We start from the raw sequence: 68,347 nt of genomic DNA on the forward strand, positions 1-68,347 counted from the left end.
AGCAAAGCAGAGTAGAGCAAAGGAGAAGAGAGCAGAATACTTTACAAAGTAGTGGAAGCCGAACCACTCCTGTCCTGGTCACTTGAAGCTTTGTTGCAGCTCTTTAACAAAGACAGAAGACCCAGGCACTGCTGATCCCAGAGGTAACATGACGCCACTGAGACTGGCCAGGGAGCAGACTACTAACTAGCACTGGATGTCGCCGTTTCCAGACAGGGAAAAGGAAAGAAAGAAGAAAGAAAGAAGAGAAGAAAGAAAGAAGAGATGAGGGAGGGGAGGAGAGAGAGGACAGTGAAGACACAATATAGAAAAGATAAGAAAAGTTCTCTTTTCAAAAAACCCTGTTTACCTTTCATTGAAAAAGTTTGTCTTGGTAATATAATCCTCCACCGCACCCTTCCCACCCTACAGAATGGGAAGTGCTTTCTCCGAAAGACAAAACATGGCGTTATAACAATCTGTTATACCTGGACTGTGGGCAAATTTAAACACCTGTGTTGTAATTCTAAATCATCCCACATTGTAATGGAGGTACTTTTAAACAGATACCTACAATGAGCTCTCTTATTGGACTATTGCAGTTGTGTTTATAAGATAGCATCTTTGAACTATACACTTGCACGCCCACACACAGACACAGATTATTTGCACGCCTATAACGCACCGTAAATGGGCAGTAAAGATTTTTTCTTCCTTGCCTAAGCAAATATACACACCTGACCACATCCTCTGGGATGGGAGTTTAGGATGCCTTTGAGAACTTTTGATGAGAACAACTGTATTAAGTTGTGACAGACAGACAGACAGACATAATAGAGACCACCACATACAGTAACTGATCACAGGGTCGCAGAGGAGCAGAGAAGAGCAGAGAAGGTGAGTAGAGCAGCAGCGTAGAGCAGAGTAGAGCAGCAGCGTAGAGCAGAGCAGAGTAGAGCAGCAGCGTAGAGCAGAGCAGAGTAGAGCAGCACTAGAGCAGTGCTTCATTGTGATAGGAAAGAACAGAACGCCCAGGGGGCAGGAGGACCTGAAAAACCAGCTGCAGTGATTACTCTTACCAAGCCACAACAGAGAGAGAGAGAGATAGAAAGAGGGAGGGAGAGAGAGAGAAGGGGAGGGAGAGAGGGAGGGAGAAAGAGAGACAGACAGAGAGTGAGAGGGAAAAGGACTAAGAGAAAGAGAGAGCAAGAGACTGATATCACACAGCCCTGCCTCCTTCACACACGCCACCACAGAACCAACAACTCGGCACTTCGTTTTTCTCGTAACAATCGTTCTCGTCCGTCCGTCTCTCCCCGACTCTTGGAATACCTGGGAAGAAACCCGTTCCTCCCCGCTGCCTCCACAGACCCCTCCCCCAGCCCGGTGGGCCCCGACAGAGGCAGAGACGTGGACTATGCCCCCCCCCAGGTGAGGACGCGGGGGCCAGGTACTGCTACTGAGTCCGGAACTGGATCCGAGAGTTGCTCAAGGACAGTTAGGTAAGCCCCTCTGCTACTCTGCTGCTCTTTCCCTCCTTCTCTTCTTTCTCTCCTTCTCTCTTCTCTGGTCTCCCCTGACCAGAAACTGTTGTTATTGTTGTTGTCGTCAACCCCCTCAGACTAGGTGTTGGTAGAAGGGGGTGGGATGGTTGGAGACAGGTGAGACTCAGGTGAAGAGGAATAGCTGACATTCTAGGGAACTCCCCAATATCGTATCCACCACTACTATTGTGCCACAGGAAAGGTCATATGGCTGGAATTAGTTTTGAATTCCTTCCTCCCTCTCTTTCTCCCTCTCTATTTCTATCTTCCTTTATCTCTCTCCCTCTCTGTGGCTGTGTTTGTGGAGTGATATTTGGAATTGGAATTGAGATTGGGTTAAATGTTTATGACAGGCTGGACCAGGGTGACAAATCTACTTTTCCTGAACAGCATTGCTAGTCTTAAATCATGTTCATGAATTTCTAAATTGTTTTCATTTTATTTACTATATTTTACTTTTGAATACTAATTATATTTCAATACGTATTCAAATATTTATTTATCACTTATGATCATGCCTTCATTACCATCTGAATTCTGGTTTGTTCAACACATGACATGGCAACACATGTAACTTGGTCTTCCTGTGAAAATAATACGTCTAGACTCCAGAACTCCTGATAAAATTCAGCTTGTGGCAAGTCGGTGTGCTCACCTTAGGAGGTTCCCACAGGACTCCACTTGCTATATGGTCAAACAAGGCACTGAAAACGTTTCAGGGCTTTGAAATGAGTCAGTAGCATAATTATGATGATTAATAACATTCTCTGGTGTGTCTCCCTGCGTTTTGTGTTGCAGTTCTATAATTATCTCTGGTGAAAGACAGGGTGCTTGGAACAAAGTACTATGAGATCAACGTGTCCACTCAGTGCAGAAATCCTGTACATAGTTCATACACGTATTATCAAACAGGTAAACTGCTTATTTCTGTTTTATTAGGAACAGAAATCTGAAAGTTACAACGTTTGTCAACACTTTTCCTTTAGACCATTCTTTACAAGTCACACATTTTATTACTGTTTAGTTAATAGTTGGTATAGAGTGTTGCCATTTCACTTACCTTTGTGACGAGCCTGTGTGACAGACCGTCAGCTAATTGACGTGATACCAGCTCACCCTCAGAAGAGAAGTGGAACTAACAGGTGCAGCTGTAGCGTGCAGCTGACCTCTCTTTGATTGACTGCTTTAATATTGACTCATGTCTTCATTTGATTTGGGATACAGATGACTTCAGGAGTGTGTGTCTGTATGTGTGTCTGCATGTCAGTGTGTCTCTGTGTGTGTTTGTGTCTGCCTGTTCCTTTGTGTGTGTGGAGTCTGTACGTGTCTGTGTGTAGCAAAAGTTAACAAGCTTGACGTTTTCATGAGAAGAGGAAACCATATTGTTCCGGAGATTGACAGTCCATTCTCAGAAGAGACCAATAAAGCAGTTGCTGTTTGCTGAGGGAAGTGAGAAGGATATTGAAATGGTACGAAAGTCAGATGCTGGTAGATAGAACATCAAACACTGGCTGAAACAGTGGGAGTTGGACAGGTTGCTTAGCGCTACGCTCATTGTCAACTTAAAGATATATATATATTTTTTTAAACAGTATTGTTGTATCAACATTTATTCTTCAGCTCTATAACCACATCCCTATTGCGTGTGTGACTAACCTGGGAAAATACAAGAAAATATTTGCTTAGCAATACCTGTCACCTCTGCAAATAGCAAACATGATAGATTAGTCATTAGTAATATGGGGCTCTTAATGTTGAGTCAACAGGGGAGATGTGGTAATGTAATATTTGCGATGGTGAAGTAAAACCTGCAGCAAGAGAACTGCATAAGGAGACAGATTTCTCTATTAAGTTTATTATTCACCATCTGTTTCTCAAATAAAAAAACTGGACTACTTGTGGAGTTTGCTGCTCTAAAGGAGTTCCAAATTAAACATAATCAAATTATTTGTTCCCATCACCTCCAGAACACTGTGACCTCCATTTTGAGTGAAAGGCATACTGCTATACAAAGGTCCTGATTGACTGAGCTCAGCCTATGAAACACACCTTTGTCCTTGCCTGGCCACCTGAAGTCTTTCTTAGTCATGTTATCTGGTTTGAGCTCTTTTCTGTCTATTCTGGTGAAAGTCTATTTTCAATCTATCTGTTGTCAAATCTCTAACACCCCTTTAATGAATCTTCCTATCATCTACGGCAGCGATTCCCAAATTGCAGGCCCTGGCCCACTACTGTTCCGCGAGGGTAATGCAGGGCCGCCGAACCAATGAAATTAAAATATAAAAAATGAATAAATATCAACATATGTATATATACTGTTGGTAAATTATTATAACAATTCTTAAACATTTCAAAATGACTTTTTGAATTCAAAATCCCTTCCAAAAAGTTTTGAAGGGTTTCAAAAATATTTTCAAAAAGGTTTCTACAGGTTAGAAAAAAGTTTTGAAAAAAAAGTTTTGAACGGTTTGAAAAATTTTCTACAACATTTTCCAAAGGTTGAAAATATATTAGTTTTTTCAAAAATAGGTTTTTATCATTGATGAGTACTTGTTGAGGACTCTACTAAACTCTACTGTACTCTATTGTAGTCTGCTCTGCTTTACTCTACTCAGTTTTAGGCTTCTCTGTTCTCCTCTCTCCTCCTCTCTCCTCTCCTTTCACTGTGTATGAATTTGTTTCATTTTTCAAAATGTTTCTAAAGGTTTGAAAAATATTTTCGACAAAAAGGAAAAGTATACATATTTTCAAAAAAAAGTTTTAAAAATACTTTTGAAAGGTTTGAAAGATGTTTTTGAAAAAACAAAAAAGTAGGTTTGCATCATTGATGAGTACTTGATGAGGACTCTACTAAACTCTACTGTACTCTATCGAAGGGCTCGCAACTAACTTTTTTCCAGTACCGTCCCGAAGTACAAAATTAACCGCCCCAAACTAAACTTGACCTGTTGTCCCGCAGTTGTCCAAAAGACTATGTTGAACTATTCCCTACATCTTTTCTATCGGGGCTGTCTGTCTCTATTCATCTGATCAGGACGGGACGCCGTTAATTTCGAGCCCTCTTTTAGGAACCCTGGACAAAATAAGATGAACCAGAATCTGCTGTTTTTTGGATCACAGAAAATATTGGTCCTATTTTAGCTACCTGTGAGAAACCAGCCTTTAATTTGTGTGAGATTTTGGGTGTTTGTCTTGTGTATTGAACTGCCTGGATAAGTGATGCAGTTTGTAAATTCCATTACATCAGCAGCAACAGGTTTGTTTGACTTGCTGGTCTACGACTATTTGGAATTGAATTAGATTAGTCAGAAGTATTGTCCTGTCATGAACTAATGACCTACCTAGTTCTATCAGCATTGACATAACACTTACTTAGGGGATTGTATTCATGGGGCTGTAATAATGCAAACAATATTGCTTGGCTTATGATCTTATATAACTGTGTATAGCTGAGGCATATTTTTCTCCCCCCTTTGTCTCTCCATCTTTCTCCTTGTCTCCCTTCAATACATATATACAGTACATTCATACATACATACATAAGTGTCAGATTATTGAAAGTAATCTTTTTACTAGTAATGTTGCTGACTTTCACTCTTAATCTCTGTGTGCCTGATTCAGTTATCTGCCTCCTCTGTGGGTGTGTGTGTGTGTGTGTGTTGACTGCCCGGGCAGCAGCTACACGTAACAGTACAGAGAATGATCTTCCGTGTTCCAAGGTTTTCAGCTTTTTATAGCTGATGCAAATGCTGTTCCTTTCTGATAATATTGAGCTCCCAGTTGGCTAAGAGTCACTACTGTGACACCGTATGTGTGTGTCTGTTTGCGAGTGTGTATTAACGTGCGTGTGTATGTGTCTTCCGGTCTACGCTGTATTCAGGAGCCCGTCTCCTCCTGAAGCTACTGTCCTGGGTGTGGCATACACAGCGTCTGCATCTGTGTAGATTTATGATCCATCTCTGACTCATACCCCAGGAGAGATGAGATCGATGAGAAGATTCCCTCCAGAGCAGACGAGAGAATGAGTCAAGCCCACAGATGCTCTGAATGTCGCTGCCGTGCATTGCATGTAAATCCATGTAATCACATCTTCGATGTCTACATGTCAGTCCCCGGCTAGACAGGAAGCTCATCGGCCTTAACTGACATCCCACGAGCCTTGGTTCCTCCCTCAGACTGTTCTCCCTCCCCAGCGATGTTCCTACTTGGTAGTATTCTCATCATTTGTTCCATACTTGAGACACACAGGCTGTGTTTTCCCTGACTAGACCAACACCGGCCCTCAGAACACATCCATTTCCCAGAACCTCAGCAACACTGTTTACTGAGTGATCAAAACCGTCAATGGCTGATAAGACACAAACAGTAGACCATTTCATCGAGTAGTAAACTGCAGATGCACAGCTGCCCCTTCAGAGGACTGGGAGGTAGGCATCTAAGGAACACACAGTACCAGATCACCTGATCCCCTGGGTCGGCCTAAACTCAGACAGCAGGGGTGGTTTGGACACAGGTGGTTTCAGTGCCTGGGGCAGTGTGCCAGACCAAATGCTGACATCAGATGTCTTCTTGGTCTAATGGTGAAGCCTGTAGTTTGGCGACCAGGAAACTAGTCCTCCAAGCTAAACATCTAGGTTTGGTTTCTGTGAATCCATCTGGCTTTTCAACTGTGTAGTCATCCCATTCATTTGCATTGTACCATTCGACGCAAACTAGTATAGTTCTCTTTTCTCACAATAGTTTGCTAGTATAGTTCTCTTTTCTCTTCATGTATGTGTCCCTTGATCTGTCTTCCCTTTGATCTCTCTTATTTTAATCTAACTTCCTTTCGTCTCTTTTCCTCCGACAGAGTAGTAGAGAGAGGGAGGCAGGGGTAGAGAATGGGTGCTCAAGAGAATTCATCTAATTCTCTTACTTTCCCCCAGGTCCTGCCTGTCAGATTATACTTTACTTTACTTTATTTATTTGATCAAGAGAAACAGTGTACAGTCATAAACATTAAAATGTAAATGCACCCAATTGTAGCCAAAAGGCTCATTTCCATTGGCAGTCCCTCTGCCAGAGGGACAAAGGGGCAGAAGCCCAGCTGGACAGGAGTCAGAGCTGAAGGAATGTGTGAATACAATCTTACGATCTTTGCTGTCTTACTTGTAGGGTGCTGCTGAAGATGCAAACTTCAACTGTCCTACCTACTGTGACTAACCACACAACAGTGTTCTCCAACGTCACCTTCACCACCAAGTCCCAAGAACAAATCCTAACCCAGAGTAAGTCATTGGTGTGTGAGCGTGAGTGTGACTGCGCACCTGAATACCTCTAGGTGTGTTTGTTGTTGTCTTGACCTACTTCTCCAACACCTGCAAATCAAACTTAGATCTTACACCAAGTGGATGAACACCCCCGCCCACTAAAAGAATAAATAAATACATTCATTTAATTTATAATGCACTCTCCATTCAGCTGAATCTCAGAGTGCCACAGTACATAGTAAGAACATACAGTAGTTAAAAACAAACTATAATAAAACAAATGTAAAAAGTATGAAACGCCTTTCTGAATAAAAAGGTTTTGAGGCCAGTCTTAAAAGAGGCCAGTGTCTTTGTAGCCATAAGGTGGTCAGGGATGCTGTTCCACAGGCGCGGCAGAAGAAAACATCCTACACACACCCTGACCCATGGATGTTGAAATCAATATGCTATTATGACTGTAGTTAAGATAAGCAGGACTTGTATAATATAACGCCCCTGTGCGTCACTGCCTCTAATCAAGATGTACTGCGAGGGAGTGCCATATGTTAACCCCTTCACTGACACAGGAACTGACAGACCCCTGTTCATATGAACAAAGTTTGTCAGCTGTAATTAGATTCTGTGTGGGATTATTTCTGATCGTTTCTTTCTCTATTTCTCTCTCTCTCATATTGTCAGGTTCTGGGGCCATGATTGCTGTCATCGTTCTAGGAATCATCATCATTCTTGCCATTCTACTTGTCACCCTGAAGACCTACAACAGGTCAGGCAGCATTCTTTATAGACAAGCCTCTCTGAGCATGTGCTGGAGGTCAGGGTTAGGGATGATCAGGCACCATTTCCTGCAGACAAGTCTGTCAAAGGAGGAGGTGTAGTATAGACTGCCTTATATAGGAGGTGTGTTGGGTCAGTCCATTCAGTTACACATAGCTGGTATCTAATGTCACTTGTTTATGACACTTGTGACGGGGTTTCTGACACTTCTGGCCTTATCTCCCATCCTGACCTGAGAAGCTATATCATGAAAAATATGTCCATTATCGCTATCCTGTACAGTACATCAATCAACACAAAGGTTATTCATGATATCATGCAGAGTGTACACAGTCCAAATCAAGGAGCGTGTATTCTCTGTACCCCTAGGCGGACTCATGCTTCCAGAGTAATGGGTGGAAGCTCCAAGCCCCGGCAGCCGAAGATGTCCTCTTCCACTGTCCAGACCAGCATGGCCAACGGCAACCTGAGAGTCGGTTCCGCCATGCGCGACATCGCTCTCGCAAACCGCACCACAGAAAACGGTTTCCGTATTCCCCGGGTCGAACTTTCCAACATGGACACCCACAACGTGGAAAACCCAGGCAGTACAGACAGTGTCAACAATTCAGAGCATGTCAGCACGATCAGCGGCTCCACTGTGATCACAATACACGACATCCCTTCGCTGGGAAACACATAACGGCCCGGCCCAGGATTGGCCAGGGAACAGGATATCTAAGACGGCAACTTCACGCTGGGAAACAAAACATGAACAAAACAGTGTCGTCAGAAGAGTAGGAGGCAATGAGAGACGTTATATTCAAGCAGAGATGGATGGATTCTCTCTGTAAACGTACACTATTATTCTGTTGATCATAGTGTTGGGATCAGGAAAGACTAGCCTGTGTATGCATGTCAACTGTGCCAACTATCTGCCGCTCTGCATATTTGCCAGTGAAGGGGAAGTGTGTGTGTGGTCGCCTGTATGTGTGTGTGTATGTGTGTGTGTGTGTGTGTGGTTGAGAATGCCCCAAGGGCTCCAAGACCAACATTTAATAAAACCTTTTTTTAATGTTAGACATCAAAGTGTTTAAGACCATGATATACTCTGTAAATGTGTGTTCTTAACCCTGTGGATCTGATCTGCAGATAATTATTAAATTAAACCTGTTGAATTTGATATCAAAGGATTTTGCACTTTGCACACACCTTGTTCTGTATTTGTTATGTTTTGTGGTTCTTTCATTGCAACTAATATTGACAAATAAACGTCATAATTTGTATTGTGTGGTACATTGTGTAGATTTCCAATTGTGGTGACCGTTGAGAGGAGTAAAACGTTAATTCCGAGGATATGGGGCCCTCCGCTGGTAGAATTGTGAACCGGAAAAGTAAGGCTGCATTCAAGATCATGGTTTTAAGCAATAGCTTACGGACGACATTTTATACAATTAGAAAACTAACTTGATTGTGAATTTTCAAAGTCTGATTACACGTTGACTGTTCTTGCATACACACATATAATCTTGCAAATATTTGATATTTGGTACAACTCGGTGTCCGACATAGGCGAACTATTTACGTGACTAATACGTAATGCAGCTTAGTATTGATGTTTACAATGGTGTCGTTGGGTGAGTAGCACAAGTGCGAAGACAAGCTAGTTGACTAGCAAACTGTTTTTTCAAATTTAACCGTATCTTAATTTTGTATCTGTGCTGCAAGTTATCCGTATACTGTATAAAACGTATGGAAGGAATGTTCTAATTTGTATAGTTAGAGATGTAAACGACGATGAATGAACACGAAGTGGTTATTCAAAACACTTCCGGAACTTCAACTAAAATCATTGCTATATTCAATGTCAATTTAGCTAGCTAAACGATAGTATAGTGCTGTGTAGAATTGACAGAAACTATCGGGAAACGCTCCAATAGTGAATGGGCAGGGATTTCTAGCAGTCTAGTTTAATGTTCCTCTCTTGCAGTGGAGGTAATGTGTCTGGTGCTGGTCGCAGTGTTGTGGGGTTGCACCAACCCGTTCCTGAAGAGAGGGACCGAGGGAATAGAACATGTCAAACACAGCACCAAACTTCTTCAGTTCATGGCAGAAATCAAGTTCTTGTTTCTAAATGTCAAGGTAAACTCACACCTGTATACGCTTACACACACGTACACGCACTCACAGCAACTTGTCTGTAACATGTTATGCTGTGTCCCCAGTACCTTATCCCGTTCTTGCTGAATCAGAGTGGCTCCGTGATCTATTACTTCACTCTGGCTACAACAGGTGAGCACAGAGAACTCAGAATTGTGAAATGGAACGTCTGCCTTACCTTTCTTAACCATGAACAGAGTTCAGGCTTCAGTTTGCAGACAAAAACCGACTACATCTTCCTCTCTCTCCTCTTCCTCTCCTCTAGACATGTCCCTGGCAGTACCAGTGGCCAACTCCCTTACTTTCGTTTTCACCCTCCTCACAGGAAAACTGCTGGGTGAGGAGTTTGGAGGCAAAAGTAAGTATGCGGTCATGACGATGCCACTAAAGGCCCTGAATTGATCACTAAATAGTTTGAATGTCATCTTTGGGGTTCTTTACACATTTTACATTCCTTCTCTCTATTTCTCTCCCCCTCCGTCTCTCTCTTACACCCTTCCCACTGACTGTTCCCAGAGGAGGTGGCTGGGATGATTCTCACCATGACTGGCATCACTGTGTGTGTGATCAGCTCTATTACTGAGACCAAGATGACACAACAGCAGAACATCACACACACCTCACCCTAATGTACACACACACACACACACACACAAACCTTTGTTTAAACACACACGTCTCCACACCCTAAAACCATCCACCCGGACCTTTCTATTTCTCTTTATTATAGGCGGTGTTCATCCAGTTGAGTCTGTTTTCCAAGGACCAAATTATGACACTGTCAAGACATGCTTGTTAAGGAGCTCTACACATGGGTTTGTTTCTTAACGAGGCGTCCATATTGTAGTTAAGTAGGGCTAGGTTTAATCTCCTCCTAGTTTGTGTGTGTGTGTGTGTGTGGGGGGGGGTGGGCGGGGTGGGAGTGTGTGTGTGTGTGTGCGTGCTTCAGCAGAAGCCAACAGAGCTGGCTAGTCGAGTGTCGAAGAGGAGAGACTGTGAGTGAATGCAGTTGGACCCAGGCTGACATGCACAGCACAGCACTGTGCCAACCAGCTCCCACGGCGGAGGAAGCAGCGAGGGGCCTGCCGGGGTTCAGACAGGGTTCAGCCCCACATCCAGATTTATGACTCATCCATAGAACGGACCAATGACCTCCCAACACACTACCCCTTCTCTGGCGTTTCTCTGTGCAGAGCCTATACAAGCACTGTGTAGAGGACACCATGCAGGCAGGGAACAGACCAGACACTGTACAATTGCTGTTCAGAAGGCTACCTTGTGAATGTTGTGTTTATTTGTTGCACTGGGGACCAACAACGATAACATCCATAGTTTTATTTTCAGACCAATTACTTTGCCAGTCGGATAGATAACGTTGCTGCTATTGTATGTTGTAAGAACTATTGCAGATACTGTGTTTGAATGAATAAAGTATTTTCTGACTAAACATAATTCTTAATATATATTTTTTTAGATAGATTATGTTGAAATAAAAAACATACTCAAAGGATTATTTTTGTATTTATGTCTGACAAGACTATTTTATATTTACATAGTGCCTTGCATTGTAATGAATACAAGGATGCCATTCAATTAGATGTACATTTCATAGTGTCAAAAGTCACAGTTTCTCCTGCAAAATACACAGCAGGTCGTTTGTATCTTGAATATATTCACATTATGGATTATATTTGTATAAAACAATGAATAAACAATGTTGCTTATACAGTCCTCATTAGTACACAACCTGCGATGTGAATTCTCCCCATCACCACCACAACAGGACTGGTCCATTATGGTGTTAGATGGGGGTCACAAAGACTCTCCCGCTGAATTTAACCCCCCCAAAAATAGAACGCAGCTATGCAGTTTTTCACTGAATACAAACAGGCTGGGGACATGATCCCTGCTGAGTGAGGGAGGGGTAGATACTATGTTCTCTCCAAGCTCCCCCCCTGGTCTCCACGGACCGTCGTGTCAGCTCCAGAAACCTGTGATGAAGCTCTTGAGTTTGAAGAGGCCATCTCTCCATGCTCCTGTTCTGCCTGCAGCACCAAGGATGAAAATAACAGAATTCATTAGCTCTGATTGAGTGTGTATTGTCTCACATGTGCTGAATAACAAGTGTGTTTGTGTGTACCCCGGGAGCCTTGGTGAAAGTCTCTGTGGAAGCCTCTTCTTGATGAAACGATGTGTTTGCAGATGACTGTTGACGGTTATTGTCTTGCTCCGAAGGTTTTGCCTATTAAAAACAAATGTTTTTATTTTCTGCGGTATCTTCAGTGTTACTGACACTGTGCGACAGACCGTGAGACACACAGTTGTTCAGTACCGGATCATCTTTATCCTCTGTGTGCTGAAGAGTTTTGTCACTGAGCCTCTCATTTTTTACTGCCTCTGCTTTTCTCTGTTACAGACAGGAATTCAAATTAAAAGTCACACCAAGGTGCAACATTAAACGTGCATCCTGTGCTTGGAACAGATAAATGTTCTGTGTGTACCTGCGAAGCATCAGTCCTGTCTACGCCAGCATGCTCTCTGTGGACTGGCGGAGGGCTGGGTCTGTCAGGGATGGGGGTACCTCTGTCAAGTGTGGGGCTATGTCTCTCAGATGTGGGGCTAGCTTGGTCAGATGTGGGGCTCTTTCTCTCAGATATGGGGCTAGCTTTTCCATGTGTGGGGCTATTTCTCTCAGATGTGGGGCTACCTTGGTCAGATGTGGGGCTATTTCTCTCAGGTGTGGGGCTAGCTTGGTCAGATGTGGAGCTATTTCTCTCAGATGTGGGGCTAGCTTGGTCAGATGTGGGGCTATTTCTCTCAAGTGGGGGGCTATTTCTCCTAGGTGTGGGGCTAGCTCTTCCAGATATGGGGCTAGCTTTTCCAGATATGGGGCTGTCTGTCTGAGGCGAGTGGTGGACTTTGTCAGATGAGGAGCTGGCTCTGTCGAGTTGGGGGCTTGGTCTGTCAGATGAGTTCACCTGAGGTTCAAGCTGCCTTCTCGTCTTCTCATCGCTTGGCTGACACAGAAATACAACACGACTGAGGATTATGTGGATCGACCATGTACATATGCAGACCCTTAAAAACTCCATCAAAAGCAAGTTAGCGGAGATGACCCCTACCTCATTGCCGTCCGCTGCTTGGTGCTGAGCTCCTCCGTTCATGGGCTCTGTTAGTGCCGTTTCCTTGGTAGACTGCAGATAAGGAACTACATGTTATTGACCACAATCAAAGTCCCTTTGACATCCGGGTCAGGAAGTTGATGGTGAGTGGATAATGCTGGACGGCACAGCCCTCCCGGACCACCACCCTCCCACCCCTGTTGCCTGGGCGACGAGGCATCTTCATCACACTAACCTGTTGTTTTCTGCCTTTACGAGGAGAGTCTCTCTCTCTGTGTTCCTCTTCCTCAACTGTCTCTGCTACTTGCTAATGGAGAAAGAGACAGTGGGTGACAGCTCAAGACAAGCCCAGCGTGTCCTGCCTGAGGACCAGGAGGATCACTGTACCTGGTCCACAGGGATCTCCACAGTTGTGTTCTCATCCTCCTGCACCTCCTCAGCTCCTAGTAGCTCCTCTCTCGTCCTCCGCACGCCTCCTTTAAACACGCTGGTCTGGACTGCAAACAAACACCCCCATCCATCAAACGACGTGGCGTTCGACCACTTCAACCAGATCCTACTTCTTATTGAGAAAATTTTATTTACGAGGCAGCATCCCAGTAATAAAAAAAAAAGCTTTACTCCTGGTAAGATTGTAACTGTTGTGTGTGTATGTGTGTTTGTTTGTGTGTGTGTGTGTGTGGAGGGATGGACAGGACGAAGAGTGTGTTTACCTGCTCCGTCCCTGGGAGGTGGTCTGGGCTGACCCCTGTTCTTGCGGACCTTGGCTGGTCTGGCGAAGAAGATGGAGGACTCCTCCTTCCCCGACCCCCTGGGGACGGCCTGCTGGGCTGACCTGTCTCCCATCTCATCCCCCGTGGATTTCACTCTCCGCCCGTCAGACTGGAAACAATGACACAGTGTGAAGGGGCCACATTCCTGCCAGGTGGGCTAAATCAAGCGCATAAAACTGTCTGGGAGTTTAAATCTATGAAATGACTAGATTTAGTAACGTTTTATAATGGTAATTCCATTGTTAAGCCCCATGGGTGGTTTAGGAACTTCAGATCTGTTGGTTTTGTACCTCGGGGGAATCCAGCATGGCGGAGTCACTGTATCTGTCCTCAGGCCCGCTGACCACCTTCCTGTTCTGTGTGAAGGATAAAGAGACAGAGTGTACCACAAAGACCTGTTGCTGTATTCATAGCAGCCTGTCGGTGTGGTGCTGGATCAGACAGTGTGGTGAACCAAGCTTACCTCAAGCTTTCTCCGCTGCCTTCTGTGTCCCGGGAAATGTCTGGAAAACAACGTGAAAAAAGATAAACAAGGAAACAGAAATTTTTTGATTTGAAAGTCACAGCTTTTCCTGGCTGTGCTTCATTTGATGGATCTCCTTGAGGGGCAGAGCAGAGCACACACACTACCTCTCTGATGCTTTAGGAACCTGCAGCTCCACATATGGAAGTTTCTTGAACCTCTCGGTTCCCACGGCAACATAGTAGTGTCCAGTCTCCAGCTGGTCAGCGGAGGTCAAGGTTGTGCCCTCCAGGGTGCACAACCTAAGGGGTCACAGGTAAGAGGTCACTGAACTATAAACTGTACATCTAATCACATGTCAGTTCAGGGGTAGTTTGATGATTGGGATGTCATCAACGCTGATGTTCGCTGGGTTGGTCAGTGTGTGTGTGTGTGTGTGAGTGTGTGTGAGTGTGTGTGTGTGTGTGTGTCTAACCTGCGCACAGCGCCGGTTCGCAGACTGGCTCTCTCTGTCACCAGGCTGAGGATCTGCTCCAGCTCACGCTGCATGCCCCGTGGGATGATGAAGCGTAGTGGAGGACACAGCAAGTCTCCGTTACGGAAAACACTGGACAAGGACAGAGAAGAAGCTTGAATTTGAACCTGCTCATGGACAGCTTCTGTATGTACGATACGTGTCACATCCTTTCCGCTGTTACTCACTCTGTAAGTGTGTGTGTGTGTGTACCTGCATGGGAATGTGCGTGTGTGTTTTCAAGTGGACTCACTATATGATGCACGGTACAGGTATGTACTTCCTCCACTTGGCTGAGACGTTGGGTCTCTGGAAGACTTTAACCTGGCAGGTACACACAAAGAAACGCCAGTTACCAAACTGTGGATTCCGCTCAATAGGAATGATACAAAAGCTAATTTGATTATGAAAACCCCAAAACCAAACCTCTGTTTCACAGTGATATAACTTTATGCGAACAACATCTATGGAATTTTACAACTATGACCCAACCCCCCATTCTTAGCGGTAGCCATCATCCCTTGTGTATAATCTTAGCGTTGTGACAGATACACTTGTGTCAGTGAGAAGGCTGTGACCATGGCAACTCGGAGCACTTCAAGTCCTCTCCAGTGATTTGAATGGAGAGATGTCTCTCGCCTCGACTTGAATGTCCCTCTTGCAGTTACACAACCGCACGCTCTCCTGTTCAGCACTAGTCTGCACAGAACCCCACTCTCATCACGTCATTAATTCACACAGGCTTTGGCCACAATAATACCACACTCTTTGACCACAGGAACGGCAACAAATCAATCAACAACAAAGCTGGACGATAACATCCTACGGTTTTTTCTGTGAAATAGTGTGGTGTTTGAAGAGGGAGGGAGGCAGGCCTGGGGTAGCTAGTGTAGGGCCAGTATGAGACCTGCCCAGACATGCTTGGGCCCTGATAACAGAGCTTCACCACCGCATGGAGATATTGTTCTGTATACAGAGTGGGAGCTGAGATCCTTGCCCCCTGAAGTACAAAACAATGTTAAACCCCCCACACACACCTCTCACGTGTTAGAGCCACAGCAACCAACAACATAGACCCTACACTCAGCTTAGCCTGTTGGTGGAGAGACTCCTTGGAGACACAATGAAAGTCTACTGTTTCACCTCAGTATTGCTACGTAGCTCAGTGATGGGAGGGTTGGACAGTGTCTCTTCCAGTGTCTGCTTATGTTGTGAGAGTGCTATGGCAGCACCTACAAATACTAACGTGACGTCTAGCAGTCCAACACAAACACTTGCGGAGGCTTTATCTGTGTCCAGTCAGCCACAAGGCCGTTCAGAACAACATATCTCCTCGCCAAGGTTCTGAGTAAGATAAAAGTATAAAGAGGCAAAAAGACAAATGGAAAAATAAACACACAAAATCAATTTCTGAAATATTTTACCAAATGTTCTAAGGGAGTACTTAAAATGGGTGGATGTTTAGAGTACAGGTGACAAATGTGGACACAAACCCAAACTGTGACACAAAATACCCATCTCACACCACAGGCTTGTTCAGCACAGCCACCCTCCATACCATGGTTTCCCAGTTCAAACTGTCAGTTGAAATCAGTCCATGTGTCGGTAAGGGTTGTCAAATGAGTAAGCAAATATTGGGTTTATCTGCAATGGAAAATCTAAGAGCTTATTTTCATATTTGGTTTGGCAGCCGTCCAGGTCCAAGTACATTAAGACCTAACCACCCCCTTGGAGCATTCCAGTGGCGCATTCCTGCAGGGCTGGGCAGGGTTGAATGAGTTATGGACTGAACTATCGACCCCAAAAGAGAGATGATCAAATGAAACCTACCTGAGGACCCTCTCCTCGTGCTGCAGGCAGCTTCTTCTGTCCTGAGTTCAAATAACTGCACATCGGAAACAGTCAGCATTACAGGAAGCACACAGGCACCTTGGTTCATGACTATCATCAACTTTGTCCTAAACTGGACATACATAAAATGGAAGACTGACACAATACTTTTGTCCAATAATAGGGCAGTTGTACAACAACAAAAAAAGAAATTGGGTTCAGTTTAACTTGAAACAATACCACTGACCGAGGTTGGTGAAGCAATGCCAGAAAGCATAAATACTGAAGACAGACTCACTTCAGTTTCTTAAAGCGCTCGAAACCGGCAGCCACATACTGCGCTCCGCTCTGCAGGTCGATCAGGTCCCGGACCCTGGTTCCCTGCCGGGGGGTGTACAGCGTCCTCACGGCCAGCGGTGCCTGGATGTTCTGGGTCACATCGTTCAGGAAGGCCTCCATGGTGGCTACCTGTCGCTGGTTCACTACGAACCTCCTGCCACTGTGGAAGGGATCTCCATTCCTGTAGACCACCACGCTTTTGACTGGGGGCAGCAGGGCTGTGGAGGTCCCCACACCGAAGGACATCTCCCTGGCTTACTGCTGCTACTGAGCCTGGATGGTTCTGGGTCAGCCGGTACCACCTGCCGAAGCCACAGTCTTCAGTCCTTGGGCTTGAGCACCCTAGCTGAGATATTTTAGAAGTAGATATAAAGATTCTGAATGCATGGAAAGTAAATGTGGCTCAGGTGAAATTGTAAGCCCTGTGCCTGTCTTCGTTGTTGTTGGTGGTCTCCCTATCTCTCTCTCTCTGTTCTGGACTGCTACTCACGCATTTCACTCTCTCTCCCTCTGAGACACACACTCACTACGGCTGTGAGTATTTCCTGGTTGCTATGGCAGCAGGGCCAGCAATGACTGGCTTTGTGGGCCAAACCATCAGCAGCCACGCAACCAAAACAAAGGAGGGAGAGGGGGGTGAGAGAGGATAGGAAGATGTATACAGGGAAAAAAAGAGAAAGGGGAAGATAATGGGGTGAGAGATGTGGCGGGCAGAACAGCAGAGAGAGAGAGGGATTGAAAAATGGGGTCTGTTAGCTGAATCAATAAGATAACCTGTCAAGTGTTTGTCGTCTTGGAGTAAACTGTAAAAAAAAAAAACAGACCCTCAGAATTCACTAAGGACACTGATTAACCTTTACAACTTTTCTTCTGACCAAACCCTTCAATCCAACTTGACTAAAGCTCAGGGAGAAAGGATGACACACTGGGAAATACCATTCATTCATACTAGAATAGTTTTTTGTCTTTTTGGTTTGACCAGGGTTGTGAAATCTGATTCCATAAAGGGGAAGGCGTACAAAGCAAGTGGTCTGGATGGACCGTATGAGGCTATGTTAAGGTAGCGATGGTAAACTGGTTTAGGTCTACCCACAATCTCACAGCTTTTCTACAAACAATCGGCCTAGACACGGTTTTAAGTATCTCCATAGAGAACAGCCGTGATGTAAACCAACATCATTCTTGCACACATCCAAATGTCTAAATAATACTTCATTACAAAGGAATGAATCAACAAAAAAATATGTTTTATTTATTTTCAGTATTTTACAAAAAATATATACACACACAGAATAAACATGACATCACATACAGATACTTTTCTCTATGTTATGAGTCGAGGGCTATAGACACACCATATCTTCAAACCAACCTACAATGAGAGGAACTGAGATGTGGTCGTTTGTTGACAGTCTAAACACAGTCCTCACAGTCAAAGGCCAGAAATCTAGTTTGGAAGACCAAGAGGATACATGGCTTCCTCTGCTGTTAAGATTCATTCAGCCTTTCTCTCAGCAACAGGTACTGAAGGGAAAAAGAAAAAGGAGCAGAGAGCGTGAGGAATGTCTCATCATCGGGTTTGACACAGTAAGTACAATTTTGTGCGACCGGTTTACCCACATAACTGTGGTTGGGAGTGTCTTGTAAACACATGTAGTTCCCTGTATTTGAAGCGGCGCACGACGTTAGTCAACAGGTGATGAGGAGGGAGGTTGGAGGAGATGAGCTCACCTTCTTTCTGCTGCCAATAGCCTGCTGTAGCCACAGGAGCTCCATGGTCAGAGTGTTTCTATGGAGACGTAGAGATTCTGGGGTGGGAGACACCTCCTGAGCCAGACTGCACCGCAACGAACCTGACCCAAGGAAGAGAGTGGGAGACAGAAATACAGTATTTATACTCTCTCTCAGTCTCTCTCTCAGTCTCTCTATCACCCTCTCTCCCTTTCCCTCTCTCTCTCTCTCTCTCTCGATCGAAACAGGGAAAGGGATTCAGAAACACACAAACACACACTGCCTACTTTTCTGAAAGTGTCCGTAGCTTCCATCCAGACCCAGACTGCTCCAGACTGTGGTGGTGTCCTGGGCACTCTCCTGCTGTCCTCCATCTCCTTGCTGGCTGCTCCCTGTCTCTCCATCGCCCTCTAGCGAGCTGGAGGCAGTTCTCCAGATGGGCGCCTGTTCCTGGTCGTGGGACGCATCCCGCTCTGGTTCTATCCTCTCGGACAGTTGAATTATCGGAACGACATGTTCTGCACGCTGCTCCAGACTACTTGTGTTTGTGTTTGGTCTTGCTCCAACATGCCTGCCACGTTTCTGCAAAAGACCGTCCTGTCATAACAAATACAAACAGACCATTATAGTTGCTATTGCATTTGAATGGTAAGACACGTCATTCTAGACACAACATACACGTCCCCTTCGGTGAAACTGCAGCACATTGCTTGTATCCTTACAAAGCTAATTAGTCGATGAATAACAATGATAACTTACCGTGTCTGAGAAGTAAGGGTTGGAAATAATACCATCTCTCCAGCGCAAATGATCTAACTTTCCGTCAATATCTCTAACAATATCTTCAAAGTCGATCCGCGCACTCCTGATCTCCTTCCTCACCAAGTATCCACGACAACATGCCTGTAGAATGGGAACTGCATTAGCACTAGCTAGCTCGCTTGACGGACGAAACAGTTCTGAAACAGTATAAATGAACGCTATTCATAGAGTAATTTGTCAACATGTACACCGTCAAACGTATTTGTTAGCTGGTAATTATACGTACGTTCTGATGAAACTCGTTTTGACTGGCTCGCTTTCTTACCTGAAAATTGGTGAATATCAATTCCCATTCGCGTTCCTCCATTGCTATGGCAACGGAAGAAATCCCGCGGCAGACGAATTGAACTGTTTTTATCTTCCGGTGTTACGAGTGGACGTGCCAAAATAAAGGTCGGACATTCAAAATCTTGAATTATTTTTACAGTTAGGGGGTCAAAGCTTTTTGAAGCTACAGAACTAACATTTTTAGAATACTGAATGAACTTTAAATGTACAGATTGTACAACCAACATTCAATGTCGTCATTGGTGTTTATTTTGAAAAACATGCGACCCGGAACTAAATCTCTTTTTGTAAGCGCTCTACACATTGCTGTTTTGAAATGACTATATTTACTACTCAAAATGAGCGGTGTAAACCAAAGGACTTTGTTCCAGACTTGGGGTACTTCGGCTCCTCAAAAGGCTAACCAAACGAACAATGTTGCAAAGAAGACAACTGCAGTTGGGCGGCGAAAACCCACCCCAAGCGCTACCACAGGAGCAGCCAAGAAGAATCAGCCCAGGACAACTGACACAACGCTGACTACAAGAAGCTCGCTCTGGAGTGAGATTGGCCCCGACCCCACAGCTCACTGCAACGCAAAATATTCTGCTGCATATGAAGATGACGATGACGACTTGATGGTAGTAGCTGTCTACGAAGCTGAGAAATCTCTGTCAGTTGACGCCAGCTTTGAACAAGACACTGTAGCTACTGACACTGTAGATTCTGAGAGCACAACGATCACGCAAACTCCTGAAAGTGGAGTGTGTTATGAAGACTTTCCAGGTATTGACAGCTCATCAGTCCAAGTATGGATCTATCCTACGAACTACCAAATCAGGGAATACCAGCTCAAGATATCAGAGGCAGCGTTGTTCCAGAACACCCTGGTTTGCCTGCCCACTGGCCTGGGCAAGACCTTCATTGCCTCTGTGGTGATGTACAACTTCTACCGCTGGTATCCTGCAGGGAAGATAGTCTTCATGGCACCCACAAAGCCTCTTGTAGCACAACAGATAGAGGCATGCTACAAAGTTATGGGTATTCCACAAACGCATATGGCTGAGATGACAGGTGGGTTACACACGCACGCACGCACGCACGCACACACGTACCTCTTCTTCTTTCCTTGCTCCCTCGTGGATGTCAACCTGTCTCCGGTCCTCCTGTAGGAAACACTGCTGCCCAGCAGCGGCAGCTGCTGTGGAAGACGAAACGCGTGTTCTTCCTGACACCTCAGGTCATGGTAAACGACCTGTCCAGAGACACATGCCCAGCCGTGCAGGTGAAATGTGTGGTGTTCGACGAGGCCCACAAGGCTCTGGGAAACCAGGCCTACTGCCAGGTATGTCTCCCCTGTGTAGACCAAGCCAGCGAGGCCTACGAGCCTGGGTGATGACAGCAGATGAAGCCTAGTAGTGGTCAGACAGATTAGACATGTTCACTGACATAGACTAGACGAGAACTAGTGTTCTCTGTTTGTTGGTGTCACTTAATGGCTCCTCTTTATGGTGATCAGTGATGCACTGTGATTCAAAGTGAAAATATTAATTCCTGGGGTGTGTGTGGTGTGTTTTTTATGAGGATGGACTAGGTACTAGGGTTACAGCCTGTGTGAATTCCAATACTGGATTTAAAAACACCCCCTCCTCTAGTGTTATTATGTTGACTGTGAAAGGTCTTCATTAATATCTCATATCAGTGTTCATACAGGACTAATGACTAACTGATAGAGACGTGGAACATTTGTGTTTGTGTCTGTATGCGATTTGTACGTGTGTGGTTCTGTATGCGGTGTGTGTATGCGTCTGTATGCAATGTGTGTGTGTGTGTATGTGGTGTGTGTCTGTATACGGTACGTGTGTGCTCAGGTGATCAGACAGCTGGGCAGCCAGACCCAGCAGTTCCGTGTCCTGGCTCTCAGTGCCACCCCAGGAGCAGACATCAGGGTAGGCTTGGCCCTGTTCTCTGGGAGTCTCCGTGTACCATCACCACTGTTGCTTTGTATCTTGATGACACACCATCAATATTTGCTAAGAAACGTTCTCAGCTTATCTCTGTATTTCCCTGTCCCTGTTTCCCTCTCTTTCTCTCCCCACCTCAGGCAGTGCAGCAAGTCATCTCCAACCTGCTGATCTCCCACATTGAGCTTCGTTCTGAGGAGAGCCCAGACCTCCAGGCCTACTCCCATCAGCGCAGCCTGGAGAAGGTCACAGTCCCCCTGGGAGAGGTCCTCACCGCCTACCAAGCTACCTACCTCCAGGTCAGTACCAACTACCTACCTCCAGGTCAGTACCAAGCTACCTACCTCCAGGTCAGTACCAACTACATATCTCCAGGTCAGTACCAACTACATACCTCCAGGTCAGTACCAACTACCTACCTCCAGGTCAGTACCAACTACATACCTCCAGGTCAGTACCAACTACATACTTCCAGGTCAGTACCAAGCTACATACCTCCAGGTCAGTACCAACTACCTATCTCCAGGTCAGTACCAACTACATACCTCCAGGTCAGTACCAACTACCTACCTCCAGGTCAGTACCAAGCTACATACCTCCAGGTCAGTACCAACTACATACCTCCAGGTCAGTACCAACTACATACCTCCAGGTCAGTACCAAGCTACCTACCTCCAGGTCAGTACCAAGCTACCTACCTCCAGGTCAGTACCATCAGATGCCACCTTGTTGACTGAATGGGGGCCTTGGAAGTGAGAAAGTGTGTTGCCTTGAAGTGAGATTGGTTAGTCGGGGTGCTGAGTTATCACAGGGCCTTGAGTGTGTGTCGTCAGTAATGCCTGTTAGCAAGCTCTATACCTGCGTTTCTCAACCCTGGGCCTGGGGGGGGGCACCCTGGCCCTGGGGGGGGGGGCACCCTGGCCCTGGGGGGGGGCAGACTGATTCAAGATGTGTTGGAAAAAGGGAGACATCTAAAACATGCAGGGTAGGAGGTCTCCCAGGACCAGGCTTGAGGAACACTGCTCTGTCGGTGGGATGGCTTTAGAAGCTGCTTGCAACAGTTCCTCTCCTCTCGACCCTGATCTTGCAACATTTGTTTTGGTGCTCTGCTACCACCTAGTGGTAACCTGTCATCATTTAGAACATTCTGAACTCTTTTTGGAAGAGTTGAAATTCCAATTATCCGAAGCCTCCCATGGTTTTTGTTGTGCGGTGCCTGTCTTGATTAATCATGTGTGAATTCCAACCACGTTGAATGAAAGGCTGCATGTGGCGAAGCTCTGGAGGAGCCCAACTGACTGTTAGTCGGTGTCGGTGAGGAGCCTGTCTCATTAGTGGGATCTCAGCGGGCTCTCTGAGTACAGCAGCCCCATCTACCATCTCACACTAATGCCTGGCTGCCTGGCTGGAATGCCCCGAGTGCAGCCGGCTCCTGTAACAGGGGGGCCAGGACAGCCAGGTTCCATACAGGAGCTCCTTAGACAGGCAGGTTTTCAGTTCCCTACAGTAATGCCAAGAGGCTACTGTAAAGTACTCTGTGCGTAACCTGTAACACGGTCTGGTGCTGTGGGTCCCTGGGGTGTGGCTCAGGTTACAATGTGTTCCACATGCTCTCTTTAGGTGCCAGGGAACAAGACAAAGTACAACCTCTTTTGTGGGCCCTGCTGTTTGATCTCCAAAAGGATGTGAATAGGCACAGTCTATTTGTCTGTATCACGTATCCCACCTGGCCTATACAATCCCTACACACAGTCCCTATACGCCCAGGTACAGAGGGGATGCGGGTACCAAGTGGGATTCCCGGCCTCTGCCCCGGGCTCCCACCGCAGAAACACAGGGCCAGGATCAGTTTCAGGAACTCACCGGCTTGCGTGGGAATTACACGAGGAGATGAAACGGTTACCGTGGCGGCCATGCATGGTTACCGTGGTGGCCATGCAACTAGATCTGAGTGTTCGTTGTCCAGACGACATGGTAGTTTGACGCTCTGTTGAAACGAACAGGCGATATACCATCTGTAAAACACAACACACCCCACAACACTCCCTACCAGGATTGCCATTTCATGTCACTTTATTTATTTTTTTAAAGAAAGGAGACAAACATTTTGTTTTAACAAAACAATCAAGAAATCCACAGTAGCTCTCGTTGTTGCACTTCAACATTTCACTGTACAGCACTTCTACAAAACACAGAAGAAAAAAAAAAAGCTAAATGAAATGAAAGACAAATGTTTTAACGGGGTGTTCCCAGATTACAAGTCTGTTTCAGTAGTCACCAACTGAAGTTGTTAGTTGTTTGTGGAGCTTACAGGCCCGACACCTTGAAACTGTCAGAGTCCAACGTGCATTGGATGGGGACATGGTTGGAGGTTTGTTTCAGTGAAGCCAATTAGGGACCAGTAGTGAACATGACCCTCCGATGCACAGAGCTTCTCCTTGTCCATCTGAACTGAAGACGTTGGCTCTGACCTTTACAGGAGCCTTCCTAAGACAAAGATGGCTCTGGTTTTCAGAGGTGAAACCTCAACATCAGCCACGCTACTCCAGGCGCTAGACTGATGGAGCTTCTGAAACACGTAACGTCCTTCCACAGTGATGATTTGGCAAAGTACAGTTAGCTACTGGACACGGTGTTACCATAGCTACAGCCCCGCTGTTCAGATGTCAGCCTATTGTCTTGTAAAACAAGAATAATTAATCCTCTCCTTGTCTCTCCTGTATAGCTCCTCTTTACAAATACATTGTATCGTACATATATCTACCTTTTTCTGAATTCATTCAATCATTCATACTATTTTAATAATGTGAAGATAGAAAATACCTCTAGTCTTATATTTTTTGCACTTTTTTAAGATTTTCAAGGTCCTGAAATTTTCCGAACTAAAAAATAACAATTTGTTTGTATTTACAAAAACGAATAGATTTCATAAAATAGCAGTGATTGTGTTGTCTATATATTGCTCTCTATGGTTTTCATCGTCAGTTCTGTGTGCTGGTGCAGTAGTAGATATACGCACACACACTCCCAGACAGACATCCACAAGGAGCAGGAAGAGGGAAAGCAGTGGTTTGCTGTCTGTTGTATGAACATGGCTTTAAGACTGAGGAATGCATGGATTGGATAGCATGCTATACTTGATTGTCATACAGCAATAGACAGTGATTGTTTTGGTTTTGAAGTAATGAGAGTCGTAGTTCGATTTTGTGGCGTTCATACATTCATACTGTTGGCTGTCTCAGGACAGTGTAGGTGTCTGTGTGTGTAGCTGTGCTTGCGTATCTGTGTGTGTGCTTGAGTATCTCTGTGTGTGTGTGTGTGCGCATGTCTCGATTCAAATACTCAAGTGATTCCTTAGGAGAAATGGAACCTACAGTTTAGAAAACAGTGGCTCACTACCCGTAACCCACTCATCTTCCCACAATCAGGCAGTACAGAGAGAGTGGTGCCCTCCGCCCCCGCCGCCCCGTCTCTCTCTCTATTGGCATCTGAACTTCCAGTTCTATGGTGGCTTCTTCAGCCATACTGTTACTGGCACTGAAAGAGAATCAAGATACAACCAATGTTTTCGTGCGCGCGTGTCGGTTTACAGCAAAAACATTGAGCTGTCACGTAACCCCCCTAGCCCCCCCCATCACGTACAATCACAGACACAAAAGGTGTGCTGAGTAACAGCAGAAAGAACGCGAGAGTTTGCACCACCTCAGCCAACAGCTGTTGCAGTGTGTCCGTTAACAAGGCCTATCTGAACCGCCCCACGTCTCCTCTCTCTCTCTGGGAAACAAGGCTCTTCATTGGGCGGTGGCGGGGCGGGGGTGGGGTCGCTCGATGGGTCAGGTAAGGGAGAGGCAAGGCTAGGAACGGCAGGATGAAGGGGAGGAGGGTGTCAGCTTTTCAAATGTTATTTACAGCAGTAGGTGACGTGCTCAAGGTCGCTCCAGGAACCAGATCTCGTTGTGTCGCACGGCGGCGGCCGGGTTTGTGTAGCCCGCCACGATGAACGAGTCGCTCACGCAGGTGTCTGGCAAGCCCAGGATCTCGGCCATGGTCCGGATCTCGTTGATGATGGTGACCTCGTTGGTGGCTCCGCCAAACGCTCTGACGTGGAGAAAGAGAGACAGAGAGAGAGACAGAGAGAGAGTCAGAGAGAGAGACAGAGACACAGAGAGAGACACAGCGAGAGAGACAGAGAGAGATTGATTACATCTCTCCCCTACCCCAGTGTGGGGCCCACCCTGTCAGGCTTTGCCGCCGCACTAGCACAGCTCCTGGTACCTGGTGTAGGCGATGATGGCCGGCCACTCCTCTATCACCACGTCTGTGTCCAACGCCTGGGGCGGCTGGGCCTGGTGCTCAGGGGGGAGGTAGTATGCCACCGTCACCTCCCTGAACAGCGTGGACTGGTCCTGGTTGGTCCGCACCACCGTCACGATGGGGATGGTCATACCCAGGTAGTTACCTGAGGGCCGGACAGAGAGATGGTGGGGGGAGTAAACAAGCTGTGTGTGTGTGACAGAGAGTGAGAGGAGAACATGTGTGTGTGACAGAGAGTGAGAGGAGAACGCGCGTGTGTGTGACAGAGAGTGAGAGGAGAACGCGTGTGTGTGTGTGTGTGACAGAGAGTGAAAGGAGAACGTGTGTGTGTGACAGAGAGTGAGAGGAGAATGCGTGTGTGTGTGACAGAGAGTGAGAGGAGAACGCGTGTGTGTGTGACAGAGAGAGTGAGAGGAGAGAGCGTGTGTGTGTGTGAGACAGAGAGAGGGAGAGGAGAACATGTGTGTGTGTGTGAGACAGAGAGAGTGAGAGGAGAGAGCGTGTGTGTGTGTGAGACAGAGAGAGGGAGAGGAGAACATGTGTGTGAGACAGAGTGTGTGTGAGACAGAGAGAGTGAGAGGAGAGCGTGTGTGTGTGTGTGTGTGAGACAGAGAGAGGGAGAGGAGAACGTGTGTGTGTGTGTGTGTGTGTGTGAGACAGAGAGAGGGAGAGGAGAACGTGTGTGTGTGTGTGTGTGAGACAGAGAGAGTGAGAGGACTGACCACTGGTGTTCTGCTGGCAGATGTATCTCATGATCTTCATGAAGCCGTAGCAGATGCTCTGTTCATACGTCTCCTCTTGGATTGTGATGCACGCCCAGTGGGCTTTCTCATAGTGCCGCTTCTCCCACAGCGCGTCCCCGCACTACACGCACACACACACACACACACTCTTAAACATTCTCAGATATTGTTTTCTGGGACAATCAAGCTAGTAATACCCACCAGAGTCCTGTGACGTGTGTCTCTCCTGTGTTTAACCCTCTTCCTGGACAGGCCTAGATGGCTTATCCGCCTTGGGGATCCTCCTCACATCAGATCAATTAGAAACACCAAATTTCCCAGCCCATCATAACACTTGTCTCACTTATCTCTCTGGTCTGTTTCTGGTCTCTCTCTCTCTGGTTTCTTTCTGCACTCTCTCTCGTCTCACTGTCTCTCCCTGGCGTCTCTCTCTCTGGTTTATCTCCATGTCCTCTCCCTGTCTCTCAGGTCTCTCCCTGCAGCCTCTCTCTCTGGTTTATCTCCATGTCCTCTCCCTGTCTCTCAGGTCTCTCCCTGCAGTCTCTCTCTCTGGTTTATCTCCATGTCCTCTCCCTGTCTCTCAGGTCTCTCCCTGCAGCCTCTCTGGTCTCTCTCTCCACAGCCTTAGAGTGGAATTTGAGTGGCCTAGTTTGGATTCTATTAAAAGCCACTGATATTAAGTGGAGGTTCAGGTTGCTTAACATCTGTGTGATGTGAACAAGGAGGCCCTTTTCAGGAAATTGAAACTAAAGTAGCCTAGATTTGGAAGGGTGCATGCGTGCGGTCTCTGTGGGGTGTATGGGACTGTGGGGCATAGTGAGGTCATGTGATTACCCTGTTTGACCCCCCCCCACCCTCCTCCAGCCCAGCTAGAACCAAGGGAACCAGACAGTTGAACAGTGACAGAACAGCTGGACGTCTGTCCACGGGTCTTTCTAGACTGACCTTGTCGTTGCGTGTGAGGAGGGTGAAGGGAACCCTCTCCCTGCTGTGGTGACCGTCGTTGTTTGTGGTCAGCTGGTGGATGGGTTCAGCCATGTCTGGAGGGGGGAGGAGAAGAGAGGGAGGAAGAGGAGGAGAGGGGGAGGAGGAGGAGGAGGAGAAGAGGGGGAGGAGGAGAAGAGGGGGAGGAGGAGAAGAGAGGGAGGAGGAGGAGGAGAAGAGAGGGAGGAGGAGGAGGAGGAGAAGAGAGGGAGGAGGAGGAGAAGAGGGGGAGGAGGAGGAGGAGGAGGAGGAGGAGAAGAGGGGGAGGAGGAGGAGGAGAAGAGAGGGAGGAGGAGGAGAAGAGGGGGAGGAGGAGGAGGAGGAGAAGAGGGGGAGGAGGAGGAGGAGAAGAGAGGGAGGAGGAGGAGGAGAAGAGAGGGAGGAGGAGGAGGAGGAGGAGGAGAAGAGAGGGAGGAGGAGGAGAAGAGAGGGAGGAGTAGGAGGAGGAGAAGAGGGGGAGGAGGAGGAGGAGGAGAAGGAGAAGAGAGGGAGGAGGAGGAGGAGGAGGAGAAGAGAGGGAGGAGGAGAAGAGGGGGAGGAGTAGGAGGAGGAGAAGAGGGGGAGGAGGAGGAGGAGAAGAGGGGGAGGAGGAGGAGGAGGAGAAGGAGAAGAGGGGGAGGAGGAGGAGAAGAAGAGGGGGAGGAGGAGAAGGAGAAGAGAGGGAGGAGGAGAAGGAGAAGAGAGGGAGGAGGAGAAGAGGGGGAGGAAGAGAAGAGGGGGAGGAGGAGGAGAAGAGGGGGAGGAGGAGGAGAAGGAGAAGAGGGGGAGGAAGAGAAGAGGGGGAGGAGGAGGAGAAGAGGGGGAGGAGGAGGGGGGGGGGGGGTGTCAGCATTTTTAAAATCTTATTTACGGCAGTAATCTCTCAGGCAACGCAGTCTTCCTGGGGTTGTGTGTTTGTTTACGGCGGTGTTTAAACCAAGATTGACGTCCTGTAGTCTAATTCCTATGCTGACCCCGAATGTTCTAGAAACAAAACTCAGCATCTCTTAGCAGCGTGCTTGGAGATAGGCCACCTAGAGCCAGCACCCGAGCCTGCTCTGCTGTCCCCTGTCCAGACCAGGTTCAGCAGTGGCCTGGGGCTCCAATCACAACTCCTTATGCAGTTTGCTTAAGGAGTCTTTTCCTTTAACTATTGTTCTATTTATTTAGCTTTGTTTTATTTTGCTGCTAGTGCTTTGGATTAGTATTTGATTTTACTTTTCTACTCAGTTGTTGCTTGCCGTGTCGTCATTGTTCAGGATCAAATCAAATGTTATTTGTTCAGACCCTTTTTCTTTTTTTTGTTAACAAGCGATGACACGTTCCCATACCCTCGTAGAACTGCACCCAAACCAACCAACACCCTCAAGGCCAAGGAAACGGCTGAGCTTGTGTTCAGCTGTGCGCATGAAGAATAAACCACTTTGACTTGTGAGCTCCGTGGGTCGGGCGGTGCCAGGCGGGGGGGTGGGGTGGGGGGGGCATAGCGTGAGAACAACTGTGCCACCCCATGCTGCCAAACTCACAGGGCAGTGGGCCAGAGAGAGATGATGATCAACAATGACAGACAGGAGGAGGGGGGGGGGGGGGTAGGGGTAGGCAGGAGGACAAAAACACACACACCCCATACACACAGCTGCCCTGTAATGGTCCCTCCACCACCAGGCTCTCTTAGACAGACATCAGACCTCACCGACCAGAGAACCCCCCCCGGCCAGCCTCTTCCAGTCAGACAGAAAGACCCGCCCCCCCCCCCCCCCCCCGGCCAGCCTCCTCCAGTCAGACAGAAAGACCCTGCCCCCCCCCCCCCCCCCCGGCCAGCCTCCTCCAGTCAGACAGAAAGACCCTGCCCCCCCCCCCCCCCCCGGCCAGCCTCCTCCAGTCAGACAGAAAGACCAGGCGTGATCCTGAGAGCAGCCCCCCTCTGGGTGAAACCCCCTCTGCAGAGGAAACGGCCCCGGTTCGTCTTCACAGGTTTGCTAGCTGTGCAAGACGGGTGTTTGCTGTGGCGACCACGGCAGATACAGGTACCTGTTGTAGCTGTATGTACACATGAGATATGGTCAGCGCGTGACCATATCTTTCTACTCCAGTTTCTACTCCAGTAGTGTAGGGTCAACATGGTTAACACTGTCAATCATTGATCGGGAGGGTGGCTTGGAAAATAGACCCTGTGTGTGTGTGTTTGCCCAGTGCGGAACAGGGAAATGTATCCCTATTGGTGTAGCTTCACTGTGTCTGGTGTTACTAGTAGCCAGTCAAGTTGGCTACTTCACACACACACAGACACACAGACACACACACCTACCCAGGTCCTACAGGCCTTCAACTTGCACATACACACACCCCCTGCACCTATTTCTCACACACACACACACACACACACACACACACACACACACACACACACACACACACACACACACACATCTCCTAGATCTGTCCCCACCATGACTCTGGAGTAAAAACTCATGTACTAGCACAGCCACACTGCCTAGGAGAGAGTAGCTGAACTGAGATATCAAACCAGAATGACTTCAGGCCTATCTTCAGATCACACACTCTCTATAGTCCGATATCAGTTTCCATCTAAATTTAAAGAGAACTGCGATACAGAGATAGGGAGTGATATGGACTGGAAATGATTCATCCAAAAGGGTTGTCTTTCATCGTGATGAAAATGTTAACCCTTATTTGGCTTGAGCTTGTTTTTATTATAAAGAAACTTAGGTAGTAGGACTTACAAACTCTTTCAGTAGAACCAACAGGAGTTGTGGAGAGAAGCCAATGCCTGTATAAGAGAAGGAATGGCTGCTTTGTTGTTCGGGTGCAAGTTGGTGTAACATAACATCAGAACGGAGAGATACCAGGCTTAAAAAGAGGCATTTGTTGAGAAGGCTACATGACTGGGCTGTTTGCGTATTCACTTAATCAATAAACCAACTGTTTTCCAGGCTGAGGTCTTGATGGCTGTTTACCAGGCTTAGCTCTAGTTGTTATTTTCCACCAAGAACAACATTCTGAGAAGTGACTTGTTTTCAGAACTATGAATTCTGGGGTTGTGTGTGCCAGGTACATGGCTGTAAAGGCTGCTCTGAAATCATGGCTGCATGAACTAATCTGGGGGGTGATTGGCCTCAATCTGTTGCATTTGCAGAGTAAACCTCTCAGTCTGAACAGTGGGACTATTTGAGAACTGCTTCAGGCCTTGAAATACGGCGTTTCGGATCTCCTTCCTGCTCCTGTCACTGCTGATACGACAGTTGTAAATAAACAAAAATAACGACCGCAATTCTCTTTGATTCGTCTGTAGTTTTCATGCCACCTTTTGGTATTGCCTCCATTCCTGCTCTGCTAGGAACCCACGACAGAGGTGGTACCAAAAATACAATCATTTATCCGGATTTGCCAGATGAAAGCCCCCAAAAGTAGGACCCAAACTAATTGGGTCGAGTGGGTGCCACACCCTGGAACAGCCCCGTGAGTGCACACATGCTTTAAGCCCTACAGCACAGTAAAGAGGTTTACCCTAGCTTTCTCCACTGTCATGACCCTCCTATTTCAGGACTGGATTTAACAGCCAACTGTTCAGCACCAAAACATACGAACCAGACTAATCCTTGCAGCTATAAAGCCCTATCTATTTGCTCCATGCTATTATTCTACAGGCTTTCAGGCTTTCCTTTCCATCAAACATTTTCTTCTGTTCAGTTTCTCAGAACACCACAACTCGATCTGCTTTCTAATTTTCTGCTCTGCCTTGCATTTGCACTATTTGTATGTCGCTTCGGATCAAAGCGTCTGCTAAATGACTCGAATGTAAAAGGTAAATTATATACTGGCACGAAGCCTCGACCGTCTTGCCAGCTAACCAGACAACCACACAGCCAGCCAGCCAGCCAGCCAGCCACACAGCCAGCCAGCCAGCCACACAGCCAGCCAGCCAGCCAACCACACAGCCAGCCAGCCAACCACACAGCCAGCCAGCCAACCACACAGCCAGCCAGCCACACAGCCAGCCAGCCAGCCCCACAGCCAGCCAGCCAGCCCCACAGCCAGTCAGTCACACAGCCAGCCAGCCACACAGCCAGACTGCAGGGATCCCTCCTTGGGTTGTGACCTACGAGACCGCTGTGTTGAGAGCCAGAGACCCTCAGCATCCCCCGGCCCTCAGCACCCCCCAGCCCTCAGCACTCCCTAGCCCTCCCCTAGCCCTCAGCACCCCCCAGCCCCTAGCCCTCCCCAGCCCCTAGCCTTCAGCACCCCCCAGCCCTCAGCACCCCCTAGCCCTCTCCAGCCCTCAGCACCCCCTAGCCCTCCCCAGCCCTCAGCACCCCGTAGCCCTCCCCAGCCCTCAGCACCCCCTAGCCCTCCCCAGTCGTCAGCACCCCCTAGCCCTCCCCAGCCCTCAGCACCCCCTAGCCCTCCCCAGCCCTCAGCACCCCCTAGCCCTCCCCAGTCGTCAGCACCCCCTAGCCCTCCCCAGTCGTCAGCACCCCCTAGCCCTCCCCAGCCCTCAGCACCCCCTAGCCCTCCCCAGCCCTCAGCACCCCCTAGCCCTCCCCAGCCCTCAGCACCCCCTAGCCCTCCCCAGTCGTCAGCACCCCCTAGCCCTCCCCAGTCGTCAGCACCCCCTAGCCCTCCCCAGGCCAGCTGTGTTTCCCTCCTCTCCATGGCCCTGCCATGTTCAGGCCTTGTGCTCTACTCAGCTCACCCTGTCTGCATTCCACAGGCTGTGGAAGTAGGTCAGATCAACTCGCCTCTGCTGCTCTGCCCCTGGGCAGGGGCGTTCTAGTTCAAATCCAGGCTCTGTTCATAAACACACACACACACCAGGCTGTGGCTGGCTGGCGTACTGAACTGAGCGACAGAAAGAGAGGGTATGTCACACTTGTCCGACTGGAATGACAGGCTTCATTTAGGCACACGAGAAAGGGTCAGTCCTGTTTGTCTGACTCCTCATAACCTCCTGGGGGAGCTGTCTCTGTTAAGATTTGTATATGTTAAGTGTTTGCACCTCCCTGCCACAGTCAATTCCGTGTTTGTATAACATACATGGCGAATAAACCGAATTATGATTCTGATTCTTAGTCACGGTCTACCATCACCGCCCTGCAGGCTGAGGCAAACTGTCCTTACTCATCCTCATGACCTAACCTTTATGGAGTTCTGTGCTAGTTGGGTCTCTTAAATGTTATGACCACACCAGTGAACGGGTCATCCCTGCTTTGTCCAAAATACTTCAACAACACCTGATTTATTTACAAGGAAATTCCAAACTTACCACGCATCACATCAACACAAGGCAGCTTGCTTCCTGAATCCAGGTTATTCACTCGGGAGATTTAGACAAGATGTAGTTAAGCAGCTATTGTCGGCTTCTGACAGGGCAGAAGGCTGCTGTGTTACCCCACACGCTTAGGTTCAGGTTGGTTCACGAGCAGTAATATATATGAGCAGTATTGTGGCGTTGCAATATGTTCTGAGCTGTAGGCCTGCGCTTTAAACACTAATTGTATGTCGGCAAACAGTATAATATCTGTGGCCCTTTTTTTTCTGGTGGAGTCTGATGGCTGAACGGTTAGGGAATCGCGCTATTACTCAGAAGGGTGCCGGTTTGATTCCTGGCCGTGCCAAATGACGTTGTGTCCTTGGGCAAGGCACTTCACCCTACTTGCCTCGGGGGGAATGTCCCGGTACTTACTGTAAGTCGCTCTGGATAAGAGCGTCTGCAAAATTACTAAATGTAATGTAAATGTGGTGGACCAGTGTGTCGCTGTCATCGTCAGCCCTGCCTGGAAATGCTTTGTCCTGGATTCTAGACTGGGGCAAAAGAAAGGTACAAAAGGGGAAGGTGTTCTTCAGATCTGGAAATGGGGTTACTAAAACACAATGAATTGGGCTAATAATAACTTTTGGTAAACACACTACACTGTGGACAATGCAAGGCTTCACCTTTAGTAGCCAGCTACATTGCAGTCAGAACTTTCTGACAGTGTTTTATTGATAGTTGTTGCAAAGTAGCAACTTGATACCACGGTTGCAGCCGATTGTGTTTATGTGATCGTTCAATTGAATTCACTCACTCGTTCTTCCAAATCCGGTGCAAAAATAACATTAGCAATACTACTGACACAATGTGTTTTGATTTGACAGCGCTTGCAGTTTTAGTTCGATTTGTAGATCATTTTGCTTGCAGGAATCTAGGAATCTGGATGGAACAGGAAATTAAAACAAAGTAGACCCACGGTTTATAGCCGCATTATTGTTGTCATAATATAGCCATACAGTGCCAGCCATTTTGTTTCTACTGTACTCTTCCCACAGCCTGTGTCAATTCATACCATATTCAGTTATATTCCTAACCTAGTGTGTACTTTCACCCTGGCACGGTTTACCTGTAGGAACCTCCACTTGGTGTCCTCGCGCTACATCCTGCCAATAACGCAGCAGTTGGTTATCGTCGTCCATAGTCTCCCCCTCTCCCTCCATGCTGCCATTGCCCGAATCTGACAGCTGGTCTTCCGAAAAAGATTCGAGGTCTTCTAGTGTTATCATCCCATGTTGGGGTCCAAAATCAGACCCGTCGCCTCCACCTCCACTGCTCATACGACAACCACCAGGGTCCATTATCGTATCCCTACTCTATCCCTGAATACGTGCAGCTCAGCTCTGCAGAATAGGTCAGCTAATACTGGGTCTACTCTAAGACCTTTACGATATTGTGTTTAAATATCAGTGTGTCAGAGTTGACAGTGTATCTTGTCAGAGTGGAGACACTTGGCAATTTTCTGACGGGTAATATCCGTTTTAAGAAAACTTTGTGTTCATAGCCTAGGCTACCAGTCAGAGCGCTGATCGCGACGCTTGCATGCAGCCATTCTACTTTCTTTGCAGAATATATCTGGTCTTAACAGATACGCTATTTAAGTTGCCTTAATATTGGTCTTTCGGTAGGCTATAAGTTAACACTGACCTCGATCTGTCCGTGAGTACGTGACGCTTTTTGTGGACTGGTGAACTTGATGTTTATAAGAGACGAAGGAAAACCACGTGATACAATATGCTACGCTCTTCACATTGGTCCCGCCCTTCCCAGTCCGTGGATAGAGCGCTTGGAGTTCGATCTCCAGTATTTACAGAAGACACACGCTTGTGCTACTGAGCACAGTTATTACTCCCCAACGGCTTTCACGTGTATTACAAACAATATTAGATTTTTATAACACATACACAAACGAACAGGGCATCAAACGAATGTTCAACTGTTCAGTTGTGTTGCCTCAAGTGAACTGTAGATCAGCGCGTTGGGGTACACGACGCTTGTTATTTTTTATTCATTATTTATTTAAAAGAAAATGTTATAACAAATAACTTTTACACTTTAAGGAAGTTATGAATCAATGTCAAACATTACTATGACCACCAATCACTGCAGTGGACGAGAGACATGAGGGCTCAGACTATGTACGTGTGCTTTTGTGTCACGCAAATGACTCCCTGTTGTGTTTGAGCGAGTGCGCGGATAAGGATGTAGGGATTTTCAACGGCTGTGATGCAGGCTGTCCCCACCATGCTGCAGTCTCCATTAGACACGTACAGACAGAGGAGCAGATTATGTAACACTGTGTATTCCACCATGCGCGAGGGTGCAGGCAAGGCACTGATAGGCCCATCTGTTTGCCTGTATGTCAGTGTGTCTCCTTGCCCACATAGGGATTTGAGAGAGTTAACATGTTGTCACCTGAGGAGGACGTTGTTGGATCTGGTCTCTTGATTGATTGTGAAAGATATGACTGTTGTCTGATGTACCTGAGCATACGAATCAAGGAGAAATGATTGGAAACAACCTTCATCTGTGGCTGAGTCCATATTGATACCCTTCTCCTGTTAGCTTTGCCTTGATGATGATGTCAGTGTTGAGCATCAGTTCATGGCACGCTGGCTGTGCGTCCATTGGGTGCAGAACTGTGGGTAAGCATTCTGCGTCTTCCGTTATTAATAGCTTCCAAGTCAACTGGCTGTCGGATTGGTTCTCCTCGTCGCCCAAGCTCCGCCTCGTCCAATCAGATCTCTGTCTGCCTGTCCCACAGAGTGCACTCTGTAACCCCTCCGTGGGCGTTTGCTCTTGATGTGCGCTGCTCACCCTCCTCTCCTTGTTCTCCTCCACCTTCCCTCATCACGTCCTCGTCCGGCGGCCAGTAGAGCTGATCTGTGTCTGGGACTGAGCATGTGAGGGGTGACGGTGGGTGAAGAGAACCCTGGAGATGGAATCTGTCTGTCCGTCCGTCCGTCCGTCCGTCCCTCTCTCTCTCTCTCTCTCTCTCTCTCTCTCTCTCTCTCTCTCTCTCTCTCTCTCTCACCGTCTCTCTCTCTCTCTCTCTCTCTCTCCGTCTCTCTCTCTCTCTCTCTCTCTCTCTCTCTCTCTCTCTCTCTCTCACCGTCTCTCTCTCTCTCTCTCTCTCTCTCTCTCTCTGTCTACCTCTCTCTCTCTCTATCTGTCTACCTCTCTCCCCCCGTGTCTCTCTTTCTCGTTCCCCGTCTTGCTCTTTTCCTCACCTTGTCTCTCTCCACTCTGGCTATAGGATGATTAGAAACCAATTGGTTTCCTGTAATCCCATTGGTTAAATCTGACAGTGACCAGGTGTCGTGGCTTCCCTGCTGTGTGTCCTTGGGGACACCTGGCTCCTGGTCCCCCTCCAAGCTCTGCTGAGGACCGAGACCCATCGGTGTTCAGCTCAACCAGAACACTGTAGGATTGTGTCAAATACAAAACATAATAGAATTGAACAGGCAATTCATCATCACTTGATTCATGAGAAATAATGGGGTAGAGGACATGAAGACTTTCTGGGGGGGTTATTTTGGTGTTGTCCTCATCTTAACCATGAAATGACTTAAGCTTTACTGGTGTGTTTTGATGCGTGATGTTGATGATGCTCCACTTCTACTAACGTGCGTAGCGTTCGGTTGCTTGTTGTGCTTAAAGGCAGTGTTGGTAACTTTTGCGAGCCTAGCTATTTTGTCTTGAGATCGAAAGGATTCAAACCTAAATATCCCACCCCCTCCCTTCAAAGCCATTCCCTCCATGAATGCGCTGCGCAGCTTTACAGACCTACCTGGTGGAAGGTAGGTAGGTAAACAGACAAGTAGCCCGTCCAACCATAGCAACCATAGCTTTATTACAGTCCTGCTACACCCACACATATCTGATTTGTAAAATATTACTATTTTACAATACTTTTAGACTTTGGTTGCTATCAGGATGTGACGTTTATTCCAGCAAATGACAAGAAGTGCATCTCAACAACATTACCAACCCTGAGAACATTCTCGTAGGTGTAAGGCCATGCGTTCTTTAGAGCGCCCACCTGAAACCTTCCTCTCGTCTGAATGGTGCTTCCTTGAACTCTCATTTTTGAAAAAGGGAAAATGTCAACCTGGACGAGTTCATCCTGGCAGATGGTCGTGGTAGGAGATTATCCTAGCCGTACACAGGTTCCTTGGAAAGGCTACATGCAGCTACCAGTTTGCGTGCGATTTGTCAGCACTTAAAATGGTCCCTACTGGGTGTCAGTGGTACAAGGGGAGCATGGGGTTAGATCTTATTTGATTCTCTCTCTTGGTCTTTAATCCTTTTATGTTATGTTGTGGAGAAAAGCCTGTTTGTGACCCACGCATACCCCATGCCCCAGGCAAAATGAGACACATACCGCTCTCTGATGATATCTCAAAGTAGGACCTAGTCTGCTGTTTTCCTGCTCTTCTCCTGTCGTGATGTGGCTTTGTTACTAATGGTAGCAGACATGTCACCTTTGGGCTCTAGCTATTGTCTGTGTTCTGTTGTGGCGTGTGTGACATTTGTTTCAAATGGCAAAGAAAAAATAAGCAGTTCACCAAATTTATTGTCTCAATAAAAACAACAATCCATCATAGACCACTGATAGACCGCAATCTGAGGAGCCAATCTTTGACATGGAGGACATTGTGTGCCGTGTGTTAGACCTGATGATATAACTTTGTTACGAGATGGACTTAGGGTCTGTTATTTCACCCTGACACGATGGTTCTGGTGGCTCCCTTCCTGACTCCTCAAACACAAGGGCCTGGCTTTAGCTGAGCCAGGCCTGTTACACTCAGGTTCTCTGCTTACCTAGCTCCCAAGCCGCCTCTAGGATAACAGCACACTGATATCGATCGTCCTTTTTAGATAACAGTAATTACCTTCTTACTTTCTCTTCCACCAGCAGATGTTGCCACCTAGATTGCAACCTACTTCCACGTATAAGATGAACGGTCAGACTGAATTTCAATAGAATAATCTAAACAAGCGTAACATGCTTTGGTTACGTGTATTACGTGTTAAGTTCTCGACAAACTAGGTTGCTTCCATGATGGAGACTGAGGCCACATGGGTTCAGTAGGATAATCGTTTTGAAACATGGTTACGAAAGCCCATTTTCATCCTGTGTCAAATTTGTAAAAGCAAAATGTTTGACTGGAGAAACCAGAGAATTCATTCAGGTATTCGTTCAATGTCTTTTTTCTGGAGCAGCAGGTCTCGATCAGAACAATTGGAAGCCCAACGTTTCTTTCATTCTGTTGTACACTTCCACTGCGAGGAAGAATACATATAGATACATTCTGCCTGTCTGTCATCTGAATTTACCTTTGTTAGTCCAGTAACCGCAGTAAATGAAAAAGACAGTTGTTAGGTAATTTAGTGTGTCATTATAGTACAGGTCTCCACTTTCTCTTTCTTTCTCTCTCTGTTGCGTCTTCTCGCTCTCTCTCTCTCTCTCTCTCTCTCTCTCTCTCTCTCTCTCTCTCTCTCTCTCTCTCTCTCTCTCTCTCTCTCTCTCTCTTTCTCTCTCTCACATATTCTTTCTCTCTCTCTCTTTTTACTCTTTCTCTCTCATTTATGTCTACCTCCCTCTCTTTTCTGGTGTGGTCCTCGACTGTGAAGGTCCTGGAGGGGTTCACGTCCAGGCTGATCCAGACCAGGGTCCTTTCCTCCAGAGATCTGCGTTCCTTGACCAAGTACCAGCTCATCCTGGCCAGAGAGCAGTTCCGCAGGAACCCTCCACCTCACGTCAGGGTACGCTGCCGCCCACAACACCAGCCTGGTCGTGCTAGAACTCATCCACATGCAGCCTTCAGTAAACAGAAACATGCAACCACAAAACATGGCGCTATCACAGAATCGATTTCCACAGGATGACCCCTATACTAAGGGCGATAAAATGTAAACATTGTCATGTTGTGACTGACGTGATCAAGTAATCTGCTGTTTGCAAATGAGGTAAAGTCAAGCTCAGCTAAGTCAGGCTAGACCAAGCTTATAGCCTAGACCTCTCACATAATATGACATCATTGGTAAAGCTCTTTGTAGTCTCACTCAGCCTTGCCCTGAGCTTCTCAACCACGTCTCCGGCTGCCTAGCGAAGCTAAGCCCATCCTGGTTTCGAACTAATCCAGCTCTGCTGTCTTGCTGTTGACAGGGGGGCCAACAGGGGGCGCTGGAGGGAGACTTTGCCCTGTGTATCAGCCTGTACCACGGCTACGAGCTCCTGATGGCCATGGGCCTGCGCTCGCTCTACGTTTACGTCCAAGGCATCATGGACGGCACGAGGGGTAGGAGACTCCCGCTCCACCCACACCGTCACCTGGGTGCATGTTTTCTCCGCCTGGTAGACGCTGACGTTGTGTGTTCCTTCTGATTGTGTTCCGATGCTGTGTTCCATCATTCTGTTCTTGTCCGTGTTTCTTGGTTCTGCGTGCGATGGTAGAGATGTCTCGGGCCAGGAATGAGCTCCAGAGGAACCCGACCTTCATGGACCTCTTTAAGGAGATGGAGAGCATGTTCCTCAAGTCTGCAGGTACCCATGTCACTCCGCATGATGACCTATCTTAACTGGGCTGTGTTCAAGAACGCAATGTGTTTTTTTTGTTGTTGTGCTTTTTCGAAAGCTGTGTATCTAAGCTAGTCCGGTAACAACTGGATAGGAGAGTATTGTGTTCTCCAATGTTAATCAATAAATGTCTTCCCTACGACTCCTCATGTCAGGTTAGTACCCAGAAATCCTAGTTGTTTGTGCATAACGCATTCTTCTCCTTCTCTGTGTCCCAGGTCCAGGGGAGCAGTTTATCTACAGCCACCCTAAGCTTCTGAAGCTGGAGGAAGTAGTTCTGCAACACTTCAAAACCTGGGCTGAAAACTCACATTCAGGTACTACGCTGAGATAATGTGTTTACTATCACTGTTCCCGACTCGATTAAGATCCACATCGAAATGATCCACATGCAGCAACGTAACAGGGATCTCTTATGTGACGCTTCCAAGGGTCAGTTATACAACATGTTGCCTTTTTAGCCCCCATTGAGGCAGGAAATCGGTATTTTCAGTTGAATGAGCTGATACGATCCTCCTCTGATTGGTCTAGACCTGGGCTCTGCCAGCGGGCAGCAGGAAGTGAGCACGCGTGTGATGATCTTCTCGTCGTTCCGCGAGAGCGTGCAGGAGATTGCCGCCATGTTGAACCGCCACCAGCACGTCATCAGGGTCATGACCTTCATGGGCCAGGCCTCTGCGGGGAAGGTCAAAGGGTTCACCCAGAAGGAACAGCTGGAAGTAGGAACTGCTTTCTGTCATACTCACACATATACCTGTGTTTATGTATGTATTTAGAACTGCATAACATCACTGCTGTACCCATGTCACTTCTATGATGTACTGCAGATAAGGCAATATTGGTGCAGCCCAAACTAGGTCCCGCCTTGCTCTGTTGTAGCTTGTATGTTAAATAATACACAAGTATTTCTGGTATGATGTCTCCAGTACAGCTAACAACTGCTCTGGGCCAATGAGAGCATGATGCCACTGTGTTGCCAGGGGGAAAGCTTTAACATTAGCCTCTGACTAACTCGCCAGCGTTCGTTTGCCGGGGACTGAAAAGGTTACCTTGCGAACAAAGGGTTTAATGGCTTATCAATGAAAGTCAAAACCTAACTTTAGATAGTTTTATGAATTGTGCAGTTCCCAGTGTTTAAGAGAGTTATATTGTGTGTAGTTCCCAATGTTTAAGAGAGTTATAGTATGTGTGCAGTTCTCAGTGTTTAAGATAGTTATATTATGTGTGTAGTTCTCTGTGTTTAAGAGAGTTATATGATGTGTGTCGTTCCCAGTGTTTAAGAGAGTTATATGATGTGTGTCGTTCCCAGTGTTCAAGCCTCCCCTCTCTCCTCTGTTCAGGTGGTGCGGCGTTTCCGTGAGGGGGGCTTCAACACTCTGGTGTCCACCTGTGTAGGGGAGGAGGGGCTGGACATCGGAGAGGTCGACCTCATCATCTGCTTCGACGCTCAGAAGAGCCCGATCCGATTGGTCCAGAGAATGGGTCGCACAGGACGCAAGCGCCAGGGCAGGATTGTGGTGATCCTGTCAGAGGGCAGAGAGGAACGGGTGAGGAGGGAGGCAGGGAGGGAGGGAGGGAGGGAAGGAGGAAGGCAGGGAGGGAGGGAGGTAGGGAGGGAAAATAACATAAGGGTAGAGAAAGAAGGAATCAAGTCAAATCAAGTGTTTTTGTATAGCCCTTTTTACAAGTAATGTCACAGCACTTGAATCAACCTAAACCCTCAAGGAAGGGAAGAGGAGAAGGGCAAGGGGAGGAGGAGGAGAGAGACGGATGTGAGGAGGATCTCTCCTGGGGGTCTTCCTCACAACACCTAACACTAAGTGACCGCTTTAAAGTTCTCACATCTCACCATCACGTCTGTGGCATCTCTCTCTCTTTTCCTCTTCCAGACGTACAATCAGAGCCAGTCCAACAAGCGGAGTCTTCACAAGTCCATTCTGGGGAACAGAAACAGCCTCCACATGTTCACCAACAGCCCCCGCATGCTGCCCCCGGGAGTCCAGCCCACCCTGCACAAGATGCACATCAGCTGCGGACAGTTTGACCACGGGGAGGCCGGACGGAAGACATCCCGCAGACGCCGGTCTCACGAAGAGGGGCAAGATTCCCTCGTCCATCCTCACAACCTAGGTAGGAGACGTCGTCCACCCTCACAACCTAGGTAGGAGACGTCGTCCACCCTCACAACCTAGGTAGGAGACGTCATCCACCCTCACAACCTAAGTAGGAGACATCGTCCACCCTCACAACCAAGGTAGGAGACGTCGTCCACCCTCACAACCTAGGTAGGAGACGTCGTCCACCCTCACAACCTAGGTAGGAGACGTCATCCACCCTCACAACCTAGGTAGGAGACGTCGTCTACCCTCACAACCTAGGTAGGAGACGTCATCCATCCTCACAAGCTAGGTAGGAGACGTTATCCACCCTCACAACCTAGGTAGCCATCATCCACCCTCACAACCTACGTAAGAGACATTGTCCACCTAACCTGACTCGCCAGATGGTTTGTTACACCTATCCATCTGGGCAGTTGCCCTTGGAAACTGTTTGAACCCTCACCAAAACCTTTACAGTCTGGTGTGTATGTGTGTTACAGTGACCTACCCAACGACCGGAAAGAAAGATGGCTACCTCACCACGTCTGAGTACTCCGTATGGGCGTCGACCATGAAGCTGGATGAGAACGAGGCCCCGCCCACACTCAGGCCATATCACTTCCTGTCCCTACCCGGGGACACGCCCCCTCCAGTGGCTCCAGGGGCCAGGATCCTGTCACTGTGGGAGTGGAGGCACTGGCAGAACCGCCCCCTCCCCACCCACAGGGTGGAGCACTCCGCCCGCTGCCTCCACTTCACCAGCATCATGGAGCTGACAGACAGCCTGCGACAGGACGACGAGGTGAGGGGTCAAGCTGGGGTCAGGGGTCAGGCTGGGGTCAGGCTTGGGTGAGGGGTCAGGGGTCAGGCTGGGGTGAGGGGTCAGGCTGGGGTCAGGGGTCAGGCTGGGGTGAGGGGTCAGGCTGGGGTGAGGAGTCAGGCTGGGGTCAGTCTGGGGTGAGGGGTCAGGCTGGGGTCAGGCTGGGGTCAGGCTGGGGTGAGGAGTCAGGCTGGGATCAGGGGTCAGGCTGGGGTCAGGCTGGGGTGAGGAGTCAGGCTGGGGTCAGGGGTCAGGCTGGGGTCAGGGGTCAGGCTGGGGTCAGGGGTCAGACAGGGCTCGACCAAGTCTGTTTAGGCTGTTTGTGCTTTTTGTTGTAGTAGCGTAATTCTTTGTCCTTAGTGACTTCATTATTCTTTGTTTTATATGCTTAAAGTACTATTCTTTACCACTATATTATAGTGCTGTTGTGTACGGATGAATTACACGGCATTATTAACAACTTGTACAGTAATAATTGTAATTCATCTATCCGTTTAAAAGGATTTTAACTTGTTGTTGAGTGACTTTTACACTCACAACTTTCGGCATATCTCCAGCTTCTTCAGGGGGCTTCCTGAACCTGTCACAGGCTAACCTGTCCTGGTTACAGGAACACAGTCTGTCAGGTGTGGAAGTCACAGGCTAACCTGTCCTGGTTACAGGAACACAGTCTGTCGGGTGTGGAAGTCACAGGCTAACCTGTCCTGGTTACAGGAGCACAGTCTGTCAGGTGTGGAAGTCACAGGCTAACCTGTCCTGGTTACAGGAACACAGTCTGTCGGGTGTGGAAGTCACAGGCTAACCTGTCCTGGTTACAGGAGCACAGTCTGTCAGGTGTGGAAGTCACAGGCTAACCTGTCCTGGTTACAGGAACACAGTCTGTCAGGTGTGGAAGTCACGGGCTACAACAGCACCCCCTCGTACAGAGAGCTGGAGAGGAATCAATCACACTGCACGTGGGGAAAGTGAGATTCAGTTATGTGCTGTTATTGACCACCAGATCAGAGATTTAATTAATGTGCTTTGTGTGTTGTGATTGTATCCGTATTAATAATCCAATTATACATGTTGTGACAGATCAAGTAATTACTCTGCCATCTACCAGCAGCTAATGGAGACACCAGCCCAGAATAGCAACGTGTGCTGAGGCAGCCAAATACATCGGCCTGATTAGCATTTTACCACAACCCTCTCTGTAACCCAGAAACTGCTTGAGTGCTTTTGGTGTTTCAGCATGATAATGAGAGGTAGATGGAAGGTGGTGTTTCACCATGATAATGAGAGGTAGATGGAAGGTGGTGTTTCAGCATGATAATGGGAGGTAGATGGAAAATGGTGTTTCAGCATGACAATGGGAGGTAGATGGAAGGTGGTGTTTCACCATGATAATGAGAGGTAGATGGAAGGTGGTGTTTCAGCATGATAATGAGAGGTAGATGGAAGGTGGTGTTTCAGCATGATAATGGGAGGTAGGTGGAAGGTGGTGTTTCAGCATGATAATGAGAGGTAGATGGAAGGTGGTGTTTCACCATGATAATGAGAGGTAGATGGAAGGTGGTGTTTCAGCATGATAATGGGAGGTAGATGCAAAATGGTGTTTCAGCATGACAATGGGAGGTAGATGGAAGGTGGTGTTTCACCATGATAATGGGAGGTAGATGGAAGGTGGTGTTTCAGTATGATAATGAGAGGTAGATGAAAGGTGGTGTTTCAGCATGATAATGAGAGGTAGATGGAAGGTGGTGTTTCAGCATGATATTGAGAGGTAGGTGGAAGGTGGTGTTTCAGCATGATAATGAGAGGTAGATGGAAGGTGGTGTTTCAGCATGATAATGGGAGGTAGGTGGAAGGTGGTGTTTCAGCATGATAATGAGAGGTAGGTGGAAGGTGGTGTTTCAGCATGATAATGAGAGGTAGATGGAAGGTGGTGTTTCAGCATGATAATGAGAGGTAGATGGAAGGTGGTGTTTCAGCATGATAATGGGAGGTAGGTGGAAGGTGGTGTTTCAGAATGATAATGAGAGGTAGGTGGAAGGTGGTGTTTCAGCATGATAATGAGAGGTAGATGGAAGGTGGTGTTTCAGCATGATAATGGGAGGTAGGTGGAAGGTGGTGTTTCAGCATGATAATAAGAGGTAGGTGGAATGTGGTGTTTCAGCATGATAATGAGAGGTAGATGGAAAGTGGTGTTTCAACGTCAGGACTGGCGGTGGTGTTGTTGTCGACAGCGGTGGCTGTTACCCTCTAGGGATATATTATACTGTGCAGTCCTGAAACTTTCACATTCCGCAGATGTGTGTGTGTGTTTGTGTTTGTGCCCATGACAGGATCCAACAGTGAAAACAGATCTAAGGTTATATTTGTGTGTGTGCAGCTCTGTGTTTGTGTGTGTGTTTGTGTGTGTGTTTGTGTCAAGCTAGGAAAACAAACAATTTAGCCAGTGATCCAGTGTGTGAGAGACAGGTCACTGTGATCTAATTTGAGACAGGCTACTGACTGGAATCTAATTAGAGAGACAGTTTAGTGACTACAGTCTGATTAGCGAGAGAGAGACAGGTTATTGCTGTGTAGTTAGAGACAAGTTGCTGACTAGTCTTACTAGAGAGAGAGACAGGTTACTGTCGTCTAATGAGACAGAGAGAGAGACACACACACAAACAGCTTACTGTCGTCTAATGTGAGTGAGAGAGAGAGAGAGAGAGAGAGAGAGAGAGGTTACTGTCGTCCAATGAGGAGACAGTCTGGAGCGGTCTGGATCTGATTTCACAGATATTTAAATCATCTCCTCTGGTTCAAACACACGCTGATTTATGGACAGGCGTCTGCTGCCGTATGTCTTCCTCAGCGTTGTGTGCTACGGCAGCAGCTCTTCTCATGGTCTCCCTCCTACACAGGTGGGCCGCAGCAGAGTCATGGAGTCAGCCCCCCCCGCTGCTCTGAGATGCCTGTCTGATAGCTGGCTATCTGCTCTCATCATCTTCTCAAACACATATCCATTAGCGAGCCTTTCTGTGCGTGGGCGTTCATGTGTGTGTCTGTGTAATAGGCTTTGTATCTTGTATCCAAGTGAAACATGTTTTAAAATGGCCCTGGCATGAACGCACAATTGACTGACTGCTTTTCTGTTGAGAAACAGAGAAAGTTAGCAGCATTTAGAACTCTGTTTTCGACTTTGATCCATCGGCACACAAATTGCATTTTCTTTCCAGCGGTGTTAATTATTTTTCCACAAGGGGCTTAACTTACCCTATTTATCTGTGTTTAACACAAACACACACACACACACACACACATTGGCACCCTCACTCTATTCTCTCTGCATGGATAACGTTAGCCAGCCATTGGTTATACTGACCTCAATACTGGAGGCCTCACTTCTTGCCATTGTCACCTTTAACAAAGTATAGGAGAGGGGTAGTGGGAGGGAGGAGGGAGAGAGGGAGGGGGGAGAGAGGGAGGAGGGAGAGAGGGAGAGAGGGAGAGAGGGAGAGAGGGAGACGGAGAGCAGACCCTCAATAGTGTGACGGTAAAAAGGTTTTTCATTAGGCACTAACTGTTTTCGTCTGAAACGAAGACCCTTCCTACTTTAGCACAGAGAGGCAACGTCAGGGAGGCAGGGGTAGACAGAGAGAAGCAATTATGGAGGCAGAGGCTGGCTGGGAGAGGGATGGAGGCTGAAAGAGGCAGTCAGGAGGCAGACGAATAGAGGGTGGCAGAGAGAAGGAAGCAGGCAGAAAGAAGGAAGCAAGCAGAGAGAGGCAGGCAGGCAGAGAGAGGTAGGCGGGCAGAGAGAGGCAGGCAGGCAGGCATAGAAGCAGAGAGAGGCAGGCAGAGAAAGGTAGGCAGAGAGAGGCATGCAGAGAGAGGCAGGCAGGCAGAGAAGCAGAGAGGCAGGCAGAGAAGCAGAGAGGCAGGCAGAGAAAGGCAGGCAGAGAGAGGCAGGCATGCAGAGAGAGGCAGGCAGGCAGAGAGAGGCAGGCAGGCAGAGAGAGGCAGGCAGGCAGAGAAAGGTAGGCAGAGAGAGGCAGGCAGAGAGAGGCAAAGAAGCAGAGAGAGGCAGGCATGGAGAGAAGCAACCAGACATGATCTTCCCTAGTTATGTAACATTTCTGAGAAGTGTTATATAAGCCCAGAAGCTGCATGTAGGCCATGACCTAGTTAAACATGGAGAGGAGGGGAGAGGAGGAGAGAGAGAACTGGGAAGGAAAGGAGGAGAGGAGAAGGGGGGGGGTAGAGGAGAGATAGACACAGAATACTGATTTGGACACTTGTGTTTCCGCGAGGCTGTTTGTATTGTCCTGTCTGATGGCTAACAGCTTGTCCACACTAAACAAGCCGTGTTTGCTTGCTTGACATATTTCATATTCAGTTCAGCAGGTTGGGGAGAGGGATTAGTTTATACTTCCCTCGACTCTCCTCCCTCCTCCTCTCCCCTCCCTATGTCATCCAGCTACATCACTGCCTGCCATCATGCCCTCGTTTATTTTAGTCTACGTGACCAATCTAATGATTAAATGCAGCTGATCTGGTGATTAATTGTTTGTGTTTTATTGAGAAAATACCCCCCCTGCCCCCGCCTGCTCCTCTTCTCTGCCCATAACATCTCAGACTTGTTTACTAACATATGCTCCCCAGCATGTGTTGGCAGAACATTCACATTTCACACATTTGAGTTTCACACCTCGTAACTGCCATGTACTCCAGTCAGCTGTTTGCTTTTCCATTGAGCCTCGCAGAGTGGAAAAATAACTGTGAGATAAGAAAAGGTGATTTGTCTTTTCGTTGAGTTTCTGTTTGTGTGTCTAAATAAGTATGGTCGTAAACAACCAGATACATTTTCAATCTAAGTCAAGGGGCATGGTTTCCAGAACAATGCTCTGTTTGTGAAGCTTGTCTAATTCTCTCCACACACACACACAAAAAAAAGATTTATTTTGCACAACAATTTCAGACTTAACAGTGACCTTAAAACCTAGTTTGAAGTCTGGATTGGAGACGATTCAAAACTCAGATTGTTCTCTTCCGGAACCATGGATCAGTACAAAACAGTGCTCAGTTTATTTAAGTGTGTGTTACAACATCTCATGTTCCCTTCCTGTACCCATGGCAGACTCCCTGTTGAGAACAACCTCGATGGAGGTGAGATGCACAGGATGTCCACATAACCAGTCCAGCTGTGGTGGCTTAGTTATCTGGTGTGCTGTTCAGTGGAGCAGGCCGGTAGGCTAGCAGCTCTGCCAAGCCTCCCTCCCTCCGTCCAGCCCGTCACCTGTGGATGCCCCTGCCTCAAACGGATGTCTCCTAAAACGCGATGAATTTCAACCAAACCCCCCCCTCCCTCCCCATCTTGTCATAAGACCATTAGTCCAACATCATGGTCCCTACCCCCTCAGGCCAAACCCTCCCGAACAGAGCCCATAACACATTCACGCTCCGTCTAATTCTCTCACACCCCTCCTATCATCTCTGGTCGCCCAATAGTCACACTGCTCTGCTGCTAGGAAGTCAGGGGGGGGGGGGGGGGGGGGGGGTGGAGTCTATGTTGAGACTGCCTCTCCTCTCCCCTCCTCTCAAGCTAAACAAAACTCCTACTATCCCTACTGATTTACAGTTATGAGTGTTTTTCGATCTACTCCAGTCTGCTGACTGGCTGGCTGACCTGTCCATCTTGTCTGCTGCAGGGCGAGTGCAGGTATGAACAGCAGCTGCTGTCCCACCTGGTCCAGACTGATGTGGTGGGCCTGAGTGAAGACACCAAGAGCACTAAAGACAGAAGACAGAGGAACACCAAGACCTCCACCAAGACCTCCACCTCCAGCCTGAGACCGGGTCACCCCTCCGCAGATGTGGACGGCCTCGAGGGAGAAGGCGAGCAGGAGAGGGCTTCCAGAGGAAGGGCGTCTGTTGTCTCACCATGGACCGTCATATCCGACAGAGACCCAGATGATCCGGACCCAGACGCCACAGATCACCCGGGCACAGGGGGCCACTGGCCAATCACAAATAGAGAAGATGACTTTGTCATGGTTACCGAAAAGACTGGCAGCTCGGAGGCCCAATCCCCAGCTCCGGGGAAAGTGGAGGGTTTATCCCACCTGAACACCGATACTGAGAAGGAAGAACATGACACAGAAGAGGACTCTGAATTAGAGGGCTTGTTTTATGTTCCTACGAGAAGTTCTGCTGCCTCATCCAAACTCCTACACCTCAGACACAAAACTGAGAGTCTGAGGGCCATTCTCTCTAACGTAGCTGAACTTCTGTCCAGGTCACCTCCTCCTTTGACCTTTGACCTCGACAGTTCAATCTTCACCCAAGCTCACACCTCTCCCGACACCACCTCTAGACCCACCAGCATCACAGGGACAACTGCCCCTCTGACCTTTGACCTTAAGAGTCCTTTACTTGAGCCACTACCCACCTCCACTACCATAAGGTCCCAACCCCAACCACTTTCAGCATGCGGGTCATGGATTGAGGATCACCCAGGGTTTCAGGTCAACTTCTGCCTGGAGGTGGAGGAGGACTGGCTGGAGTCTGACTCTCCTGCCTCCCCCCATCCCTCTCCTCCATCCCCTGCCTCTACTGGTGTGATGCCTGAGGCTCATCCCTGCAAGAACCAGCATGAAGAACCTCCACCAAATGCCTCCACCCACAGAAGGAGCAAGCCCAGTCCACCACAGAGACCTCATCCACCCTCACCACCTCCGGATAGCCACGGAGAGGGGGAGGACATAGCTTCATTCAGCCCCAGCTGGGACGAGGTCTTCGGGGACGAGGGAGATGGCGACCATAGGGACGATGGAGGGATTGTAGACGTGGAGGATGTCGAGGTTAAGAACGACGCGACGAAAGACGACATGGACCTGACGGATGATGTTACGGATGATGTTATGGATGAGTTTGTGGACTTCAAGGAGCCTTTCCTGCCCCCTGCCCCCACAGCCCCCCCTCCCAGTCCCCCTGGCCCACACCATGCTACAGCCCAGCTGGATGAGAGCATGGACCTGTTTGGGGATGATGAGGCCTTCCTCGAGATAAGCCTTCCTGATATCCCTACACCTGCTAGAACTGCCCCACACACACCTGCTAGAACTGCCACACACACACCTGCTAGAACTGCCCCACACACACCTGCTAGAACCGGCCCACACACACCTGCTAGAACTGCCCCACACACACCTGCTAGAACTGCCCCACACACACCTGCTAGAACTGCCCCACACACACCTGCTAGAACCGGCCCACACACACCTGCTAGAACTGCCCCACACACACCTGCTAGAACTGCCCCACACACACCTGCTTCACACACCACACACACACACGGGACCACTGGATCACACACAGCGAAACCCACACACGCACTCAATGCATCACATAGTGTCACACGAACACCAGATACCAAGACCATTCCAAGCCCCACATATGCACCAAACACGACATATGTATCTCCCACATCCATGGCTCTGGGAAGGAAGGGAGAGACAGATGGGATGGAGGGATGGCACAGACGAGAGAGCGAGAGAGTCCTGGCCGTGCTGGACCAGAGCTCTCCCCTAGCCCAGCACTCTGAAAGCTTCAACCTCTCTCAGGACTTTTTCTCTGTGAACTTTGACCTGGGGTATTCTCTGGAGGAATCTGAGGAGGAGGGGGAGGAGGAAGCAGCTGCTTCCACACATAGTGCCTCCCTGCTGGGCCAGGAAGTCCAGGAGGACCCCCCCTCCCTGGCGCTGGACCAGAAGATCCCCAGCTCATCCACTCCCTCGGCTGGCTTTTCCAGAGTGGGCGTGTTCAGGCTGTCCACTCCGCTGGCGGGCCCTGGAGGAAACAGGAAGTCGACGACATCGCCTCTGACCTCCAAGCCGGGTGCTCTCCCTTCTCCAATCACGTCACTGGGAGTGAGACGAGCTCTCGTGCCCCTCCCCCACAGCCCCTCTGGCCACGCCCCCTCATCATCTGTCCTGAAGCGGAAGCATCAGGAGGGCGGGGAGAGGGCGGAGTCTGGGAAGAGGGAGGAGTCTGACAGGATGGAGGACAGTGTGTGTCAGGGCCTTCTCCAACACACAGGTCAGTCAGTCTCTCTACTAGTGGGAGATGTTAAGATAATTTCTCAAGTAATGCACAGAGTCGTCGGATTCAAAGAAAAGTACAATAGTTTAATGCTTGCCAGCAAGGAGACAAAGTCTGATCGCAATACAAAGTTTGTCTGGTTCACAAATTATCATGTAAGACCTTGGGTTAGGTCAGTTTGGCTACGTAAGCCTAGTGTCATCTATAAGTCATGTGAGGAGGGGGTTCTCTGCTGGCAAGGAATGTTAGCACCAGTATTTTCAGAATATAATGTTCCATTCTAAATTTCTCAGACAGAGAGAGCTTGTACCTGTTGGCACAGTTGCTCGAGTATGAATCTGTTAGTACAGGTATTTGGTACTTGTTGGCAAATATATTTATTTGTATAAATCTGTTAGTACTGGTCAGTACAGGTACTTTTGAGCTCAGATACTTGATCCTAGTATAAATCTGTCAGTACAGGTATTTGGTACTTGTTGTTTGTCTAAATGTGTTAGTACTGGTCAGTACAGGTACTAAGGCAGTTCAGGTGTGTGATTGTGTTCCTGTGTCCCACCTGTCTCCAGTCCTGAGCAGCAGTGACGAGGAGGTGATTGGTCGAAAACGGGGTCACCAGATCAAGCCGGCCAACCCACTGTCGTCTCCTGAGGATGTGGTGAGTGTCTGTTAAACCTTGAGCTGTACGTGGTTGGCATGGTAACAGGCAGTTTGGCGTGTCCCTGTTAGTTTTTTCTGTTCTCTTGTTTTCCTTCATTCCTTTTATATTCCCTTTTCATTTGTATATTTCTGTTCTGTATATTTTTCCTGTTCTTGCATCCTGCAACGCCACAAGTAGTACCTACTACTATTTGACTTTTGACTTTTCATTGTCTTCTTGTTTGCATTCAGTCCTTGATTCCCAGCATTAGCAGTCCCAGATGGGCCGCGGTCTCCCTCTGTTGTTAACGTTCTGCTGTGTCTCTCCTCCAGTCCAAGTCTCACCTTCAGGAGATGGACTCTCCCTTCCTGGTCACCAGGAAAAGAGCTGCCGCTCTCAACATCGTAAGACTGACAGCTCCAAGCTGCTATCTCACAAACATTTCAGTGTTCATTCAACACCAGGAGTTGTACTCGTTGAACATTGTACTCGTCGAGTGTTTCAATGTGTCAACTCTCATGATGTGGACCAATTTTGAAGGACCAATTGTGTAGATGTAGTTCTTTTCGATCACACCATGTTAAGGTGCCCAGGTACTCTCGTACAGACCGCGGTTGGCTAAGCCTACCTGTGTGACACAGCGTTGTGTGTGTGTGTAACAGCGTTGTGTGTGTGTAACAGCGTTGTGTGTGTGAAACAGCGTTGTGTGTGTGCTCCAGTCAGGTGAGACCCAGCTGGAGGTTCTGTCAGATGACGACTTCCAGACCAACACGTCGGTCCTCCGACCCCCCACCAGACCCCCCCGCCCCCCACATCTCCATAGGAACAAGCCGTCCGCCAAGGTCAGACGAGGTTTATTATCACTTCATGTGGATTCCTACCTGTGTAGAATGTTCCATACCTGTGTAGAATGCTCCGTACCTGTCAGCTGTTGCTGAAGGGTCCTGCTCTGTTGACTCCTCCTCCACGCTCCCAGAATGCCGTGCGACGAGGGGGCCGACAGTTCCTGGACGAGGAGGCGGAGCTATCTGAGGAGGAGGAGGGCGGGGATGTGTCTTCGGACGAAGACGACGACGATCAGAAGCACTCCCTGGAGGGCTTCGTTGTGGACAACACACACATCTCACAGGGTCTCAATGGTACAGTACACCATGTGTATCCACACATGCACACACTCATACACACACATGCTAATTCAGACACAAACTCACACACACACACACAGTAAAACTCATACATCCTCATACACTCTCACACACACACTGACAAGCTGTGCCCTGCCTGTGCCAGACTCGGAGATGCAGGGGGTATATTTGAAGTCCGTGAGGAGTCCTGCTCTGGCTGGGAGGTGGAACATGCTCTCCAGACAGCAGCAGCAGCAGCAGCAGCAGCAGCAGCAGCGCATGGACATCTTCTCCCAGGTACTGGGATTCCCACTGTCCGGATCCAGTGCCCACTAGACAGCATACTTACTGAAACAAACTGCACAGGAACAGAACTCAGCTGACAACAGCCTGAATTTGTATTTCACTTCTGGGAGAAATGTCTCGATGTTCTTCCGATTGCTTCCTCGGAGCTTTCATCTGTTCTATTCGTCTCGCTGTCCTCCCCCACGCACCTCTCCTTGCAACCCCCTCTTCTCCTCCCACCTTCTCTCCCTCGCCACAGGTGCCAGAGCTGGATGAGTCATACGAGGAGGACAGCTTTGTGGTTCACGCCAGTGATGATGAAGACCAGGAGGAGGAAGAGGAAGAGGAGGAGGAGAGGGGTGCAGGGTCTGGGCGGGTGGAGCTGATCCCTGAGGACTCGTACGTTGAGGGGAGGAGACAGTACCCGACCAGACGCAGGGCGTTCATCAGACAGGCCCGGGCAGGGGCAGGGACAGGGGCCGGAGCGCTGGCGGGTGATGCCCGAGCCCAAACCAAGCGCTCCCGCATCGTTCGCATGGAGGACTCCAGTGAGGAGGAGATGGAGGAGGAGAGGCGCAGGAGCAGGAAGGAGAAGAGAGGGGTGGAGGAGGAGGACAGGAGCATGGAACAGCTCACATCTGAGAGGGACTCTACTGCCCTCTGCAGGTTGGCGGAGGTGCATCAGGGCCAGGCGTGGATGGTGAAGAAGCCCTCCCAGCCCCGGGCTGCCTCCTCCTCCTCCTCTTCATCCTGCACAGCAGCACAGTCCTCCTCCTGTCACTCTGCTGCTCCCAGAGCACTGTCTCTCAGTGCAAGACTGGCTGCTTCAAAGGCCTCTTCTCTCCCCTCCTCCACAGCCAGACCTTCTCCTCCCCCCTCCTCCTCCAGCAGGGTCCATTCTGGGAGTGTTCTGAGGCCTGACCTGACAGAGGACCAGCAGGAGGAGAGGTAGCAGGACCACACTCATATCAGATAACTTGTCGAATCATTGTCTAATCATCTAACATCATTCTTGACTGACTGGGTTGTTCCGGAAGTCATGGTCGTGGTTGTTGCAGGGTGCTGTTCTGGCGTGTTCTTTAGCGGAGCCTCTTTCCTGTCCACCAGGTGTCGTCTAAGGTTCCAGAACCAGGCTCTACTCTCCGAACAGCTGGACTTTGAGGAGTCTGAGTCTCTGCTGAAATCTTGGAAACCTCCTCAGGTAAACATCAGTGGTTATTCAGCCGTAAACCCACAGATACCTGGTTGTATCACATCACAAAAATAACATATTATTATCCATAAAATGACATTTTGCTCCAGTAAACACATTGTTTTCGCCCTCCAGGCCACCACCCTCTCGTCGCCCTCGGTCAGCCTGGCTCAGGCCTCTGTCAGACAGGCAGCAGCCCCAGGCGAGCCCCAGGCCCCTGTCTCTATCCTGGTGGACGGTCGCTCCATCAGTAGTGGTGTGGATGTGGTCACCTGCCTGCGCCAGAGGCATGGGGCCTGCGTGCAGGTGGGCTCTCTGGGCGGCTGCGACTTCATCCTCAGCAACCGCATGGCCGTGCAGAGGCTCAGCCAATCGGATCTGGCCTCCATGCCGAATCGCAAACGGCTGGTGGAGAAGATGGCCGTCCTCCAGGGTCTCTTTGACCGCATCTGTGTTGTTGTGGAGAGGGAGCGCACCAAACCTGGTCGGTCCTGCCTTTGACCTCTCCTCTCCCTACTCACATAAAACAATATCCCTCTACCTCTCTCCTCTCCTCTCCTCTCTCTACTCACACAACACATTATCCTTCTACCTCTCTCCTCTACTCTCCTCTCTCTACTCACTCAACACATTATCCTTCTACCTCTACTCTCCTCTCTCTACTCACACAACACATTATCCTTCTACCTCTCTCCTCTCCTCTACTCTACTCTCTGTACTCACATAACTAACCATCCCTCTACCTCTCTCCTCTCGTCTCCAGGTGAAACAGTGAGGCCGTTCCAAAGAACCCGTTACTATGACAACACCTTAGCGGCACTGGTCCATAGCGGGGTGAGATTGTTTTGGAGCGACGGTCCTGAAGGGACGGCAGGCCTGCTGATAGAGATGAGCCAGCTGGAGCGGAGAAAGGGTCAGGCCATATCCGTGCCCCTAGAGGTCAAAGGTCAACACAGACAGCAGGCGCTCCAGTTCTACTTGACCCTGCCCTGTGTCAGCTACGTCACTGCCCTCAACATGACTCTCAGCTTCAGATCTGTGGCCCAGCTGGTCAACAGGTAGGAGAGTTGGTGTGTTGTGGCTGTAACATTTGACTGTGTTTGGCATTGCATTAGGGAAACCAGGGCTTGGCTATTGTAGCTACCACATGACATCAGATCACCTCCTCTTTGATCCTCTCCTCCAGTTCGCTGGCTGTTCTCCAGAAGGGAGCATGTGTGAGCCGTTCCAGGGCTGAGGAGATTTTCCGCTGTCTACGCTACTCCTGCGACTCCGCCCTCATGACCTCCACCACCTCCACCAGGAACCTCCTGTAGTCTGTCAGAGCACCTCTACCTCCAGGAACCTCCTTTAGTCTGTCAGAGCACCTCTACCTCCAGGAACCTCCTTTAGTCTGTCAGAGCACCTCCACCTCCAGGAACCTCCTGTAGTCTGTCAGAGCACCTCCTCCACCTCCAGGAACCTCCTGTAGTCTGTCAGAGCACCTCCACCTCCAGGAACCTCCTGTAGTCTGTCAGAGCACCTCCACCACCTCCAGGAACCTCCTGTAGTCTGTCAGAGCACCTCCACCACCTCCAGGAACCTCCTGTAGTCTGTCAGAGCACCTCCACCACCTCCAGGAACCTCCTGTAGTCTGTCAGAGCACCTCCACCACCTCCAGGAACCTCCTGTAGTCTGTCAGAGCACCTCCACCACCTCCAGGAACCTCCTGTAGTCTGTCAGAGCACCTCCACCTCCAGGAACCTCCTGTAGTCTGTCAGAGCACCTCCACCACCTCCAGGAACCTCCTGTAGTCTGTCAGAGCACCTCCACCTCCAGGAACCTCCTGTAGTCTGTCAGAGCACCTCCACCTCCAGGAACCTCCTTTAGTCTGTCAGAGCACCTCCACCACCTCCAGGAACCTCCTGTAGTCTGTCAGAGCACAGCTTCTGTAGGCCGTCTGTGTCTCTGTGGACCCGAGGAGACAAGAAACAGTCGTCTCCTGGGCAACCATCTCCCCCACCTACCTCTTCCTCTCTTGCTGTTTTTGCACACAGGAATTAAGACTTGATAAAAGTTTATACTTTCATATGTATATGTATACTATACATTATTTCTTTCATAAAAAAATACATTTGTTAAAATACTACAGGTTTCTTTTTTTCTTCTTTTTTTTCAAATAATGGTGTAATCACTTTGTAAAATAAATAACACACAACATAAATCAAATATGCCATTCCCATTTCTGTAATAAAACAAAAATCCCTGTTTTTCTATTAGTCAGTTCGTGTTGTTTTATATAAACATCAATATTGTTGTATCGATTACCTTGGCCTTTAGTTAAACTGTGAGAGAAGGCTGGTGTGATGGACTACAGTTGTCATTTCAGAGCCCAGAGCTGATTCATCTCCCACAAGGCCCCTTCTAAGCTGTCCCTCGGTGCAGGAATGGGCTGAGTCAGAGGGGTGGGATGAGCTGGCCTGTGGAACGCGCTGCACAAGAGAGACAGCTAGTGGTGAAACCTTAGACTTCCTGTAAGGGCCAATGGAATGAAGACAAGGATGGAGGTCAGATGTTTTGATTGGTCGGACAGGAAGCCAACAAGGGGGGTTCACCTACGGTGGACAAACAGCAGACTCTTCATTTGGTACGCGAGAAAAAAAACTAATGGCAAACAAAGCATTATATTTAGTGTAATTAAAAGATCTGATAAATGTTTAATCTCTCTTTTCTATAAGCTTCAGATGTGTTGATGATGGTTTCAATTGCGATCGATGTAGAACAAGACCAGAGAGAGAGAAAGAAACACGAAGATGTAGAAGGCGTGTTGACAGACACGAAGATAGAGGGAGAGATGGAAAGATGGAAAGATTGTTTGGCAAAAGGGTGCGGAGAACGAGGAAGGGAGGGTAGAACAAAGGGACGCAGAGAGAGAGCGCGAGAGAGAGACTGGTCCTAATAACAGAGATAGGCTCTGAAGCCTGTATTTCATCCTTCCAAATGCTACGTTTTGCATAAAGTTCAGATTGGCTGCAGGATCACCAGGGAGACGTAAGCTCTGCTTTGTGGCGTTTCCTGTCTCCCCAACCGCCGTGGACACATTCGCCACCCGCTTGCTGATGCGGATACGAAGGAACACACAACCTCTCTTCATCTCTCATCTCGATTCCCACTTGAGTTCTGGCGCTTTCTGACCTTTATCCCTCTTTCTCTCCCTCTCCTTTTTGTCTGTCTTCCCTCTCCTTCCCTATCTCCCTCAGATGTGTGTGTTCTCCCAGATGTCATTAGACTAGAGGACCAGAGGGGAGACCTCTCCTCCCTCCCCTCTCTCTCCTCCCTTCCCTCTCCCCTCTCTCTCCCTTTCTCTTTACTGTTTCCCTTCTCTCGTTCTATCCCACTCTATTCCCTCTCTCTCTCCCTTCCTGCGTCTCCCTATCTTTCCCCTCCCTTTCTCCCTCTCCCCTGCCTCCTCTCTCCACTCCCTCCCCTGTCTCCATGGCTCTCCCCTCTCTCTCTCTCTCTCTCTCTCTCTCTCTCTCTCTCTCTCTCTCTCTCTCTCTCTCTCTCTCTCTCTCTCTCTCTCTCTGTCTCTCTCTCCCCTCTCTCTCCCCTCTCGCTCTCTCCCCTCCCTCTCTCCCTCAGATGTGCGTGTCTTCCCAGAGGTCGTTAGACCAGAGGACATCTTCATTAGGACGGGGTAATTAAGCTCCACAGCGTGATGCACCTCCAGACTTCCTGCCCCCGTAACAAGGAGAGGGGCCAGCGTGTCGCAGTGTTTGCTGCTCTCCCACGCCCTGCCATCAGCACATCAGCCCACACTGGCTGTCAGGGTGGTGCTGAGGAGGAGGATTTGTGTTGGTGAGAGGAAGCAGATGGAGGGAGAAGCACCACACACAAACACACACACACACCATATTGTGCCATTGGGGACCATGCAGGTAGATCAGCAATATAACCTTTCCTTATTAGTTTTTTTTCTCTCTCTGTTTTATTTCTTTTTTTGCGTGGTACATATTGGATATATGTCAAGTTTTCTGTTGGTGGTGTGTGTGAGGTAGGTGTGTGCGAGGTAGGTGTGTGCGAGGTAGGTGTGTAATAATGAGGTTTCCTGGCTGCCCTGAGAACACATACTTCTCTAGGAGAAGGACACACACACACATGCATGCACACACACACAGATGCATGCACACACATGTACACACCATCTAGTTTCCTGTGAAGACTATCCCAGACATTCAAAGGTCAGATGTTTTTCTGCGGTGAGGTGAACTAACTTGTGCTATTACGATGTTTCTAAGTGACAGGGAGAAAATTAAAATGATTTTCATATGAATTTAATTACCTGTCATATCTCTCTTTTCTTTGACCTGAAAAGAACTTATGAATATAATGGCTTGTTTATTCACAGATATACAGCATTTTATATTAGGAGGAAATGACTGTCTTATTTGGTGCCTGGTTTAGATGAGTCTGATTTATTATTAAAAGTGTGCATGTGTGTGTGCGTGCACGTGTTCTGTCCTACCATTTCTCATTCCTTTTTATGCTAAATGTAGAATGATCATTTTTACCATGTTCATTACTTTAATAACTTTAATTGGAACTGTTACTCACGAACACACACACTCCAGTAATGTACAGATGTGTCATAAGATTGAGATTGTTGACTCACTGAGTACCAACCAACGGTGGTCCAGATACTTGGCTGTCCAGCAGTACTGTCTTGCTACCACAGGGGGCACTGTTGGGCTGCTGTGGTTTTGACTTCAAAAATAATCCATTAGTTTTTTTACTTGTGCTTTTTCTCTCTGTCTTTTGGTCTCTCTCTCTCTCTTTCTGTCTCTCTCCTTCTGTGCCTCGCTCTGTCTCTCTCTCTTACCTCTCTCTCTTACCTCTCTTTCGATCTTACTCTCAATATATATTTATCTGTGTCTCTTTCTGTCAATCTTACTTTCTTGCTTTTGCACACACTAGTCAAACTGTTCACTCACCCACCCCCGTCCCCCACTTCCACCCACACTGATACACACACAAATAACTGAAAGCCAGGATGCAATGGTACTTTCCATAGGGGCTGAAAAACACCACATCAATAAATGCTTTTTTAACTCACTTTTACATGATAAAGGCATCGGATTAAAATCTGGAGCATCTCCAAAATCCATAGATATTGCTGGGAGAAGTTTCGGGTAGTGCCTCCCCTCCTTCCTTCCTCTCCTCTCTTCTCCTCTCCTCTTTTCCAGGTGAAACAGTAAGACTGTTTACACACACACACTCCTGTATGGGCCAAACACACACACAATCTGCTTTATCCTCCTCTAATATGCATTTTTCATTTCCCAACGTTTGCCTGGTGGGAAACGTCAAGCAAACACACATATACACACATACACACGCACAGTCACCATGCCTTCATACGCTTGATTTGGAACAGGATATGTTACAGTGTTTAAGCCCTGGCATGAACACACACACATACAGACACACACACACACACAGACTGACACACACAGAGGGGACCTATGCCACAGCTGGGGTTGTGAATAATGCAGTAGAGGGTGGAATGATTCAGAACGCAAGCAGACAGACGAGCTCATTCAGCGTGATGGTTGTTAGCGGGGGGGGGGGGAGGGGGGGGGGGGACAACGACACACACTCCCTCTCAGAGTCACTTTATTATCAGGGAGTCAGATGGCTGAGCGGTTAGGGAATCGGGCTAGTAATCTGAAGGTCGCCAGTTCGATTCTCGGCCGAGCCAAAATGACGTTGTGTCCTTGGGCAAGGCACTTCACCCTACTTGCCTCGGGGGATTGTCCCTGTACTTACTGTAAGTCGCTCTGGATAAGAGCGTCTGCTAAATGACTGAATGTAAATGTAAATGTATTTACCCCCCCCTCTCTCCCAAAACACCAACAGATTTACATAATGCTAATATAATTACACACACACACCGAAAGACTCTCATGGTTATGCTAGCTGGGGGACAGATTAAACCGTCCCCCTCCTCTTCTTCCCCCTCCCTCCTCCTCCTCTTCCTTCTCCTCCTCCTCCTCCTCCCCCCCTCCCTCCTCCTCCTCTTCCTTCTCCTCCTCCTCCTCCCCCCATCCCTCCTCCTCCTCCCCCTCCTCCTCCTCCTCTTCCTCCCCCCCCCTCCTCCTCCTCCTCCTCCTCTTCCTCCCCCTCCTCCTCATCCTCCTCCTCCATCCTTCCTCAGGTCCTTAACAGAGAGGTAGGTGGGTGAGGCCTGGTTCCTCCGTCGAGTCCCACAGGCGCCATGGATCTGCAGTGACAGGCAGGCAGGAAGTGTCGCGTGCGGACACAGGAAGTGGGTGTGAGAGACGGAGACCCAGATGGGCGGCTGGTGCGTGGGGTTGTTTTCTACGGTGCTCATGTGTACGACAGACGGTGAGATTGCGTTTGCCAGTTAAGACACATGATCTCCAGCGGAGCCCACGGTTCCACACAGTCTGATGAGAGATCAGCTTTGTCCCAGGTAGAGAGTAAGACCATCATTAGACATTCAACACAGGCACTCCCCCTATATCCTTCACATTGTATGATATTATGACTGTGTAATCCCCTGTTGTTTAAATGATTTAAAGGGAAGATGTCAGGAGAAGTCTTATATCATCCGTGCCTCCGGGTCATGTAAATATTTTCATGAGCGTCACACACACACACTCACAGAGACTCGAAACTGGAGCTGTGTGTGCGTAGGTCTCTTTCCCTCACTTCCCCCTCTCTCTTTGACTATTTCTCTCCCTCTCCCTCTCTCTTACTGTCACTTTATCTTGCTCTCTTTCACTCTCTTTCTGTCTCTCTCTGTGTCTCTCTCTCTGACTCTATCCCTCTCTCGTTCTTAATGTCCCTCTCACACTATTTCACTTTCTCTTTCTCTCTGTCTGTCTGTCTCTTTCTTTGATTACGTCCTTCTCTCTTGCTTACAATTCCCCTCTCTCTCTCTCTCTTCTCTCTCTCTCTCTCTCTCTCTCTCTCTCTCACTCTCTCTCTCTCTCTCTCTCTCTCTCTCTCTCTCTCTCTCTCTCTCTCTCCTCTCTCTCTCTCTCTCTCACTGTCTCTCTCTCACTGTCTCTCTCTCTCTCTCTCTCTCCTCTCTCTCTCTCTCTCTCTCTCTCTCTCTCTCTCTCTCTCTCTCTCTCTCTCTCTCTCTCTCTCACTGAGGCAGGGATTTACTTGACATTAATTATGCAAACGCTGACACACAAAACAGACAGGCTGCTTTGTCTCCCACACACTATTTGTTTTCCCAAAGAGATCATTAATCATGTGCAGTATGTATACCATGTTCTGTGATGATGAGGCATGGCGTGCCTCCCCCTGAGGTCTGTCCTCACGTCTCCGTCATGGAAACAACACGGCTACGAAGCCATGCTCGGCAGAACGGTTGGCAAGGCAACCCCACAACCAGGAATGTCATCAAACCACCTTCTCTTCCCAGGGGAAGCAAACACAACCTTAGCGTGAGGGGTCAGAACCTTCTAGAAGGAGCTGTGTGAACAAAAGGTAAAGTGTGGATGCTTGCAGGTGGAGAGGGGTTCAGCCATGGGCTCACACTTAAAGCCTGCGTCACAAATGTAGCTTTGATTGACAGACTGCATCTCACATTCACACACACACACAGACACATTTTCCGGCACCACAATGGATGCACACTAAAAGATGTTGCCATTAAACGCTTGAGAGAAAGGGTCTGATGGTGGAGGCGATGGGAACAACTCAGAGTGCTAAAGCGATGTAAATCTCCCAGCAGATTGTAGCAGCTCAGATTACAAAGCCCCATGCTTGTAACTATGCACACCACACCAGCAATGGACACACACTGAATCACCCATACGCACACCAACCACACACACACACACACACACACACACACACATACACACACACACACACGTACATTAAGGGAGAGTGAGAAAGAAATAGTGGAGAGAGGAGAAACAGAGGGCAAGAAAAGAGAATTAGAGAGAGAAAGCGAGAGAAAGAGAGAGAGAAGGAATTGAGGGATAAGTGCTTATTTACTAATGCTAGAATTCTGCAGGGAGGAAAACAGAGAGAAATGTGTATTTTTTGCTCATTTTCAGTTAATTCCATTTGAGGCCTGCTCTGTTGTGTGCAGGCTGAGCCGCACAGCTTGTATAAGGAGCAGAGGCGTCTCTCTCCAGACTCTCTCCCAGATGAGGAAACTCAAAGGCAGCTTTGGGCTCCCATCACGCCCCATGAAGGAAGCAAGAACCAGACGAGCTGTTTGACTGAATTAGACTGACGGGAATCCTACTTTACTTCAACAGTCGTGCACACGAGATGATTTCTGCCGCTTTGCCTTTCTCAACCCGAGAAGGAAAGTACGTTCACTCCAAAGAACAGTAAATGAACAAAAAACGATGAACACCTCTATCCCCCTACAGATTGTCGAACAGAGACCAAATTAGGATCAAGAATGCATCGTGTGACCTACAAATATGCTCTTTCAGGACGAAAGTTGTTTGTTTCTAGAACGAGTCATATTGTCACTTACTGAATGAACTGTCTCCCTGCGCCCCCACCCCTCGCCCCACGACCACCACAGGTACTACGTCGACCCGATCTCTATCTGACTGTTGCCATGGCGCAGAGACAGTCATTGTTTCTTGATGGATGGCGGAGGCAACATGAAAGTGCTTCTCGGGGCGTGTGCTGGTGAATCTGACATGGGGATTAGAAGCTGCGATCGGATAGAGCCACAAGCCTGTTCTTATCAATGCCCTCCATCACAACCATACAGTTCTAACAGCAGATTAGAGACGAGAGAGGAGATACCGTCCTCTCCCACACTCTCTCTGTACGGCTCAGCGCACGTGCCAGTAAACAAATTGGATCGTGCAGACGGTCTGCTTTACTCGCCGACACCCACGCGCACACAGTCACACACACTTGTCTCTAACATCTGTCTGTTCTTTGCTGGATGGGCTCTAATTGGCCAATAGAAGCTAAGCTCCTGATGCCCCGCCCACACAACTGCAGAGCAGCAAACGGAAATAAATTCAGACGCTTTCTCACTGGACTAGCTGATAAGATGCCCTTTTGTCATGTTGTGAATGTTACAGAAAAGTACACACATAATAAGCATTTTAGTTTGCAAAACACATTTTCAAATCAGGTACACTTCTCAAATCGCACAATTCCTGAATGCTTAATATTAAGCATTGTTATTTTGTGGTCAAGAAAAGAACATCAGTATCGGGTTAGAGAAGAAGTAGGATGGCACTAGCTTACAACCAAAGCCTTATAATAGAGCCGCTGTCCATGTGTTGGTGTGTGTGTAGCTGTGAAGTACATTTACATTACATTTATTCATTTAGCAGACACTTTTATTCAAAGTAACTTCCAAGAGAGAGCTTTGGATAGAAGTAACACTGTTGCAGTTGTTGCTGTGTGTGTTAGTGTGTGTGTGTGTGGGGTCTTGGGCTGCAACAGTGTTGGTGAGTGTGTTAAGGCATGTCTAGGTTGTAGCAGCATCGCTGTGTGTATTTGTATGTATGCAGAGCCAGGCTCCTTGCTTAATCGAGTGAGGTTTTTACTGCAAATTAATGACTAAACAAGCTGGTAATCAGATTGTGAATGCTGCTCCTCAGAAAGCGCCACTCCTTCTGGAGCAGGGGACAGCACGTGTGACATGTAACCGCACGCATAGATAGATATGTATATATACAGGTTATGCCACTGCATATTTTGAATAATTACGTATAAAAAAATATATAGAATATAAGTATGCAGTGGCATAACTACATATCTGATGTTGATAACAAATCAAACCGTTTCAAAATTGGTTGTAAATTGAGCAAGTTATGGTTATTTAAAAAGTACATGTAGCACCAACCCAATGTTATGGGTGAGCGAGTTGACTGTAGCAAGATGGCCGCCATGTTAGCAGACGTTCGACACCGTTGGCCGGCAACGCGGACGAGACATCTAGCCTTTATATATATATCTATGACCACAGGTGATGGGTGAAAGAGAGGAGAAGGAGGGAGGGAGGGAGTGACAGAGTGGGAGATGGATCGGGAGGAGGAAGGAGAGAGAGTGATTATATGTGACATGGGTCAAGGTTGGTAGAGAGGAAGAGAAGAGAAAGAGAGAAAGAGAGAGGGTAGGATTTGCGTAGCGCATTGTTTAGGAGACCAGGACCATCCATCAAAGTATAGGTGACTTTCACTCTCTCTCCAGCCCTCCAGCTCTGCTAGTTTTGAGGAAGTTAGGAGTGTGTGTTGGTGTGTGTGTGCTCACGTGAGTTTGTCTGTGCATGTGGTGTGTGAGTGTTGGTCACGGTTGACAGATGCAAACTAATATTTCTCAGATGTGCCAAGTAGATTTCAATCTCCTTCAATTTTGTTCAAGTCCTTCTTGTTTATTTTGGTCACAGTTGGTGGTGGTGAAGGTGGGGGTGGAGACAGGCTGGTAACCAAGTGAAAAGATTCATTTGATATAATTACCCACCGCTGCTGCAGTCCCGCAAACCAAATTGAACTCCTTCACTTAGAACGTCTCCTCGCCCCCCAAATGTGTTCCGTTCCTCCATTCCCCAATTTCTCTGACTTTTTCTCGACACCCCTTCTCTCCCTTCTCTCAGTCCATCAATCCCTTCATTTGTGTCATCGCTGTTTTCCTCAGGCCTCAATTCACCAGGCCCCTCAGAGTCTGCCCTGGTCTACCCTGGTCTCCCCTGATCTCACCTTACTTACAACACATTTACTCAGAAGATTATCCAAATTTCCATGGAGTACAGGCAATGATTTGCACAATAACCTCTTGATCTGTAGTCAAGGGCTCTAACCACTGATATATACCCTCCTTCACTCTGGATTCTTCTCCTGGAGAGCCACAAACTTGCTAAAAGCCTTACCGACGCTTCCCCATCAACACACAGTTTGTCATCATCCTGTGAGGCTATTTTGTAAACCTTGTTTCGTTGCTTGGCAGAATGCTCCACTGAGCTGTTAGATAAGACCATACCTTGTTGTTCTAAATGGGAGACATTTTCTCCCATTTTTCTTCACAGCTTTGACCTGCAGTCTTTCATCGTGTCGTCTATTTGTTTACCTGGAAAACTGTCACACGGCAGTGCACGCACACATGCACATATGCATACATGCACAATGCATGCGCACCCACACATTTTGCACAACCACACAAAGACACACACATAAGAGAATGATCAAAACAGTAAAAGACTGGTGGTGTTTCTTTTCTTGTGGAGAACATGATCCTTCAGGCAGCTCCTAATGACTGTTGATAGAGCCCCAATATTAAAGACTTTCTAGCTGGGAAGACACACACACACACACACACGCCTTGATCAAAGGGTGTTGGTTATTTCGGGGGGTGTGTGCATGTCTGGTCTAATTCACTGCAGGCGATCTCTTCCTCTGAGCTCTCATGTAAAGTCTGGGGAGCGAATGGCCATGTGGCCTCCCAGGGCCTGAACTGACAACATCAACACTGCTCCATTCTATCTCTGCACCCCCTCCGGCTTCCAACGTCAACAGCAACATCAGTCTTCAAAGAGCATCCCCAATCAGCATATTGGAGCTATCAGGTTCCCCACAGCACAGAATCTCAATGGTGCGGTGTCGTCACCCTATCGGTTGGCCCTAATTAGAGCACAATTCCCTCACGGAGGGAAACTCAAATAAACACGTGGGGGAGGACCACTGGGCCGGGCGCCCAGCGGGAAACCAGACCAGGCCAGGTCATGCCAGGCCAGGTCAAGAGAGCCAGCCCACCAGAAACCCCCTCGGGGTGAGGGCGTGTGGTCGACCCAGTAAAACACAGCACCATCTGTCGGTCTGTCTGTGTGGAGGAGAATCAGACGAGCCAACCATATGGAACACTCCAAGAGCCCGGAAAACGAGAGAAACGGATAGTTAAACCTGCGTGATGCATTTCACCACTTCACTACAAATAGATGATGCGAGCTCTTACATGTGAACCCCTACGGCTTGTGTGATTGTTTGTTGGTGTCTGAATGGTGCATGTGTGAGTGTGACTGTGTGGTGAGAGAGAAGAGGTGTGTGTGCGTATGTGTGTGTGTGTGTGTGTGTGAATGGAGAACCATAAAAGTACTCGAACCAGATTCTAGACCGTTGACAGTCATGACAGCTTGTGTTCAGTAGGATATAGGATGACAGCTTGTGTTCAGTAGGATATAGGATGACAGCTTGTGTTCAGTAGGATATAGGATGACAGCTTGTGTTCAGTAGGATATAGGATGACAGCTTGTGTTCAGTAGGATATAGGATGACAGCTTGTGTTCAGTAGGATATAGGATGACAGCATGTGTTTAGTAGGATATAGGATGACATCTTGTGTTCAGTAGGATATAGGATGACAGCATGTCTTTAGTAGGATATAGGATGACATCTTGTGTTCAGTAGGATATAGGATGACAGCTTGTGTTCAGTAGGATATAGGATGTAGGTAGGATTAAATTAGTAGGATTACATTTAAGATTCCTATATGTTTATTGTATGCACCTTCCTGCCAAAGCAAATTCCTTGTCAGTGCAAACTTTCATGGCGAATAAATCCCATTCTGATTCTGATTCTGAGGATGCACAGTGAAGGTTGCAGCACCTCACCTCTGCAGGCCGGTCTCATGTTTCTACTGTGAGGTAGACTTTCTGACAATTCTAAATTATATCCAGAGAGAGAGGTTCACAGGATGTGAAATGTGTGGATGCATACACACACACACACACACACACACACACACACACACACACACACACACACACACACACACACAAACACAGATAAACACACACACACTCCCTCATTTTTGATATTTTCTTTTCTCTGCTCTTGTGAGAGTAGTTCAATACCAGAAGGATTCAGCTCTAATGAAGATTGAGATGTCAAATATTTCACTTCCTAGAACGATTCCTTTGGGTTTAATGGCAGCAATGTCATATTCTAATATGTTATTGATGTACATGCTCTTTGTAAAGGAAGCACAATAGGAATAGTCAATGCTTGCTCTGTTGTATGTCTGTCAAAGGCAACGAGTTTTATGCACTTCAGACTAGAGGTAGCTAGCTAACATCAGCTGTATGGGTGAGTGTGACAGAAGATCAGAGTCTCACATACACACCTTCAAAACATATTCACACACACCCTTTCAAACAGTCTGTGTCACACACACACGTACACACACTTTCAAAACAGTCTGTGTTGTTGCCTTGAGTTTCTTGATGCGGCCCTCGACTCTCTTCTCAGATCTCTCGTCTCCTCTCACTCTGACATGAACTTCACCTGGACAGAAAACACACAATTAATCTCCTCACAACCGCTCCAGCTCCTCCTTAACAACAGTTGTTGATGATACAACTCATTTCACTCCAGGATGTCACCAGTCAACTCTGTTCCATAGAAATGAACCCACTTGAGATTCTGGCCACAAAGAAACTTCCAGAACATCTATTAAGGCAGCCAAGCCCCGGGAAGTTCATCTCCAAAACTGGAATGTTAAAAAATGTTTGTTCCTTAGGCACCTGAGCAGAGGGCTTTTTCGTTCTTGTGGATCCACCGGTTAATTGCTTGTCTCAGTCTTGGCGGAACTGTCAGGCCAAATAGTGTCCTAGGGCCAAATAGTGTCCTACCTGACGTCACAATGCCGTTCCGAAGCAAGGACGCGTGCGTTGCTATGCCGACCTTAAATTCCTGAGATATTTACGCGTGCTAGCAGGAAACTGTCGTGGTTGCTATACTGGTTACTAGGTAGGAAGTTTTGTATTTAGGCTTATGTAAACCAGTTTATTCTACTCTACTATTTAAAGTTTTCACTCGTTTGATAGCTAGTGCTAGCTGGCTAATTGTTTTCGTCAAAAGAATTCACTTATTTAGCATCAATTTTAACAGACCGGGAAGGCAACACGTATAGTATTCTACCTGCGCGCGTTGCTGTCTCAGGAATGTCGAACGAGTGAAAACTTTAAATAGTAGAGTAGAATAAACTGGTTTAAATAAGCCTAAATACAAAACTTCCTACCTAGTAACCAGTATAGCAACCATGACAGTTTCCTGCCAGCACGCCTAAATATCTCAGGAATTTAAGGTCGGCATAGCGACGGACACGTCCTTGCTTCGGAACGGCATTGTGACGTCAGGTAGGACACTATTTGGCCCTAGGACACTATTTGGCCTGAGAGCACCCCGAGGCCCCCCGCACACCCAGATCTGCTGTACTGTTTTAGGGCTGGAGATGAGAAGGAGTTAGGTAGTGGCCCTGGGAGATGTCCTAAACATGGTGAACCCTCTCTGGTCAGCCGGCAGAAGGCTGAAGAGGACTGGGACAGGGACCGCTCCAGGGCTGTGGAGAACGCTTCTCGCTTCTCGCTCGTTTCTCGTGCCCTTGATCCGGCGGCAGGAAACCTTGACCTGAATCAGAGAAGCGTTCGAGTCGGAAGCAGCGGGAACGAGAAACAGAGACCTCATCGAATTCCGCTAACGGATGTGAATGCCGAGAGAGGTCCGTGAAAGGTTATGAAGATTTATGGAAATGGAATTCACATTGCTCCAGAGGGTTTGTCTTTGAACTTGCAAATGAGATTTCATCCTGGCCATGTACATTGGATATATGCTTGTTTACAAAATCAACAAACAACAAGTATACACACCTCAAGTCTTGCACTATTGTACACA

At 48.1% G+C, this 68,347-nt stretch overlaps 6 protein-coding genes across 13 annotated transcripts; 3 read left to right on the forward strand and 3 right to left on the reverse strand.

The window, feature by feature from the left end:
* Positions 1–1,101: 1,101 nt before the first annotated feature.
* Positions 1,102–8,811, forward strand: LOC124487795 (non-compact myelin associated protein). 3 transcript variants are annotated; one of them, XM_047050130.1, is made up of 4 exons: positions 1,102–1,481; positions 6,678–6,790; positions 7,451–7,535; positions 7,916–8,811. In XM_047050130.1, exons 2-4 carry the CDS (start codon positions 6,691–6,693, stop codon positions 8,226–8,228), a joined length of 498 nt encoding a protein of 165 aa, XP_046906086.1. In that variant the 5' UTR covers positions 1,102–1,481; positions 6,678–6,690; the 3' UTR covers positions 8,229–8,811. The 3 variants fall into 3 exon arrangements, with proteins under 3 accessions (XP_046906086.1, XP_046906095.1, XP_046906101.1); XM_047050139.1 differs by lacking the exon at positions 1,102–1,481 and adding an exon at positions 2,176–2,435; XM_047050145.1 differs by lacking the exon at positions 1,102–1,481 and adding an exon at positions 4,406–5,731.
* A 100-nt stretch (positions 8,812–8,911) lies between these two features.
* Positions 8,912–11,132, forward strand: tmem234 (transmembrane protein 234). Of its 2 annotated transcripts, none has more exons than XM_047050216.1 (5): positions 8,912–9,162; positions 9,516–9,667; positions 9,751–9,817; positions 10,011–10,043; positions 10,202–11,132. In XM_047050216.1, exons 1-5 carry the CDS (start codon positions 9,141–9,143, stop codon positions 10,312–10,314), a joined length of 387 nt encoding a protein of 128 aa, XP_046906172.1. In that variant the 5' UTR covers positions 8,912–9,140; the 3' UTR covers positions 10,315–11,132. The 2 variants fall into 2 exon arrangements, with proteins under 2 accessions (XP_046906172.1, XP_046906163.1); XM_047050207.1 differs by having other exon boundaries at positions 8,917–9,162; positions 9,951–10,043.
* A 98-nt stretch (positions 11,133–11,230) lies between these two features.
* On the reverse strand, positions 11,231–17,233 carry dcdc2b (doublecortin domain containing 2B). 5 transcript variants are annotated; one of them, XM_047048395.1, is made up of 15 exons: positions 16,686–17,233; positions 16,388–16,442; positions 14,811–14,881; positions 14,519–14,650; positions 14,211–14,345; positions 14,044–14,083; positions 13,871–13,936; positions 13,521–13,689; positions 13,195–13,304; positions 13,043–13,114; positions 12,808–12,879; positions 12,664–12,702; positions 12,018–12,092; positions 11,826–11,927; positions 11,231–11,730 (listed from the first exon to the last, which is right to left on the reverse strand). In XM_047048395.1, exons 1-15 carry the CDS (start codon positions 16,970–16,972, stop codon positions 11,617–11,619), a joined length of 1,539 nt encoding a protein of 512 aa, XP_046904351.1. In that variant the 5' UTR covers positions 16,973–17,233; the 3' UTR covers positions 11,231–11,616. The 5 variants fall into 5 exon arrangements, with proteins under 5 accessions (XP_046904351.1, XP_046904335.1, XP_046904360.1 ...); XM_047048379.1 differs by having other exon boundaries at positions 12,187–12,702; XM_047048404.1 differs by lacking the exon at positions 12,018–12,092.
* Positions 17,234–17,958: 725 nt separating this feature from the next.
* iqcc (IQ motif containing C) lies at positions 17,959–19,673 on the reverse strand. The gene is made up of 5 exons (XM_047050014.1): positions 19,545–19,673; positions 19,217–19,360; positions 18,745–19,054; positions 18,458–18,579; positions 17,959–18,250 (listed from the first exon to the last, which is right to left on the reverse strand). The coding sequence occupies exons 1-5, from the start codon at positions 19,584–19,586 to the stop codon at positions 18,215–18,217; spliced, it is 654 nt and encodes a 217-aa protein (XP_046905970.1). The 5' UTR covers positions 19,587–19,673; the 3' UTR covers positions 17,959–18,214.
* A 145-nt stretch (positions 19,674–19,818) lies between these two features.
* fancm (FA complementation group M) lies at positions 19,819–56,193 on the forward strand. The gene is made up of 24 exons (XM_047051401.1): positions 19,819–20,620; positions 20,719–20,891; positions 21,418–21,495; positions 21,651–21,809; positions 38,497–38,628; positions 39,032–39,164; positions 39,320–39,409; positions 39,661–39,759; positions 39,974–40,161; positions 40,783–40,989; positions 41,332–41,572; positions 42,042–42,343; positions 48,043–49,506; positions 49,657–50,431; positions 51,001–51,089; positions 51,404–51,475; positions 51,791–51,913; positions 52,048–52,210; positions 52,362–52,492; positions 52,740–53,428; positions 53,588–53,681; positions 53,808–54,156; positions 54,436–54,730; positions 54,859–56,193. Exons 1-24 carry the CDS (start codon positions 19,906–19,908, stop codon positions 54,986–54,988), a joined length of 6,891 nt encoding a protein of 2,296 aa, XP_046907357.1. The 5' UTR covers positions 19,819–19,905; the 3' UTR covers positions 54,989–56,193.
* Positions 23,566–34,588, reverse strand: soul3 (heme-binding protein soul3). Its single transcript, XM_047049848.1, has 5 exons — positions 33,929–34,588; positions 27,513–27,607; positions 26,547–26,688; positions 25,786–25,969; positions 23,566–25,608 (listed from the first exon to the last, which is right to left on the reverse strand). Exons 1-5 carry the CDS (start codon positions 34,158–34,160, stop codon positions 25,437–25,439), a joined length of 825 nt encoding a protein of 274 aa, XP_046905804.1. The 5' UTR covers positions 34,161–34,588; the 3' UTR covers positions 23,566–25,436.
* Positions 56,194–68,347: the final 12,154 nt, after the last annotated feature.

Source organism: Hypomesus transpacificus, chromosome 3, assembly GCF_021917145.1.
Source record: "Hypomesus transpacificus isolate Combined female chromosome 3, fHypTra1, whole genome shotgun sequence".
Lineage (NCBI taxonomy): Eukaryota > Metazoa > Chordata > Actinopteri > Osmeriformes > Osmeridae > Hypomesus > Hypomesus transpacificus.

Excerpts from the sequence above, each read along its gene's own strand:
- soul3 (XM_047049848.1), bottom strand. The coding sequence starts at position 34,160 with ATGGACCCTGGTGGTTGTCGTATGAGCAGTGGAGGTGGAGGCGACGGG. Across the intron at positions 27,608-33,928 it reads CCAAGTGGAGGTTCCTACAG|ACATGGCTGAACCCATCCAC; the intron begins GTAAACCGTGCC and ends TCCCCCCTCCAG. Across the intron at positions 26,689-27,512 it reads TCCTCACACGCAACGACAAG|TGCGGGGACGCGCTGTGGGA; the intron begins GTCAGTCTAGAA and ends GTGTGCGTGTAG.
- tmem234 (XM_047050207.1), top strand. The coding sequence starts at position 9,141 with ATGTTTACAATGGTGTCGTTGG. Across the intron at positions 9,668-9,750 it reads TCTTGTTTCTAAATGTCAAG|TACCTTATCCCGTTCTTGCT; the intron begins GTAAACTCACAC and ends CTGTGTCCCCAG. Across the intron at positions 10,044-10,201 it reads TGAGGAGTTTGGAGGCAAAA|AGGAGGTGGCTGGGATGATT; the intron begins GTAAGTATGCGG and ends GACTGTTCCCAG.
- dcdc2b (XM_047048379.1), bottom strand. The coding sequence starts at position 16,972 with ATGTCCTTCGGTGTGGGGACCTCCACAGCCCTGCTGCCCCCAGTCAAA. Across the intron at positions 14,651-14,810 it reads CCTGTACCGTGCATCATATA|TGTTTTCCGTAACGGAGACT; the intron begins GTGAGTCCACTT and ends GTCCTTGTCCAG. Across the intron at positions 12,093-12,186 it reads ACAGGACTGATGCTTCGCAG|AGAAAAGCAGAGGCAGTAAA; the intron begins GTACACACAGAA and ends TGTCTGTAACAG.
- fancm (XM_047051401.1), top strand. The coding sequence starts at position 19,906 with ATGAGCGGTGTAAACCAAAGGACTTTGTTCCAGACTTGGGGTACTTCG. Across the intron at positions 21,810-38,496 it reads ACCAAGCTACCTACCTCCAG|GTCCTGGAGGGGTTCACGTC; the intron begins GTCAGTACCAAC and ends TCGACTGTGAAG. Across the intron at positions 41,573-42,041 it reads CGTCCATCCTCACAACCTAG|TGACCTACCCAACGACCGGA; the intron begins GTAGGAGACGTC and ends TGTGTGTTACAG.
- iqcc (XM_047050014.1), bottom strand. The coding sequence starts at position 19,586 with ATGGAGGAACGCGAATGGGAATTGATATTCACCAATTTTCAG. Across the intron at positions 18,580-18,744 it reads CTACGGACACTTTCAGAAAA|GTTCGTTGCGGTGCAGTCTG; the intron begins GTAGGCAGTGTG and ends TCCTTGGGTCAG. Across the intron at positions 18,251-18,457 it reads CTATTGGCAGCAGAAAGAAG|TACCTGTTGCTGAGAGAAAG; the intron begins GTGAGCTCATCT and ends TTTTCCCTTCAG.
- LOC124487795 (XM_047050130.1), top strand. The coding sequence starts at position 6,691 with ATGCAAACTTCAACTGTCCTACCTACTGTGACTAACCACACAACAGTG. Across the intron at positions 6,791-7,450 it reads AGAACAAATCCTAACCCAGA|GTTCTGGGGCCATGATTGCT; the intron begins GTAAGTCATTGG and ends TCATATTGTCAG. Across the intron at positions 7,536-7,915 it reads ACCCTGAAGACCTACAACAG|GCGGACTCATGCTTCCAGAG; the intron begins GTCAGGCAGCAT and ends CTGTACCCCTAG.